The sequence below is a fragment of the Pristiophorus japonicus genome, unplaced genomic scaffold (genome assembly GCF_044704955.1).
Source record: "Pristiophorus japonicus isolate sPriJap1 unplaced genomic scaffold, sPriJap1.hap1 HAP1_SCAFFOLD_802, whole genome shotgun sequence".
Taxonomy (NCBI): domain Eukaryota; kingdom Metazoa; phylum Chordata; class Chondrichthyes; family Pristiophoridae; genus Pristiophorus; species Pristiophorus japonicus.
In genome coordinates, this window is record NW_027254721.1 from 136,122 (window position 1) to 199,108 (window position 62,987).

General features: G+C 52.3%; 1 protein-coding gene and 1 long non-coding RNA gene across 2 annotated transcripts; both read left to right on the forward strand.

The window, feature by feature from the left end:
- Positions 1-9,941: 9,941 nt before the first annotated feature.
- LOC139257127 (uncharacterized) lies at positions 9,942-15,487 on the forward strand. Its single transcript, XR_011592224.1, has 2 exons — positions 9,942-10,399; positions 13,445-15,487. It is a non-coding gene; the product is annotated as an uncharacterized lncRNA (long non-coding RNA).
- A 1,930-nt stretch (positions 15,488-17,417) lies between these two features.
- On the forward strand, positions 17,418-59,028 carry LOC139257128 (guanylate-binding protein 2-like; the record flags this gene model as incomplete). The annotated part of the gene is made up of 3 exons (XM_070874394.1): positions 17,418-17,532; positions 33,064-33,276; positions 58,895-59,028. Coding segments are annotated over exons 2-3 (327 nt in total), but the record flags the coding sequence as incomplete, so codon positions are not given.
- Positions 59,029-62,987: the final 3,959 nt, after the last annotated feature.

Here is a 62,987-nt window from a genome sequence, read left to right on the forward strand (position 1 = left end):
AGGTCTCGTTGCACCTCCCCTTTTCCTAATCTATCGCCATTCAGATAATATTCTGCCTTTGTGTTTTTGCCACCAAAGTGGATAACCTCACATTTACCCACATTATACTGCATCTGCCATGCATTTGCCCACTCACCTAACCTGTCCAAGTCACCCTGCAGCCTCTTAGTGTCCTCCTCACAGCTCACACCGCCACCCAGTTTAGTGTCATCTGCAAACTTGGAGATATTACACTCAATTCCTTCATCCAAATCATTAATGTATATTGTAAAGAGCTGGGGTCCCAGCACTGAGCCCTGCGGCACTCCACTAGTTATTGCCTGCCATTCTGAAAAGGACCCTTACACAAGACCTTTGCAGTGTGATTGGCTGTGGCTCTTTTAGTTGGGACAGCTTCTACCCATCTAGAGAATCTGTGGACCATGACAAGAACGTTAGTGTATCCTTGGCATGAAGGAAGAGATATATAATCAACCTGCAGGTGCTGGAATGGTCTGACAGGGGCAGGGGGCCTCAGTTGGGGCATTACCGTGATGGGTCCAGAATTATTTTTCTGACAGACCACACAACGGTCTGTTACCAGCTGGGCATGTTTCTTAAATCCCCAACCCCACCAGCTTTTCTGGAACCGTGCCGTCATCTGTTGTGAGGCCAAGTGTCCCCACGAGTGGATCTGTTGGGCTAAAAAAGGCAGAAGCGCTTGTGACGCGACTGGCTTGTTGGTAGCTCTTTGTCTCCAGACACCATCTTCACATAGCTTAATTCCTGCCTCAATCCATGTCCATTTTTCCTCTCGGGAGCACTCGCCTTGCATTGTTTGAAGGTCTCGTGTCAGAGTCCTGAGTGCTTTCAATCTGCACATCTGTGTTGGTTCTTCTGTGAGGCGGCATCTTTAGCTGCCTGGTCGGCTAAGGCATTTCCCTATGCTTCCATGGTATTTTCCTTGGTATGGGCCTTACACTTCAGGATGGACACTTCCTGAGGTAATTGTATGGCCTCTAGCAAGTCTCGGACATCTTTTCCATTTCGGATAGGTGTACCAGCAGTATAACAGACCAGAAGCATAACGCGAATCTGTGTAGACATTAGCTGTCTGTCCTTCTGCTATTCGACATGCTTCTGACAGGGCCCGTAACTCGGCCTGTTGTGCTGACGTTCCTGAGGGTAAACATCCTTTTGTCACTAAGGTTGTAACTGCCCATCCTGCTTTTCTAGTACCATTGTCAACAAAGGAGGAACCATCTGTAAACAGGATGAGGTCTGGGTTGTGCAGAGGCTCCTCTGCTGCTAAGGCTGCTTCTTCTGTTTCTTTTAAAATCTCCACGCAGTCATGCTCTTCACATTCTCCTCCCGTCTTGCTCCTTTGATTCTGACATCGGGAGCATAGTTGCAGGATTAACCGGGCTGGCCCGGACGATATGGAGATTAGGAGCTTCCAAAACTGCTGTCCAGCGGGTCCATCTAGCTGCTGTCACCTGAGACATTCTATTCATAGACAGCAAAGCGTATACGGTGTGGGGACACTTGACCATCAGCTTTTGGTCGAGGACTAGACCCGCAGTGATCATTACCGCTCGATATGTAGCTTCCATGGCCCTTAGGCAACTTCCCCATCCGAGGTCGACCGCATCCAGTTTTGCCGAATAATAGCCAATAGGTCTTTGCCGATCCCCATGTTCTTGTGTCAGTATAGCTGTCATATATCCTTCTTTCTCATGGACAAACAGGGTAAACGGCTTACCACTGTCGGGGATTCCCAGAGCCGGTGCCGAACACAAGGCCTTTTTCAAACTCAGGAAGGCCTCTTGCTGTTCCTTAGTGAGGGTGATGGCTTCTTTAGAGGCACGTTTCCCCTTTAAAATATCATTCAATGGCTGAGCAAGCTGTGTGAAGGAGTCAATCCAATTTCTGTTAAAGTTACACAATCCCAAAAAAGACCTTAGTTCCTGAATAGTGGTGGGTTTTATAGCAGCCCGAATGGCTGCAGTTCCATCCTGGGTAAGTTCTCTCTTTCCTTGTGAAATCTTTTGTCCCAGGTATACAACCTCTTCTTGGGACATTTGTGCTTTGTCGATGCTGGCTTTACGTCCTTTCAGCCAAAGGTGGTCCAGCAAAGCTCGTAAATCTTGTTCATGCTGTTCTTCCGTGTTTGAAGCTAGCAGGATATCGTCTACATATTGGATGACTGTGGATGACGGGAGGTAATTCTCGCAAATGGCTTTGTAAAGCCATGTGGAATACCATAGGGCTGTTGTGGAAACCCTGCGGTAACCGGGTCCAAGTATACTGTTGTCCTTGGACAGTGAAAGCAAACCACTGTCGAACCTCCGGTGCCAGAGGCACCGACCAAAATCCGTTGGCCACATCTATAACCGAGAAATATTTTTGTTCCGGTTTGAGGGGATTAAAAAACCAAAATCCGTTGGCCACATCTATAACCGAGAAATATTTTTGTTCCGGTTTGAGGGGATTAAAAATGGTGGCGGGATCTGCGCTCAAAGGAGCTTTTTGATCAATACACTGGTTAGCTTTCCTATAATCGACAGTCAAACGCCAAGTCTCATTAGATTTCTGTACCAGCCACACGGGGCTATTGGAGGAGCTATGCGTTTTAATAAGCACCCCTTGTTTCTCGAATTGCTGAATAACAGGTAGGATTCCCGCAATGGCAGTTGGACTGATGGGATACTGTTTAGTGCATGGAGGCTTGGTCCCGGTAAATGACGCAGGCTCCATCTGGAGTAGGCCACAATCATTCTTATCTTTAGCCCATATTGGGTGTTCCTTCAATTCTTCTTTCTTCAAAGTTCTAATTGACCATGTCACCCGGCCATCCTCGAAATGCAACGATGAATCTACTTGGATTAGAACGTCCATTCCCAAAAGGGATTGATCTACTGGGCCTATCCAGAGCGGCGTGGTTAGTTCATGTGGACCCAGCCCTGTAAGTACCGGTGTTGTCCTTTTAATTTCCATTTTATGGCCCCCAACTCCATAGGCTGTACGTGCCCTACCATCCAACGGCAAAGAGTCTCCATATTGTAGTGGGAAGCATGTTAATTCTGCCCCTGTGTCTAAAAGACAGTCCACATCCTTATCGCCCACCCTCACAGTTATATATAGCCCATCTCCCCTCTGTTGTATTAGTGCGAGGAGGGGGGCCAGGGTGGGCTCTAATCGTTTTTTGCTATCCCAAGTAACTCTTTCTGTTGTTGTATTGTCAGTCGCTTAAATGATTCTATGAGGTCGTTATCTTGTGACAAGCCTGGCTTGTTGGCTGAATTATATCCCTGGCTGCATCCTCTTCCCCAGCCACGACCTTGCTGTTTCACCCTGCACGTCTTGGCCTAGTGACCACCTTTCCCACAATAACGACATTTTCCGGGTAATTTTCCAAATGACTGTTTATCGGAATCCTGGGATTTCCATCCCATAGCCTGTACAGCTCGGACTTTAGCTCCCATATCCCGATCTAATTGGTTACATCGATCCACCAATGCTGCAAAGGTAGTTCCTCTACCTTCCCAGTCCGGTAACACTACCTTAAGCATTTTGGATAGTTCTGGCTTTAGACCTGTCACAAAAGCTGCTTTCAGGGGTCCAAACGCTTGTTCATTCATTTCCTCATCCGTATTATTCATATCCGAATGTTCTAGCCACGTGCATTTAAACCGCTCATCATACTCCAGGAACCTCCTCTGTTCCTTTCTGTTGGCAGGCTGCAATTTTTCCCCAGTCTGTCTTAGCTGGACTGAAGGCTTGCAGCCAGTGTTTAATCGCCTCCCACTCTGCGTTTAATTCTTGCTCATTCTGCCCCAAAGCTTCTTCTACCTTGTCGTACAATTTCCTTCCTTGTGTTTTTGGCACCATTATGGTCAAAATTTGCACTCCGTCCCAGGGATGAAGTTGATATATATTTCTTAAGCCGTCCAATTGGTCCCACGTTTTCACTCCCCCTTTCTTTGGATTGGGCAATTCCTTGGACCATTTATCAATTTTCTCTGGGTCTGCCGGATCATGAACTAAATATTCTGCATACACCCTTTTCCTCGTTTTTTTGGTTCCTCCCTCATCCGCAGTCTCTTCTGATTTGACTACAACTCGTCTTTTTTTAACCGGGGCAAAGCGCACCCCTAATTCTTCATCCTCCGACCCTGTATCGTCAGAGGATTCAGAATTCGTATCTATTCCTCGGTCGTGTCTTCGGGTTTGCGATTTTAAGTCATCCAAACATGGGTACCCTGGGAATTGACTGACACATTTCCCTTTTCCAATTACTGTCTCTTGACCTAATGATTTTTTCCATTCTTTAATTTCACCTTTAAGATCTTTAACTTCCACTTCCAACTTTTCATGTTCAAGTTTTTTCTGTCTCAGTTGTTCACAAACCGCTTGCAATTGGTCCTTTGTACTGGTCAGGTCCCTATCATGTTGGGACAGCGCCATAATCTCATTCCGCTGTCGGATCTGTCCCATAACAGCTCGGGACCATCTAGTTCGTTCTTTATTTTTCATACGGGTCATTTTTCCCCAGACCCTTTTGATCTCGTCCAAGGACCATTGTCCTTTGGAGGTTCCGTACTTTTGTTCGATCTTAATACAGGTTTAATTAAGTTTAATTGTTGCTCTATGTGTTCTTTCAACTGTTGGAGGATTTCATTTATCGAAATCTCGAGTGGTGCCCGCCCGCCTTTAACAGTTGTAGGCAATTCTTTGCTCTTATCTTCTGCTGCCATAGTACTAATTTCTTTACTGGGGTCTCGAGTCGTAGGCTTTCCAGCCGATCAATGGGCCAGTGATGAATTAACAAACACACCGCTGAAGTTTAGACGTCTATGGGACCTCGAGCCGATTACCAACCGGAGGGTTCGCAAACCGGAGGCTTTCGGAATCGCGTAGAAGGGGAGGTGAATTTACACAATCGATCGAGGACTTTTATAAAGAGGAGTCCTTACCTCAGTGTGTTGGTCCGATGTCCAAAATTCAGTTTCTTCCCTCAGCGATCCTGTTCGTGACACCAAAATTGTTAGATCTCTTAATTCTCAATGAGATGCGAATTCCAGTTGTAGATTTAAAGTAACTTTATTCCAGCATCAGCAACAGAAGCTTGGCAGGGTTCCAGCTCTTTGTTCTGAAGCTCATGGCTTAAAATGGCTGTACTTACACCTGGATCAATTTACAATAGTAAGCTCGCCTCCTTTGACCTTATTGGCTCAACCGATTCAACAGTCTGTGTTGTTAGCCCAGAACCGGTTCCAATGCCCCAGGAATTTGAATCCCTCCCTTCTGCACCACTCCTCAAGCCACATATTCATCTGAGCTATCCTGCGATTCCTACTCTGACTAGCACGTGGCACTGGTAGCAATCCTGAGATTACTGCCTTTGAGGTCCTACTTTTTAATTTAACTCCTAGTTCCTTAAATTCATCTTGTAGGACCTCATCCCATTTTTTACCTATATCATTGGTACCTATATGCACCACGACAGCTGGCTGTTCACCCTCCTGCTCCAAAGTGTCCTGCAACTGCTCCGAGACATCCTTGACCCTTGCACCAGGGAGGTAACTTACTATCTTGGAGTCTCGATTGCGGCCGCAGAAACGTCTATCTATTCCCCTTACAATAGAATCCCCTACCACTATTGCGCTCCCACTCTTTTTCCTGCCCTGTGCAGCAGAGCCACCCACAGTGCCATGAACTTGGCTGCTGCTGCCTTCCTCTGATAAGACATCTCCCCCAACAATACCCAAAATGGTGTATCTGTTTTGGAGGGGGATGACCGCAGGGGACCTCTGCACTACATTCCTTCCACTGCTCTTCCTGTTGGTCACCCATTCCCTATCTGGCTGTGTAATCTTTATCTGCGGTCTGACCAACTCACTAAATGTGCTATTCACGATATCCTCAGCATCGCGGATGCTCCAGAGTGAATCCACCCACAGCTCCAGTGCCGCAATGCAGGCTGTCAGGAGCTGCAGGAGGACACACTTCCTGCACATGCAGTCGTCAGTGACACTGGAAGTGTCCCTGAGTCTCCACATAGCACAGTAGGAGCATAACACGTGTCCGAGCTCTCCTGCCATGACTTAACCCTTAGATTAACTTAATTTGATAACAACAATGATAAAGGTTACCTACCGATAAGGAAAAGAAAAGAAAAACTACTCACCAATCATCAGCCAATCACTTACCCTCTTGGCTGTGACGTCACCTTTCGATTTCTTTGTACTTTTCCCACATTATACTCCATCTGGCAAATGTTTGCCCGCGCACTGAGCCGGTCTATATCTCTTTGCAGATTTTTTGTATCCTCCTCACAATTTGCTTTCCCATCCATCTCTGTATCATCAGCAAACTTGGCTACATTACACTCGGTCCCTTCATCCAAGTCATTAAAATAGTTTGTAAATAGTTGGGGTCCCAGCACTAATCCCTGTGGCACCCCACTAGTTACTGTTTGCTAACCGGAAAATGACCCATTTATCCCGACTCTCTGTTTTCTGTTAGTTAGCCAATCCTCTATCCATGACAATATATTACCCCAACCCCGTGAACTTTTATCTTGTGCAGTAACCTTTAGTGTGGCACCTTTTCGGATGCCTAGCTGCAAACTACAAATATATCGAACATTTGGATATGGGGAGTGTAACGTCCTTACACAATACCACAAATCCACACGAGGCACATTCTATGGACAAGGTCACTCCGTGACCTGAACCTTTATTCACAGGACCAAGAAGTGATGACCCTGCGTGGGACCTCCCTTTATATACCTGGGTGACCAGGTGAGGAGTGTCTCCCACAAGTTCACCCCCTGTGGTCAAGGTGTGCATTTCTTACGACAATACAGTATTGCAGTGTTGTTACATAAAGGTTACATACATGACATCACCTCACCCTCAACATCTTATTGGGATCATAGGTTGAGTCTCTCAGGTGGTCTGCGCTCTCTCGTGGAGCGCCGCAGTTGGGGCTCTGGTTGTTGAGCCTTGGTATGCGTGTCTGTCACCTGTGGTGATTCCAGCCTGTCTGGGCTGACCGCAGGGACTGTGCATGCTGCTGAATGTTCTTGTTGCTCGTTCACTGGCGGTGGTGTGAATACCATCTCATGATCTTCCTCAGGTCTCTCAGTGTCCATGCTGAACCTTTTTTTCACTTGGTCCAGATGCTTGCGGCATATCTGCCCATTGTTGAGTTTTACCACGATGACCCTATTCCCCTCTTTGTCTATTACAGTTCCCTCAAGCCATTTGGGCCCCAAAGCGTGATTGAGAACAAATACGGGGACATCAATTTCTATACACCTCCCCCTTGAATTTCGGTCATGGTATTTGTTTTGGGACTGGCGCTTGCCCTCAACAATGTCTGACAGGACTGGATGAACGAGGGACAGCCGAGTTTTGAGTGTTCGTTTCATGAGTAGCTCCGCGGGCAGGACCCCCGTGAGCGAGTGCAGTCGAGACCTATAGGCCAGCAGGAGGCGCGATAGGTGGCATTTGACGGAGGGTCCTTGAACCCGGGGCATGCCTTGCTTTATGATTTGGACCGCATGTTCCGCCTGGCCATTGGAGGCCGGCTTGAACGGTGCTGTCCTGACATTGTTAATGCCATTACCCGACATGAACTCCCGGAATTCGTAGCTTGTGAAACATGGGCCATTATCGCTAACAAGCCGTGGGTCGCAAAGACTGGGCGCAGACTCTCCACAGTGGTGGATGTCGTGCACGAATTCAAAATGATGCACTCGATCCATTTCGAGTACGCATCAACCACAATGAGGAACATTTTCCCCATGAACGGGCCCGCGTAGTCTATGTGAATACGTGACCATGGCCTGGTGGGCCAGGGCCACAGGCTGAGTGGGGCCACCCTGGGGGCATTACCCAGCTGGGCACACGTCGTGCACCTGCGAACACAATGTTCCAGATCTGAATCAATTCCAGGCCACCAAACGTGTGACCGGGCAATGGCCTTCATCAGCACGATGCCTGGGTGCTCGTTGTGGAGTTCCCTGATGAATGCTTCCCTTCCTTTCTGGGGCATAACTACCCGGCTGCCCCATAGCAGGCAGTCGGCTTGGATAGAGAACTCATCCATCTGTCTATGAAGCAGTCTGACCTCCTCAGGGCATGCTCCGTGTGCGGGCGCCCAATCCCCAGTCAGGACACATTTCTTAATCAGGGATAGGAGGTGATCTCCGTTTTTCCAGATTTTGATCTGGCGGGCTGTGATGGGGGAGCCTGCGCTGTCAAAGGCATCGACAGCCATGACCATCTCAGCGCTTTGCTCCGCTGCCCCCTCAGTGGTGGCCAGTGGAAGCCTGCTGAACGCGTCGGCACAATTTTCAGTTCCGGGCCGGTGCCGGATGGAGTAGTCATAAGCAGCCAGCGTGAGAGCCCATCGCTGTATGTGAGCAGATGCATTGGTATTGACAGCCTTGCTGTCTGACAACAGGGATGTTAACGGCTTGTGGTCCGTTTCTAATTCGAACTTCCTGCCAAACAGGTACTGATGCATTTTTTTCACCCCGTAGACACATGCAAGCGCTTCCTTCTCGACCATCCCATATTCCCGTTCTGCTTGAGAGAGTGACCTGGAGGCATAAGCCACAGGTTGTAGTTGGCCCTCAGCATTACCCTGCTGCAACACGCACCCAACCCCATAGGACGATGCACCACAAGTCAGAACCAATTTCTTACGGGGGTCGTACAGGGTCAACAACTTGTTTGAACAAAGTAGGTTTTGCGCCCGATCAAAAGCCAGTTCCTGACAGTCCCCCCAAAACCAATCACAACCCTTACACAGGAGCACGTGTAGCGGCTCCAACAACATGCTCAAGTTCGGCAGAAAGTTCCCGAAATAGTTCAACAGTCCCAGGAATGAACGCAACTCCGATGTGTTGCAGGGCCGGGGTGCTCGTCGAATCGCCTCTGTTTTGGATTTGGTGGGCCGAATCCCGTCTGCAGCAACCCTCCTGCCCAGAAACTCAACCTCAGGAGCTAAGAACACACATTTAGACTTCTTGAGTCACAGGCCTACCCGGTCCAGTCAGTGTAGCACCTCCTCCAGGTTGTGGAGGTGTTCCTCGGTGTCTCGACCCGTGATGAGGATGTCGTCCTGAAATACGATTGTTCCAGGAATGGATTTGAGCAGGCTTTCCATGTTTCTTTGAAAAATCGCGGCCGCTGATTGAATTTTTTTTTTTTTTTTTGAAATTCGTAGCCAATCGTTCCAATTCTTTGTCAAATCACAAACGCCAGAGGTCACCTTGCACACGCCAAGGATCACTCTGCGCCAATGCTCTTAGCCAAAAGGCCTAGAGCCACTGCACCGTTCCTGGAAGTACTGCAATACCAGGTTCGTGCCATGGAGGTGGCCCCCACACACCTCCGTGGAGGTGGATGGGTCAAGCCACCCCACCCCACCCCCGCGGCCGCTGATCGAATGCCAAACGGACACCTGTTATAAACGATCAGTCCCTTGTGCGTGGTGATGGTGGTCAGTAGTTTGGATTCGTCGGCCAGTTCCTGGGTCATATAGGCTGAAGTGAGGTCCAACTTGGTGAACAGCTTGCCGCCTGCCAGCGTGACTGTTGGAGCAGATTTTTGGACATAATAAAGCCTAGGGGGACACTTGACTAGTATACCAAACATTTGTCCCCCTCGAATGAATTTTTTAAGAGACAATACTGATGCATTATTGTATGCTTGCCTTTACTGGTTATAGGAAGCCTGCCACTTGTTTTTTCTGTGAAAACAGGGGAATTAGGCCTCTTTGTTTATAATGGCCTGTCACAATGCGAGGCTGGCTTATATCAAGAGCCCAGCCTTGAACGGTAATTGTATGAAAAGCTTTGTAAACCTAGTAATATAAGGACTGTTGCGAAGGCACGTGATGTAAAGTGACGTAATTTGTCAGATAAAGGAACCTCGCAGGCAATTTCAAATTGAGAAGGAGTTCAGCAGGCGCGGGTCTCTAACACTTCTCCAAAAGCTTTGTCTCCGATTTAATAAACCTCTCTTTAAATACAGTCTCGGAAATATTTTTCCAACATAATGGCGTCACGACAGGATACTGTCTGATCAGACGTGATCACTTAAGACAGTATCTGGAATCTGGTGTTAGAGACTGAAAAGAGAGGTGTACGGGCACGACAGGATAGTGTATAAGATACGAGTAAACAGATAGCGGGAAGAGGCTGACTAACCAGTTTGAGTTGTCCCTTTAGTAAATAAGGTCGGTGCGGAAGGGAACTGATCGATCCAACCTAGAGCCGAAAACTCCGGTGGTAAGGAAACACGCTAGCTTTGTTGCGAAGACAAAGGGTCTCCACAGAGTAGTCGTGGCCATGAGTATTACAGAAACAAAGGGAAACGTCCGAGACTGGCGAACATGGAAGGTAAGGAAGGGAATGTAAACCGCGGGCTGCCCGGGTCATTAATTAATTCCTATCATTAATTGTAACTTGCGTAATTACGTAAGGCCATAAAAAAAAGCTGATAGTGACTATCTTAAGTGACATATGGATCCAGACATAAACTTTGTTGAATGAAGAGAGACTTTTGTGAGTGTCTATTTTGAATGAAGAGAGTACTCGAGTGATTTTGATTGTGGCATGAATGAAAGCCTGTTTTAAGAAGGTTTGGAGTTGCCTGCCTGTTTTAGCTCCACCCACTCTTTCCAAACCCTTCGTAGTGTTGTCCTGTATGTGGGAAGTTTAAGAATACCTTATGGTATTACATTTTAAGTTAGAAACGAAGGTGTGGATATAAGTTATGGAGCTAGGAAATGCACAAAGGATAGGTTTGTTGAGTAAAAGATAAAAATACATGGTCCCGGTAGTAAAAAAAAAAGAATTTGACACGCTCACTTACTTGTCCAAAGAAAACATGAAATTGGGTTGAAAGACATAAATTTAGTCCAGGAATGAGATAAAGAATGCCTTTTAAAACGCTCCCATTTTCCTTTGTGTAAAACCTTGACACGAAAGCTTCTAGCTCAGTAAAAAAAAAAAAGTTTTAAATTTAGAAATACCTTCAGGGATTAGGTCAAACTCATGGGCGAGTGGTGAGCTATCTGTGAAGGTGTAAAAGGGACTTTTGAAAAAGGCTAAAACAGTAAGCTTTAGCAGTTTAGAAAAGAAAAAGATAAAGCAGGAAAAGGTCTCTGCCACGGGAACAGGAGGAGGACAGAAAAGGGGGACTTGCCACAATACCCTATAAGACCTGAAGCTAGAACAGCGGTTGTAGAAATAGTAAAAGGGCTAGTGGAAAAGGGTATCTTAAAAGAAATAGTTAGCACCACTAACTCCCCAAAAAGGCCCAGGTAGGGAAATCCCAGGTCCTGTACCTAGGGTACTGCCTCTCAAGGGGCTGAAAGAAATGCCCTCGGATAGGAAAAAGGCTGTCAAGGACATGCCTAGACCAGTAACGGTAAGGGGGGTGAGGAAGGTACTGGGCCTCTTTAATTACAGCCGGAACTTTATCCCTGATTTTGCAAAAATTGCTGAGCCAATACAAAGATTAGTGAAAGGGGGGAAACCGGCCCTAGACCTCATAGAGTGGGGCCCTGAACAAGAACAGGCGTATAGTAAACTCAAGTCAGAACTAGTTTCCGCACCTGGATTGGGACTGTCTGACATGGGTAAGGATTTCCACATCCACTGTAACAATGAAGGTGGGTTCTATATGGCCGTGGTCACCCAAGATCACGGGGATAAAAGGAGACCTATAGCCTATTACTCTACCACCGAAAGCCCGGTGGTGACTGGGTTATCCAGATGTATAGCCGCGCTAGATTGCGCAGCTTGGGTGGTAAAAATTAAGCGAGCCTGTGGTGATGACTGGAAACATCATTCTCCACACTAAACACACATTGGTAGAAATGTTAAACACAGGAAAACTGAGAACCGTATCTGATATGAGACGGGCAAAGTGGGAAGCAGTCCTCTTAACACCCAACAAAGCGGTAACCATAATTAGGGATGTAGGAAACAACCCCGCAGAAGGTATGATGGGTGAAGGGGAACCCCACTTTTGCGAAGAGGTATGTGAGGATATGGAAGAGGATAGAATGGATAAAGACATAACTTACTAAATACCAGTTGATATCAGCTGTGAAAAAGATATTGGTTTAATTGGAAAAAAAGAATTTGAAGAGGTAAAAAAACACTCTCCATTGATAATGATTTTAAATTATTAAAATTAAGTCAGTGCCGCTGGGGACCGAGACGAACAGATAAGTATTGAGAAACTACACCAGGTCACTTCTGAGGAAGAAATAGGTATGTGGATAAAGCAGGGCGCAACGCAAGGGAAGGATAACGTTTGGAGACGAAATGACAAGGTAATGGCGCCTGAATGCATTATTGGAGTTGCATCATGGCCTGTCTCATTCAGGATGAGAGGTTATGACCGGGAGCCTTGGGAGAGATTGGTAGTGGAAAGGGATGGGGAGAGATATAATCCAGGCAGGCCCATTAAAATTAAAATGGGACACCAGCCCCATCCACGGGGGCCATGGGAACACGTACAAATTGATTTCACAGGTCTTGTGCCCCATCCCATGGAAAAAGATATTGCCAAGTGATTATAGATCAATTTACCCGGTGGGTGGGAGCATGATTGTGGCAAGGATATTGACCGAGCAGGTGATTCCCCGATGGGGAGTGCCTCAACAGTGGCAAGGATATTGACTGAGCAGGTGATTCCCCGATGGGGAGTGCCTCAACAGTGGCAAGGATATTGACCGAGCAGGTGATTCCCCGATGGGGAGTGCCTCTTCAGATATATTCCGACCAGGCACCCACTTCACCGGGAAGATTGTAAAAACAATATGCCAGCTGATGGGCATAAAACAAAAATTCCACATCCCCTACCACCCGCAGAGTTCTGGGATGGTAGAGCACATGAACTATACCCTTAAGAACGCCCTGGCAAAGGCCATGCAAACGTCAGGAAAAACGTGGACAGAAATATTACCCATTATATTGATGAAGTTAAGAGCCACGACAAACCGACAACTGGATTAACTCCTTATGAACTAATGACAGGAAGGGCGATGCGATTACCAGAGAACATCATAACAGCGGGGGCCGATGTAGGCCCATTAAAAGACAAAATAAAACGGTATGTTTTGGAACTAAGTACTCAATTAAAAGGGATGCGTAAATTAGTTAGGGACAATCAGGAAGAAAGAGACGCGGAAGCAGAGCTTACAAAGCTCCCTGAAGTCCCGTTGGTGGGAAGTCGCGTTATGGTAAGGGTCCTCCCGGGAAAACTGGGGTTTGCCCCAAAAAGGACCATATGAGGTTATAATCAGCAGGGACACTTGTGCCTGCATCGATGTTAAAGGGAGCGGACAATGGAAGCATCGGACCCAGCTTAAGGTTTTTGAACCAGCCGTTTAGCACACGTATTAGTTGTTGGTGTTTGTCTATTTACAGATTGACAGCGAGAGATTCTTCAAGCAAGCCATACAGCCATTTTGCCTTTGACTATTTGTTAAATATAGAGTAATAAGATGAAACTATATGTTGCGATCGGTGCGATTATCATAGTTCGTGTTAGGTCCGGCCTGCTAGCTAGACCGAAGCGAGAGTTACATGTGAATACCTTTTTGGACACGTCTTATATTTATGCACAAATTGGGAACCTTTCTAGTTGCTGGGTATGTTTGCACATCCCCATACATAGCAAAGGAGGCATCCCCTTGAGGTCAATCTCCCTTAACATTTCGGAAGTAGCGGAGTGGGTAATGCGACAAAACGGTACAGGAGAAGTAAATGATACTTGGAATCAGGGTGGGGATAAAGAAACATGGAGATCGGGGGGTTACCTTTTGGATGCATTTGACGGATGGTACCAGCCGGAATATAATAGGTCGGTACGACCCCCGTTCCTGGTTTTGATCAACACCTCAGGAGTTGGAAGGCCCACCGCTGACATTTGTTTCACTAGAAACCTGACTGGTGAGGAAACAGGTTTTGTAGCAGGATATAGCAATTGTACGCAATACTTTAACCTCACCAGGTGGAACATAATAGCCAGCGAAACAACAAACCAGGGGTTCTTTGAAATGAAGGGTTTGAAGAATCAGACAAGTAGCCAGGACTGGGAGCCTAAAATTAGGTGGCGACGGGGGCTGAGAGAGAGATTGGGATCGATGGCACACAATGGCACTTATTTTGTGTGCGGGCACAAGGCCTACCCCTGGTTGCCTCAGGACTGGAGGGGGTCCTGTTATTCGGGATATGTGGTCCCCTTCGTCAGACGGGTACGTACTTTAGCAGAAGTACAGACACCAGATCGACTAAGACGAGATCTTACCCTGGTAGAGAGGCTATTTGGGGTCATGATGCTCCCATTCGGGATAGGACGCACCATGGATGAATTACGTAACCTAGAGAGAGTACTGGAATAGATAGCTAACGACACTGCTGAAGCAATGGAGGGCATAATGGCTGAAATGGTAGCCATATGCACAATGGTACTCCAGAACCGAATGGCCCTAGATTATATACTCGCACAAAGTGGGGGCACATGCGCCCCAGTTGGAGCTGAATGTTGCACTTACATTCCCGATAAGTCAGAAAACATAACCAACCTCGCTGATCACATAAGAAGGGAGGTAAAGAAGTTATCCACGACAGAAGGATGATCTGGCTGGTTTGACTGGCTATTAGGGGAATCCTGGGGGTCCTATCTTATGCATGGAGTAATTATTCTGGTTGTAATAATAATTACTTGCTGTCTGATTATCGGGTGTTTTAATATCTGCTGTAAAGTTATGATGGCCCGACTGATCCAGTAGCCAGTGTAATCGCCGAAGAAGAAGTACACCTGATGGAAATACCTGAAGACACCAAGGATGAAGAAACAGACGACGTTGACACCGACCACTATCTTTGAAGGGTAGCCGAGAGCTACAGGCAAGGTGGACATACGGAACATCAGGGAAGTAACATACCCCAAGGACCGTAACACCATGCTACCATCATTGTGGTCATCTGGATTTCGTGAACATCCTCCAGGACCAAAAGGGGGAACTGTTGGAGCAGATTTTTGGACATAATAAAGCCTAGGGGGACACTTGACTAGTATACCAAACATTTGTCCCCCTCGAATGAATTTTTTAAGAGACAATACTGATGCATTATTGTATGCTTGCCTTTACTGGTTATAGGAAGCCTGCCACTTGTTTTTTCTGTGAAAACAGGGGAATTAGGCCTCTTTGTTTATAATGGCCTGTCACAATGCGAGGCTGGCTTATATCAAGAGCCCAGCCTTGAACGGTAATTGTATGAAAAGCTTTGTAAACCTAGTAATATAAGGACTGTTGCTAAGGCACGTGATGTAAAGTGACATAATTTGTCAGATAAAGGAACCTCGCAGGCAATTTCAAATTGAGAAGGAGTTCAGCAGGCGCGGGTCTCTAACACTTCTCCCAAAGCTTTGTCTCCGATTTAATAAACCTCTCTTTAAATACAGTCTCGGAAATATTTTTCCACAACAGTGACATAAAGGTCCTCCGCTCTCGGGAGCGGGTATTGATCTTGTAGGGACACCCGGTTGATAGTGGCCTTGTAGTCGCCACAGATCCTGACCGAGCCATCCACTTTTAGGATGGGAATGATGGGGCTCGCCCAGTCGCTGAATTCAACGAGCGAGATGATGCCCTCTCTCAGCAACCGGTCCAACTCGTTCTCAATTTTCTCCCGCATCACATACGGCACCGCTCTGGCTTTGTGGTGCACTGGCCTGGTGTCCGGGGTGATGTGTATCACTACTTTGGTACCTTTGAACGTCCCGATGCCAGGTTGAAATAGTGATTCAAATTGCTGTAGGACCTGTGAGCATGAACTTCGCTCCACAGATGACATGGCGTGCACATCCCCCCATTTCTAGTTCATTTAATAGGACTTTCATCATCATAGGTGGCGTTTTGGTATATGAGCTGTGAATGTTTGCCACATGAACCCGCTGAACTTCAGCGTCCATTGATTTGCCCCAAGCGTCATCCTGCCTCGCGGACGCCTCATCTGGTTCATCCACCTTATATATTAGCCTGGTTGCAGGCTTTCTGCACATTCTGGCTAAATGGCCACTGAGGTTACAATTTCTGCAGACGAACTGTTGAAACCTGTAAGTCCTGGCAGAGTGTCTGTCCCCACACCTCCAACATGAGCTGAGATTCCCATTGTTGTGAACAAAAGAGCTGTTACAAGGCATTCCTCGCTGATTGTCCCTTTGACTGCTCTTGAGCACCCTGCTAGTGGGTGTCAATGGCCCCATCCCGGGCCGCATTGTCCACTGGAGGGGTGGGGGGGTGTAAATGTCCGTTCAGCCTGCCATTGTCTCTGTTGGAGACCTACTCTTGGGTCTGTTGCTGCCTGGGATGTCTCGAACTGCCCTTGCCTGCCTGCGGGTCTCTGTGTCGCGTTTATGATATTGACTCCCTGATCCATCGCCAAGTTGGAGTCAGAGTTGCGCGTATATTACCTTGGTTTCCTCCTCCCCCACCATAAAAGTCTGAGCCATCAACGCCGCCGCATCCAAGGTCAAGTGCTTGGTCTCGATTAGCTTTCTGAAAATCCCAGCATGACCGATGCCCTCAATAAGAAAATCCCTTAGCATCTCCCCCCTGAAGACGTCTGTGAACTTACAGAGGCTGGCCAAGCGCTGGAGGTCCGCAATGAAATCCGGTATGCTCTGTCCTTCCCAAGGTCGGTGTGTATTGAATCTGTGTCGGACCATGTGTACGCTGCTCGCTGGTTTGAGGTGCTCACTGATTAGTTTGCTGAGCTCTTCGAAGGTTTTGTCCTCTGGCTTCTCGGGTGCTAGCAGGTCTTTCATGAGTGCGCAAGTCTTCGGTCCACAGCTGGTCAGCAGATGAGCCCGTCGCTTGTCGGCCGCTGTGGCTCCCAGCCAGTCCTTCGTGACAAAACGCTGCTGGAGCATCTCAATGAAATCGTCCCAGTCCTCACCAACACAGTACTGTTCATCTGTGCTGCCGGTGGCCATACTTGTGGGTCGTTGATTCCTGTTTCTCGTCGCCAATGTAAAGTCCTTACACAATACCACACGAGGCACATTCTATGGACAAGGTCACTCCATGACTGCGTGGGACCTCCCTTTATATACCTGGGTGACCAGGTGAGGAGTGTCTCCCACAAGTTCACTCCCTGTGGTCAAGGTGTGCATTTCTTACGTATATACAGGATTGCAGTGTTGTTACATACATGACAGGGAGTTGAGTTTTTCTGACGTTTGGAGCAGTGCACATATCTGAGCATTTTGTGACATGCCGCACATTCCTCTGAGGCCAACTTTCACACACTCCTTGCTGCTTTTCTTGCTCTGCTTTCAGTTTCGGTTTGAGTGGAAGGGTGTTTACTGGAAAGCCAGCCAGGTTAGAGCCACGGAGATTGCAACCAGGGGCAGTTTACAGGCTCCCTGGTCTGGTACAGTCGCTGAGGGGGATTACTGCACAGACTGACCGCTCACTCGCATAGCCCAAAACCTGCAGTGACAGGTAAGATCATATAACCCGCTTCCAGCTGTCTATGGTTGTGTGTGTGTGTGTCTTGCGCTCTCTCTCTGTCTGTCTCTCTCTATCTCTTTCTCCCTTTCCCTCACTCTCTCTCTCTCTCTCTCTGCCTCTCCTGTTCTCAAACTCCTTCCAAGTTCCCCGCCCTGGGGTTTACATCACATTATGTCTGGCTTTGTTGTATACTAATTGTCAGAGATTGATTGCTGTAATTAGTCGAAACAGTGTGATCCTAGTCAAGGGTTATGTGGAGCGGGCGGGGAAGTGGAGCTGAGTACATGATCAGATCAGATCAGATCGAAACCTGCACTGCAGCATTGACAGTCCGGTTTGAGAAGTTGTGCTACTGCTTCAGGAAATTCTTTGTCACTGTGTGTTTCAAACGAGTTTAAAACTGGTCTCTTATCTGTGACCACACCTTTCATCTGCTTTACCCACGAGATCTCTGTCTCTCTGCCTCTGTCGCTCCCTCTGTCTCTCTCTCTCTCCCTCTGTCTCTCTCTGTCTCTCTGACTCTCCCTCTGTCTCTCTCTGTCTCTCTCTCTCTCTGTCTCTCCCTCTGTCTCTCTCCCTCTGTCTCACTCTCTGTCTCTCCCTCTGTCTGTCTGTCTCTGTCTCTGTCTCTCTCTCTGTCTCTCTCTCTCTCTCTGACTCTCCCTCTGTCTCTCTCCCTCTGCCTCTGTCTCTCTCTCTCTCTCTGACTCTCCCTCTGTCTCTCTCCCTCTGCCTCTGTCTCTCTCTCTCTCTGACTCTCCCTCTGTCTCTCTCTGTCTCTCTCTCTCTCTGTCTCTCCCTCTGTCTCTCTCCCTGTCTCTACCTCTGTCTGTCTGTCTCTCTCTCTGTCTCTGTCTCTCTCTCTCTCTCTCTGTCTCTCCCTCTGTCTCTCTCCCTCTGTCTGTTTGTCTCTCTCTCTGTCTCTGTCTCTCTCTCTCTCTCTGTCTCTCCCTCTGTCTCTCTCCCTCTGTCTGTCTGTCTCTCTCTCTGTCTTTGGTTCCCTCTGTCTCTGTCTCTCTGTCTCTGTCTCTCTCTCTGTCTCTCCCTCTCTCTCTCTCTCTCTGTCTGTTTCTGCCTGCCTGTCTTGCTCTCTCTCTCTCCCTCTCTGTTTCTGCTTGCGTGTCTTTCTCTCTATCTCTCTTGCTGTTCCCCTCTCTTGGTCTCTCTCAATCTCTCTCTCTCTCTGTCTCTCTCTGTCTCTGTCTCTCATTCTCTCTGTCTGTCTCTCTCTCTCTGTCTCTCTCTCTTTGTTTCTCTCTTTCTTTCTCTGCCTCTCTCCCTGTTCTCTCTTTGTCTCTCTTTGTGTATCTCTCTCTCTGTCTCTGTCTCTCACTGAACATAAGAACATAAGAACATAAGAATTAGGAACAGGAGTAGGCCATCTAGCCCCTCGAGCCTGCTCCACCATTCAACAAGATCATGGCTGATCTGGCCGTGGACTCAGCTCCACTTACCCGCCCGCTCCCCGTAACCCTTAATTCCCTTATTGGTTAAAAATCTATCTATCTGTGACTTGAATACATTCAATGAGCTAGCCTCAACTGCTTCCTTGGGCAGAGAATTCCACAGATTCACAACCCTCTGGGAGAAGAAATTCCTTCTCAACTCGATTTTAAATTGGCTCCCCGGTATTTTGAGGCTGTGCCCCCTAATTCTAGTCTCCCCGACCAATGGAAACAACCTCTCTGCCTCTATCTTGTCTATCCCTTTCATTATTTTAAATGTTTCTATAAGATCACCCCTCATCCTTCTGAACTCCAACGAGTAAAGACCCAGTCTACTCAATCTATCATCATAAGGTAACCCTTCATCTCCGGAATCAGCCGAGTGAATTGTCTCTGTGCCCCCTCCAAAGCTAGTATATCCTTCCTTAAGTAAGGTGACCAAAACTGCACACAGTACTCCAGGTGCGGCCTCACCAATACCCTATACAGTTACAGCAAGACCTCCCTGCTTTTGTTCTCCATCCCTCTCGCAATGAAGGCCAACATTCCATTCACCTTCCTGATTACCTGCTGCACCTGCAAACTAACTTTTTGGGATTCATGCACAAGGACCCCCAGGTCCCTCTGCACCTCAGCATGTTGTAATTTCTCCCCATTCAAATAATATTCCCTTTTACACTTTCCGACATTGTATTCCATCTGCCAAACCTTAGCCCATTCGCTTAACCGATCCAAATCTCTTTGCAGCCTCTCTGTGTCCTCTACACAACCCGCTTTCCCACTAATCTTTGTGTTATCTGCAAATTTTGTTACACTACACTCTGTCCCCTCTTCCAGGTCATCTATGTATATTGTAAACAGTTGTGGTCCCAGCACCGATCCCTGTGGTACACCACTAACCACCGATTTCCAACCCGAAAAGGCTCCATTTATCCCGACTCTCTGCTTTCTGTTCGCCAGCCAATTCTCTATCCATCCTAATACATTTCCTCTGACTCCGCGTACCTTTATCTTCTGCAGTAACCTTTTGTGTGGCACCTTATCGAATGCCTTTTGAAAATCTAAATACACCACATCCATCGGTACACCTCTATCCACCATGCTCATTATATCCTCAAAGAATTCCAGTAAATTAGTTAAACATGATTTCCCCTTCATGAATCCATGCTGTGTCTGCTTGATTGCACTATTCCTATCTAGATGTCCCGCTATTTCTTCCTTAATGATAGTTTCAAGCATTTTCCCCACTACAGATGTTAAACTAACCAGCCTATAGTTACCTGCCTTTTGTCTTCCCCCTTTTTTAAACAGAGGCGTTACATTAGCTGCTTTCCAATCCGCTGGTACCACCCCAGAGCCCAGAGAATTTTGGTAGATTATAACGAATGCATCTGCTATAACTTCCGCCATCTCTTTTAATACCCTGGGATGCATTTCATCAGGACCAGGGGACTTGTCTACCTTGAGTCCCATTAGCCTGTCCAGCACTACCCCCCTAGTGATAGTGATTGTCTCAAGGTCCTCCCTTCCCACATTCCTGTGACCAGCAATTTTTGGCATGGTTTTTGTGTCTTCCACTGTGAAGACCGAAGCAAAATAATTATTTAAGTTCTCAGCCATTTCCACATTTCCCATTATTAAATCCCCCTTCTCATCTTCTAAGGGCCCAACATTTACTTTAGTCACTCTTTTCCATTTTATTTATCTGTAAAAGCTATTACTATCCGTTTTTATGTTTTGCGCAAGTTTACCTTCGTAATCTATCTTTCCTTTCTTTATTGCTTTCTAAGTCATTCTTTGCTGTCGTTTAAAATGTTCCCAATCTTCTAGTTTCCCACTAACCTTGGCCACCTTACACGCATTGGTTTTTAATTTGATACTCTCCTTTATTTCCTTGGTTATCCACGGCTGGTTATCCCTTCTCTTACCGCCCTTCTTTTTCACTGGAATATATTTTTGTTGAGCACTATGAAAGAGCTCCTTAAAAGTCCTCCACTGTTCCTCAATTGTGCCACCGTTCAGTCTGTGTTTCCAGTCTACTTTAGCCAACTCTGCCCTCATCCCACTGTAGTCCCCTTTGTTTAAGCATAGTACGCTCGTTTGAAACACTACTTCCTCACCCTCAATCTGTATTACAAATTCAACCATACTGTGATCACTCATTCCGAGAGGATCTTTTACTAGGAGATCGTTTATTATTCCTGTCTCATTCCTGTCTGTGCCTGTGTCTACGGTTGTATGTGTGTGTGTCTTGCGCTCTCTCTCTCTGTCTCTCTCTATCTCTTTCACCCTTTCCCTCGCTCTCTCTCTCTCTGCCTCTCCTGTTCTCAAACTCCTTCCAAGTTCCCCGCCCTGGGGCTTACATCACATTATATCTGGCTTTGTTGCATACTAATTGTCAGAGATTGATTGCTGTAATTTGTCAAAACAGTGTGACCCTAGTCAAGGGTGATGGGGAGCGGGTGGGGAAGTGGAACTGAGTCCATGATCAGATCAGCCATGATCGTATTAAATGGCGGAGCAGGCTCGAGGGACCGAATGGCCTACTCCTGCTCCTATTTCTGATGTTTGAATGATCTTGTATCATGTGACTGGCAGGATGGTAGGAGGTGGAATCAATCGACCCAGGTCTCTGTCCTCATCCCTTCCTACCTCCCTCTCTGTCTCTCCACTTTACCCCATTTTTGCCTCCTCTCTCCCCTTCACTCATTTCCTCCCTCTGTCTCTCTCTCTCCCTCTCACCCTCTCCCATTCTCTCCCTTTCTCTCTGTTTCCTCTCTCTCCCCCCCCGCTTTCCCTCTCGCTCTCCCCCTCCCTCCTGCTCACTCGGCCCCTCTCTATCCCTCCCTCTCCCGCACCTTCTCCCCCTCCCCCTCCCTCTTCCTCTCCCCCTCCCTCCCTCGCCCCTCTCCCGCTCCCTCTCCCGCTCCCCCTCCCTCCCTCTCCCCTCCCTCTCCCCCTCCCCCACCCTCTCCCCATCTCCCTCCCTCTCCACCTCCCCCTCTCTCTCTCTGCCTCCCCCACCCTCTCCCTCTCCTCCTCCCTCGGCCCTTTCCTCTCCCTCCCCTTCCCCCTCCCCTCTCTCTCGCACCCTCTCCCCTCTCCCTCTCCTCCTCCCGCACCCTCTACCCCTTTGTCCCCCTCCCTCTCCCTCTCCCCATCTCCCTCCCTCTCCCCCTCCCTCGCCCTCTCCCCCTCCCCCACCCTCTCCCCTCCCTCGCCCTCTCCCCCTCCCTCTCCCCCTCCCTCGCCCTATCCCCCTCCCAACACCCTCTCCCCCTCCCTCTCCCCCTCCCTCTCACCCTCCCTCTCACCCCTCCCTCTGTCCCACCCCATCCCAATCCCTCCCTCTCCCTCTCCCCTCCCCCTCCCTCTCTCCCTCTCTCTCATTCTCCTCCCTCCCCCACCCTCTCCCTTCCTCTCAACCTCCCTCTCTCCCTCTCGCCCTCCCTCCCTCGCCCTCTCCCTCTCCCTCCCCCTCGCCCCTCTCCCTCAGAGTGTTGACAGTTTTGATTTGTCCATTCTACCAACCTGCTGTGAGTGCAGAATGAAGACTGTGATTGCGACAGGATTTTTTTAAATTTCAAGATATACTTCATTGATATAAAAATTTGCACAATACATTCAAAAGCAGTTCAGTACATTTGGATGCGGTCAGCAATTTCATACATTACATTTGGATGCTGACCGCGAGAGGATTAAAGATCCCAGGGCCACTACTTGGAAGAAGAGCGGGGAGATCTCGCCGGTGTCCTGGGCCAATATTTATCCTCAATCAACATCACTGACAAAACAGATAATCTGGTCATTATCACCTTGTTGTTTGTGGGATCTTGCTGTGCACAAATTGCCTGCCACTTTTTGCACATTGCAACAGTGACGACACTTCAACAAATACTTCATTGTGTGTCAAGTGCTGAGGGACGTCCTGAGATGGTGAAAGGATCTTTTACATCGACCTGAGAGGGCAGGTTGAACATCTCATCCGAAAGACGGCCCCTCCGACAGTGCGGGGCTCCCTCAGTACTGCCCCTCCGACAGTGAGGGGCTCCCTCAGTACTGCCCCTCCGACAGTGAGGGGCTCCCTCAGTACTGCCCCTCCGACAGTGAGGGGCTCCCTCAGTACTGCCCCTCCGACAGGGCAGCACTCCCTCAGTACTGCCCCTCCGACAGTGCGTTGCTTGCTCAGTACTGCCCCTCCGACAGTGTGGCACTCCCTCAGTACTGCCCCTCCGACAGTGCGGCATTCCCTCCGTACTGCCCCTCCGACAGTGCGGCACTCCCTCAGCACTGCCCCTCCGACAGTGCGGCACTCCCTCAGCACTGCCCCTCCGACAGTGCGGCACTCCCTCAGCACTGCCCCTCCGACAGTGCGGCACTCCCTCAGCCCTGCACTGGGAGTGCCAGCCTCGATGTTTGTGCTCAGGTCCCTGGAGTGGGACTTGAACCCACAACTTTCTGACTCAGCGGCGAATGTGCTGCTCACTGAACCACTGCTGACTCACTTCTGCCCAGCAAAGCGAACTCTGATTGTGTGCTCTGCACGCCTCTAGTCCGTTTCTGATGTTGCAAGATCAAAAGGGGAAGGAGTCCGATTTGACAGGTTTGTTTTGTCAGAATCTTTGCAAAGCAGGGAGTAAGACACGGACTGATTGATCCCGCAGTGCGATCCGGGGGGAGGGGATGGGCGACTGCTTGTCTGATGTTTGCTTGGTGTTATTCGTTCCTGGGATGTGAGCATCGCTGGCAAGGCCAGCGTTTATTGCCCGTCCCTAATCGCCTTCGAGAATGTGGTGGTGTGAGATTAGGGTCACAGGTCACAGACGGATACCCAAAGGGTCTTGAGAGTTTGAAGTCATTTTATTGAAGAGCGATAGTTCTGGGCAGAATCAGATACTACATGGGGTTAAGATAAGTACAAGAGACACACAACCCGTGACAGGTGACAGTGTTCCACGCCTCGGGAAGAGGGACTGAACGACTGCACGGATGGACGGTTAGATGCCCGATGAGACAGCGAGGGTGTCTCGGGTCAGCGGATCTCTGCAGCCTGCGGCAACAGTCACTTCTCCTGCTCCGTCCCTCGAGCTGTCGGATGTGTTCGGCCGTTAGCCTGAATTGATCCACCTCCGAGGCTTACACTTGACTATTCCAAAGCACTCCTGGCCAGCCTCACACATTCTTCCCTACGCAAACTACCGGTGATCCAAAACTTGGCAGCACATGTCCTATCTCGCACCGAGTCCCGTTCACCCATCACCCCCTGTGCCCCGTGTCCTAACTTGCACCAAGTCCCGCTCACCCATCACCCCCTGTGCCCCGTGTCCTAACTCGCACCAAGTCCCACTCACCCATCACCCTCTGTGCCCCGTGTCCTAACTCGCACCAAGTCCCGCTCACCCATCACCCCCTGTGCCCCGTGTCCTAACTTGCACCAAGTCCCGCTCACCCATCACCCCCTGTGCCCCGTGTCCTAACTCGCACCGAGTCCCGCTCACCCATCACCCCCTGTGCCCCGTGTCCTAACTCGCACCGAGTCCCGCTCACCCATCACCCCCTGTGCCCTGTGTCCTATCTCGCACCAATTCCCGCTCACCTATCACCCCCTGTGCCCCGTGTCCTAACTCACACCGAGTCCCGCTCACCCATCACCCCCTGTGCCCCGTGTCCTAACTCGCACCGAGTCCCGCTCACCCATCATCCCCTGTGCTCACTGCCCCGTGTCCTAACTCGCACCGAGTCCCGCTCACCCATCATCCCCTGTGCTCACTGCCCCGTGTCCTAACTCGGACCGAGTCCCACTCACCCATCACCCCCTGTGCTCGCTGACCGACATTGGCTCCCGATTAAGCAACGCCTCGATTTAAAAATTCTCATCCTTGTTTTCAAATCCCTCCATGGCCCTCGCCCCTCCCTATCTCTGTAACCTCCTCCAGCCCCTATAATCCTCCTGAACTTTGTAACTCCCTCCAGCCCCTGCACCCCTCCCTATCTCTGTAACCTCCTCCAGCCCCTACACCGCTCCATATCTCTGTAACTCCTCCAGCCCTTACACTCCTCCCGATCTCTGTAACCTCCTCCAGCCCCTACACCCCTCCCTATCTCTGTAACCTCCTCCAGCCCCTACACCCCTCCCTATCTCTGTAACCTCCTCCAGGCCCTACACCCCTCCCTATCTCTGTAACCTCCTCCAGCCCCTACATCCCTCCCTATCTCTGTAAACTCCTCCAGCCCTTGACCACTCCCTATCTATGTAACTCCTCCAGCCCTACACCCCTCCCTATCTCTGTAACCTCCTCCAGCCCCAAAACCCCCCGAGATGTCTGCACTCCTCTAACTCTGCCCTCCTGACCATCCCTGATTATAATTGCTCCACCATCGGTGGCCGTGCCTTCAGCTGCCTGGGCCCCAAGCTCTGGAACTCCCTCCCTAAACCTCTCCACCTCTCTACCTCTCTCCTCCTTCAAGACGCTCCTTAAAACCGACCTCTCTGACCCAGCTTTTTGTCACCTGCCCTAATTTCTTGTTATGCGGCTCGGTGTCAAATTTAGTTGTTTTGCCTTGTATTACTCCTGTGACACGCCTTGAGATGTGGAAATCGCAGGATAGCTCAGATGAATAAATGGCTTGCGGAGTGGTGCAGAAGGGAGGGAGTCAAATTCCTGGGACATTGGAACCGGTTCTGGGGGAGGTGGGACCAGTACAAACCGGACGGTCTGCACCTGGGCAGGACCGGAACCAATGTCCTCGGGGGAATATTTGCTAGTGCTGTTGGGGAGGTGTTAAACTAATATGGCAGGGGGATGGGAACCTATGCAGGGAGACAGAGGGAAGTAGAATGGGGGCAGAAGCAAAAGATAGAAAGAAGAAAAGTAAGAGTGGAAGGCAAAAAGCAAAAAGGGCCACATTACAGCAAAATTCTAAAGGGGCAAAATGTGTTAAAAAGACAAGCCTGAAGGCTCTGTGCCTCAATGTGAGGAGTATTCATAATAAGGTGGATGATTTAACTGCACAGACAGCAATTAATGAATATGATATAATTGGCATCACAGAGACATGGCTCCAGGATGACCAAGGCTGGGAACTCAACATCCAGGGGTATTCAACATTCAGGAAGGATAGACAGAAAGGAAAAGTAACCGGGGTGGCGTTGCTGGTTAAAGAGGAATTTAACGGAACAGTAAGGAGGGACATTAGCTTGGATGATGTGGAATCGGTATGGGTAGAGCTGCGGAATACCAAAGGGCAGAAAACACTACTGGGAGTTGTGTTCAGACCACCAAACATTAGTAGTGAAGTTGGGGACAGCATCAAACAAGAAATAAGGGATGTATGCAATAAAGGTACAGCAGTTATCATGGGCGACTTTAATCTACATATAGATTGGGCTAACCAAACTGGTAGCAATATGATTGAGGAGGATTTCCTGGAGTGTATTAGGGATGGTTTTCTGGACCAATATGTCAAGGAACCAACTAGAGGGCTGGCCATCCTAGACTGGGTGATGTGTAATGAGAAGGGACTAATTAGCAATCTTGTTGTGCGAGGCCCCTTGGGGAAGAGTGACCATAATATGGTAGAATTGTTTATTAAGATGAAGAGTGACACAGTTAATTCAGAGACTAGGGTCCTGAACTTAAGGAAAGGTAACTTTGATGGTATGAGACGTGAATTGGCTAGAATACACTGGCGAATGATACTTAAAGGGTTGTCGGTGGATAGGCAATGGCAAAAATTTAAAGATCACATGGTTGAACTTCAACAATTGTACATCCCTGTCTGGAGTAAAAATAAAATGGGGAAGGTGGCTCAACTATCGCTGTAGTGTCCTTGCACCTTACTATAGAATCACATGAGGCATCTACTGCAGACAAGGTCACTACGTGACCTGAAGCTTTATTCCCAGGACCAAGGAGTGCTGACCCTGCGTGGGACTTCCCTTTATATACCTGGATGACCAGGTGAGGAGTGTCTCCCACAAGTTCACCCCCTGTGGTCAAGGTGTGCATTTCTCAGTGTACAGTGTTGTTACATAAAGGTTACAGTTATGTGAAGGTTACAAACATGACAGTCGCCAACAAGGAAAATTAAGGATAGTGTTAAATCCAAGGAAGAGGCATATAAATTGGCCAGAAAAAGCAGCAAACCTGAGGACTGGGAGAAATTTAGAATTCAGCAGAGGAGGACAAAGGGTTTAATTAGGAGGGGGAAAATAGAGTATGAGAGGAAGCTTGCCAGGAACATAAAAACTGACTGCAAAAGCTTCTATAGATATGTGAAGAGAAAAAGATTAGTGAAGACAAACGTAGGTCCCTTGCAGTCAGAATCAGGTGAATTAATAATGGGCAACAAAGAAATGGCAGACCAATTGAACAAATACTTTGGTTCTGCCTTCACGAAGGAAGACACAAATAACCTTCCGGAAATACTAGGGGACCGAGGGTCTAGTGACAAGGAGGAACTGAAGGAAATCCTTATTAGGCAGGAAATTGTGTTAGGGAAATTGATGGGATTGAATGCCAATAAACTGAACACAATATTCCAGGTGAGGCCTCATCAAGGCCCTGTACAACTGTAGCAACACCTCCCTGCTCCTATACTCAAATCCCCTCGCTATGAAGGCCAACTTGCTATTTGCCTTCTTCACCGCCTGCTGTACCTGCATGCCAACCTTCAATGACTGATGTACCATGACACCCAGGTCTCGTTGTACCTCCCCTTTTCCTAATCTGTCACCATTCAGATAATAGTCTGTCTCTCTGTTTTTACCACCAAAGTGGATAACCTCACATTTATCCACATTACACTTCATCTGCCATGCATTTGCCCACTCACCTAACCTATCCAAGTCACTCTGCAGCCTCATAGCATCCTCCTCGCAGCTCACACTGCCACCCAACTTAGTGTCATGACTTTAGACATACAATCAACAGAGATTCGTGGATGTTGGTTCCGTGACCTGTGGGCTTGCCTTCTTAACCATTTTCTGCAGCTTCCATGACCTTTCTCTATCGCCCGCTGTCTCTTCCTGTGTTCTTTCCCCTGCTTCTGCTTAACCTGCTTGTGTGTCTGTGTCCGTATATTTGCATCCAGGTTGTGAATACGTTTCCCGCTGGGACGAGCTTCGATTATCGATCTGTTTAACTGGCTGGTGATGGTTACTAGTTAGCACGCGGAGTCGGCAATGCAAAAGATATTTCCTTATGCTGAATGCTGTTATCCGCAAATTTGTATTCCGTGGGTTCCTTATTACACACTCGCTGTCTTCAGTGGCTGCTTCCGCACCCTGGTCAATCAAATTGAAAGCCTCACGTAACAGCTCCATTGGTGTTATGCGTGAAATCAGTTTTAAATGTCCTCGACCACAGATTGTCCTTAATTGTCCAGCTTAATTCAAAAAGCTTGGATAAATCAATTTTTTAGTTCATGGTCTACGTTTTTCTGACGATTAGTAACCTTACAGCCCACTGAATCTCCCCACCGCATTCACACACACCCACACTTCGCCACTGCTCCCGTTAATCTCACAATGCTAAACCAAATACTCATAGCCCACTTAGCTCAAGTCCTGCACACTCCTGCCCAGGCATCCCTGCTGTTAGCCCCCTTCCCCAGGGCTGTACCCATGCCTGACTGCTCCTGGGCCTGGCCAAGGGGGCCATTAACCGGTCCAGGCAGCGGGCGGTTGAGGGGGTCGTTCAGCCCCGACTGCCTGCCTCTCTTCCGCGGTTACATCCGAGCCAGGGTAGATGGAGCACACGGTGTCCACCGGTACGCTCGTGGCCTTCCGCGAGAGGTGGGCGCCGGAGGGGCTGGAGTGCATCATCGCCCCCGGCAACCAAATTTTAATTTGATCGAAGTTTCCGTTAAAGTTTCATTTCATTCCATTAAATAAATACTTTGGTTCTGTCTTCGCGGAAGAGAACACAAATAACATCCCAGAAATGCTAGGGATCCAAGGGTCTAGTGAGCAAGAGGAATGAAAGGAAATGATTATTAGTAAGAAAATATTGCTGGAGGAACTAATAGGACTGAAGGCCGATAAATCCCCAGGGCCTGATGATCTGCATCCCAGAGTACTAAAAGAGGTAGTCATGGCAATAGTAGATGCATTAGTTGTCATCTTCCAAAATTCTATAGATTATGGAACAGTTCCTGCAGATTGGAGGGTTGCAAATGTAACATAGAAACATAGAAAATAGGTGCAGGAGTAGGCCATTCGGCCCTTCTAGCCTGCACCACCATTCAATGAGTTCATGGCTGAACATGCAACTTCAGTACCCCTTTCCTGCTTTCTCACCATACCCCTTGATCCCCCGAGTCGTAAGGACTTCATCTAACTCCCTTTTGAATATATTTAGCGAATTGGCCTCAACAACTTCCTGTGGTAGAGAATTCCACAGGTTCACCACTCTCTGGGTGAAGAAGTTTCTCCTCATCTCGGTCCTAAATGGCTTCCCCCTTATCCTTAGACTGTGACCCCTGGTTCTGGACTTCCCCAACATTTAAAAAAGAAGGGAGAGAGAAAACGGGGAACTCCAGACCGGTTAGCTTGACGTCAGTAGTAGGGAAAATGCTGGTGTCTATTGCAAAGGATGTGATAATGGTGGTGCAGGCTCGAAGGGCCGAATGGCCGACAACTGCTCCGATTTTCTATGTTTCTATCCTTCTGTTTAGAAATTTGTGGGTTCTAGTGCCAAAAGCGGGTGCTTGATTTAAAGTTTCTGCTCAAAATAGTTGTGCAGGGGCTGCCGGTATAGACACGGTGCTCACCAAATATCGTCGTGGTGGTGAGAGGGCGCGGTGCGATCGATGATGTCACCACGTGGATTTCGGTCCCAGCATGGGAATAGCCGAGGTGTTTGTGTGGGTCACAGGAGAGCTGTGGCTGTGTGTTAAACCATCAGTGATCCGACAGGCAGGCAGTGGGAAGAGGGAATGCCGTTCCTGCTGGCATCAGACCCGAGCCATAAATACAAACGCTTTATTTGCAAATAATTTATTTTCGGCATCGTGACCTTTAACTGAGATTTCTGGCAGTGTGGAGATAATGGACAGGCTTTCTATAAAGCTTTTTGTGAAGCTTTTTAAGGCAATAACCAGTGGGCAGCACTCTCGCCTCTTAGTCAGAAGGGTGTGGTGTTCAAATCCCACTCCAGGGACTTGAACACAAAAATATCGAGGCTAACGCTCCAGTACAGTACTGAGGGAACGCCGCACTGTCGGAGGGGCAGTACTGAGGGAGCGCCGCACTGTCGGAGGGGCAGTACTGAGGGAGCGCCGCACTGTCGGAGGGGCAGTACTGAGGGAGCGCCGCACTGTCGGAGGGGCAGTACTGAGGGAACGCCGCACTGTCAGAGGGACAGTACTGAGGGAACGCCGCACTGTCGGAGGGACAGTACTGAGGGAACGCCGCACTGTCTGAGGGACAGTACTGAGGGAGCGCCGCACTGTCGGAGGGACAGTACTGAGGGAGCGCCGCACTGTCGGAGGGACAGTACTGAGGGAGCGCCGCACTGTCGGAGGGACAGTACTGAGGGAGCGCCGCACTGTCGGTGGGGCAGTACTGAGGGAGCGCCCCACTGTCGGAGGGGCAGTACTGAGAGAGCCCCGCACTGTCGGAGGGGCAGTACTGAGGAAGTACCGCACTGTCGGAGGGGCAGTACTGAGGGAGCGCCTCACTGTCGGACGGGCAGTACTGAGGGAGCACCTCACTGTCGGAGGGGCAGTACTGAGGGAGCGCCGCACTGTCGGAGGGGCAGTACTGAGGGAGTGCCGCACTGTCGGAGGGGCAGTACTGAGGGAGTGCTGCACTGTCGGAGGGGCAGTACTGAGGGAGCGCCTCACTGTCGGAGGGGCAGTACTGAGGGAGCGCCGCACTGTCGGAGGGGCAGTACTGAGGGAGTGCCTCACTGTCGGAGGGGCAGTACTGAGGGAGTGCTGCACTGTCGGAGGGGCAGTACTGAGGGAATGCCTCACTGTCGGAGGGGCAGTACTGAGGGAGTGCTGCACTGTCGGAGGGGCAGTACTCAGGGAGTGCCGCACTGTTGGAGGGGCAGTACTGAGGGAGTGCCGCACTGTCGGAGGGGCAGTACTGAGGGAGTGCTGCACTGTCGGAGGGGCAGTACTGAGGGAGCGCCTCACTGTCAGAGGGGCAGTACTGAGGGAGCGCCACACTGTCGGAGGGGCAGTACTGAGGGAGTGCTGCACTGTTGGAGGGGCAGTACTGAGGGAGCGCCGCACTGTCGGAGGGGAAGTACTGAGGGAGTGCCTCACTGTCGGAGGGGCAGTACTGAGGGAGTGCTGCACTGTCGGAGGGGCAGTACTCAGGGAGTGCCGCACTGTTGGAGGGGCAGTACTGAGGGAGTGACGCGCTGTCGGAAGGGCAGTACCTAGGGAATGCCGCACTGTCGGAGGGGCAGTAGTCAGGGAGCGTTGCACTCTCAGAGAGGCAGTACTGAGGGAGTGCCGCACTGTCGGAGGGGCAGTACTGAGGGAGTGCCGCACTGTCGGAGGGGCAGTACTGAGAGAGCACCGCACTGTCGGAGGGGCAGTACTGAGGGAGCGCCACACTGTCGGAGGGGCAGTACTGAGGGAGCACCGCACTGTCGGAGGGATAGTACTGAGGGAGCACCGCACTGTCGGAGGGATAGTACTGAGGGAGCGCCGCACTGTCGGTGGGGCAGTACTGAGGGAGCGCCCCACTGTCGGAGGGGCAGTACTGAGAGAGCCCCGCACTGTCGGAGGGGCAGTACTGAGTGAGTGCCGCACGGTCGGAGGGGCAGTACTGAGGGAGTGCTGCACTGTCGGAGGGGCAGTAGTCAGGGAGCGTTGCACTCTCAGAGAGGCAGTACTGAGGGAGTGCCGCATTGTCGGAGGGGCAGTACTGAGGGAGTGCCGCACTGTCGGAGGGGCAGTACTGAGGGAGCACCGCACTGTCGGAGGGGCAGTACTGAGGGAGCGCCGCACTGCCGGAGGGATAGTACTGAGGGAGCGCCGCACTGTCGGAGGGGCAGTACTGAGGGAGCACCGCACTGTCGGAGGGATAGTACTGAGGGAGTGCCGCACTGTTGGAGGGGCAGTACTGAGGGAGTGCCGCACTGTCGGAGAGGCAGTACTGAAGGAGCACCGCACTGTCGGAGGGATAGTACTGAGGGTGCGCCGCACTGTCGGTGGGGCAGTACTGAGGGAGCGGCGCACTGTCGGAGGGGCAGTACTGAGAGAGCCCCGCACTGTCGGTGGGGCAGTACTGAGGGAGTACCGCACTGTCGGAGGGGCAGTACTGAGGGAGCGCCGCACTGTCGGTGGGGCAGTACTGAGGGAGCGCACAATGTCGGAGGGGCAGTACTGATGGAGTGCCGCACTGTCGGAGGGGCAGTACTGAGGGAGCGCCGCACTGTCGGTGGGGCAGTACTGAGGGAGCGCTGCACTGTCGGAGGGGCAGTACTGAGGGAGTGTCGCACTGTCGGAGGGGCAGTACTGAGGGAGTGCCGCACTGTCGGAGGGGCAGTACTGAGGGAGCGCCGCACTGTCGGAGGGGTAGTACTGAGGGAGTGCCGCACTGTCGGAGGGGCAGTACTGAGGGAGCGCTGCACTGTCGGAGGGACAGTACTGAGGGAGCGCCGCACTGTCGGGGGGCAGTACTGAGGGAGTGCCGCACTGTCGGAGGGGCAGTACTGAGGGAGGGACGCACTGTTGGAGGGGCAGTACTGAGGGAGGGACGCACTGTTGGAGTGGCAGTACTGAGGGAGCGCCGCACTGTCGGAGGGGCAGTACTGAGGGAGTGCCGCACTGTCGGAGTTCCACTTTCGGACGAGACGTTAAACCGATGCCCCGTCTGCCCCTCTCGGGTGGATGTATAAGATCCCGTGGTACTATTTGGAAGAAGAGCGGGGGAGTTCTCCCCGATGTCCTGGGGACAATATTTATCCTCAAACAACAGAACAAAAACAGATTATCTGCTTATTATCACAGTGTTGTGTGTGGGAGCCTGTTACACAGGAACAGGAGGAGGCCCACTCAGCCCCTACCAAAGCACCGACTAATCTCAATGAATTCTCTGCTGTTTCCTTTGCAGATATCGGAGGAGTGTTCGGGATGGCGTTTGACGGCTACATGAATCAGCCCATGTGGCTCCTGGAGGTCTCTCCCTCGGGCTCTCTGAAGCTGAACCAGGAGGCCTTGCAGATCGTGGGGGGCATCACGGAGTCTCTGATGGTGGTGGCCATAGTTGGGCCCCCAAACACCGGGAAGTCCTACCTCATGAATAGACTGGCCAATGGGAGGAGCGGTAAGTCCATGCGTCACTTCCTGCTCCAGCAAGGCCGAGAATTTATCATTCTCATCCTCGTGCTCAAAATCCCTCCTGGGCCTCAGCACCTCCCTATCTCCGGAACCTCCTCCAGCCGCTACACCCCTCCCTATCCCTGTAACCTCCTCCAGCCGCTACACCCCTCCCTATCCCTGTAACCTCCTCCAGCCCCGACACCACTCCCTATCTCTGTAACCTCCTCCAGCCCCGACACCCCTCCCTATCTCCTTAACCTCCTCCAATCCATACACCCCTCCCTATCTCCTTAACCTCCTCCAGTCCATACAACCCTCCCTATCTCTGTAACCTCCTCCAGTCCCTGCGTCCCTCCCTATCTCTGTAACCTCCTCCAGCCCCTACACCCCTCCCAATCACTGTAACCACCTCCAGCCCCTACACCCCTCCCCATCTAAGTAACCTCCTCCAGCCCCTACACCCCTCCCAATCACTGTAACCACCTCCAGCCCCTACACCCCTCCCCATCTAAGTAACCTCCTCCAGTCCCTACACACCTCCCAATCACTGTAACATCCTCCAGTCCCTACACCTCTTCCTATCTCTGTAAACCCCTACAGTCTCTACACCTCTCGCTATCTCTCTAACCTCTTCCAGCCTTACACCTCCCTATCTGTGCAACCTCCTCCAGTCACTACACCCCTCCCTATCTCTGTAACTCATCCAGTCCCTACACCCCTCCCTTTCTCTGTAACCTCCTGCAGCCCTAAACTCCTCCCTATCTCTCTAACCTCCCCCAGTCCCTACAACCCTCCCTATCTCTCCAACCTCTTCCAGGTCCTACATCCCTCCCTATCGATGTAACCTCCTCCAGCCCCGACATCCCTCCTTATCTCTGTAACTTCCTCCAGCCCCTACACCCCTCCCTATCTCTGTAACCTCCTCCAACCCTACTCCCCTCCCTACCTCTGTAACCTCCTCCAACCCTACTCCCCTCGCTATCTCTCTAGTCTCCTCCAGCCCTACATCCTCACTATCTCTGTAACTTCCTCCAGCCCCTACACCACTCCGTATCTCTGTAACCTCCTCCAACCCTACTCCCCTCCCTATCTCTGTAACCACCACCAAACCTACTCCCCTCCCTATCTCGGTAACCTCCTCCAGCCCCTACACTCATCCCAATCTCTGTAACCTCCTCCAGTACCTACACCCCTCCCTATCTCTGTAACCTCCTCCAGATGTACACTCCTCCCTATCTCTGTATCCTCCTCCAGCCAGTGGCGCCACTCCTTATTTCTGTAAACTCCTCCAGTCCCTAGACCCCTCTATTTCCCTCTAACCTCTTCCAATTCTACACCCCTCACTATCTCCGTATACTCCTGCAGCCCCTACACACCTCCCTATCGCTGTAACCTTCTCCAGCCCCGACAACCCTCCCTATGTCCAGTCCCTACACCCCTCATTATCACTGTAAACTCCTCTCATCCCGACACCCCTCCCTATCTATGCAATCTTCAGCCCCTACACCCCTCCCTATCTCTGTAACCCCCTCCAGCCTTACACCCCTCCCTATCTCTGTAACCTCCTCCAGTACCTACACCCCTCCCTATCTCTGTAACCTCCACCAGCCCCGACATCCCTCCTTATCTCTGTAACCTCCTCCAGCCCCTACACCACTCCCTATCGCTGTAACCTCCTCCAGCCCTACACCCTCACTATCGCAGCAAACTCCTCCAACCCTACTCCAGTCCCTATCTCTGTAACCTCCTCCAGCCCTACACCACTTGCTATCTCTGTAAACTCCTCCAGACCTACACCCCTCCCTATCTCTGTTACCTCCTCCAAAACCTGCACATCTCCCTATCTCTGTAATAACCCCCTCCAGCCACTACACTCATCCCAATCTCTGTAACCTCCTCCAGTCCCTACACCCCTCCCTATCTCTGTAGCCTCCTCCAGACCTACACCCCTCCCTATCTCTGTAACCGCCTCCAACCCCTACACCTCTCCCTATCTCTGTAACCTCCTCCAGCCCCTAGACTCCTCCCGATCTCTGTAACCTCCTCCAGGCCCTACACCCCTCCCTATCTCTGTAACCTCCTCCAGCCCCTAAACACCTCCCTATCTCTGTAACCTCCTCCAGCCGTACATCCCTCCCTATCTCTATAACCTCCTCCAGCCCTACACCCTCGCTATCTCTGTAACTTCCTCCAGCCCCAACACCACTCACTATCGCAGGAAACTCCTCCAACCCTACTCCAGTCCCTATCTCTGTAACCTCCTCCAACCCTACTGCCCTCCCTATCTCTGTAACCTTCTCCAGCCCCACACCACTTGCTATCTCTGTAACCTCCTCCAAGACCTACACCCCTCCCTATCTCTGTTACCTCCTCCAGAACCTGCACATCTTCCTATCTCTGTAACCCCCTCCAGCCCCTACACTCATCCCAATCTCTGTAATCTCCTCCAGTCCCTACACCCCTCGCAATCACTGTAACCTCCTCTAGCCCCTACACCTCTTCCTATCTCTGTAAACACCCACAGTCTCTACACCTCTTGCCTACCTCTCTAACCTCTTCCACCCTTACACCTCCCTATCTGTGCAACCTCCTCCAGCCCCTACACCCCTCCCTATCTCTGTAACTCATCCAGTCCCTACACCCCTCCCTATTTCTGTAACCTCCTCCCGCCCTAAACCCTCCCGATCTCAGTAATCTCATTAAGACCGACACACCTCTCGATCTCTGTAACTCCTCCAGTCTCTACACACCTCCCTATCTCCGTAACCTCTTCCAGACCTACACCCCTCCCTATCTCTGTAACCTCCTCCAGGTCCTACACCCCTCCCGATCTCTGTAACCTCCTCCAGCACCGACATCGCTCTTTATCTCTGTAACCTCCTCCAACCCTACTCCCCTCCCTATCTCTCTGGTCTCCTCCAGCCCTACATCCTCACTATCTCTGTAACTTCCTCCAGCCCCTACACCCCTCCGTATCTCTGTAACCTCCTCCAACCCTACTCCCCTCCCTATCTCTGTAACCTCCTCCAACCCTACTCCCCTCCCTATCTCTGCAACATCATCCAGCTCTTACAACTTTCCCCTTCCCTTTAATAGTCGACAACCCCTACACCCTCCCTATCTCTCTAACCTCCTCCAGCCTTACACACCTCCCTATCTCTGTAACCTCCTCCAGCCCCTACACACCTCCCTATCTCTGTAACCGTCTCCAGCCCTACACCGCTCCTTATCTCTGCAACCCCCTCCAACCCTACAGCCCTCCCTATCTTTGTCCCGTCCTCCAGCCCCTACGTCCATCGGTATGTCTGTAACCCCCTCTTGCCTCCAGACTCCTCCCTCGCACTGTAACCCACTCCAGCCCCTACACCCTCCCTATCTCTGTAACCCCTTCCAGCCCCTAGACACCACCCTATCTCTGTGATCTCCTCCAGTCCCTACACCCTCCCTATCTCTGTAACCTCCTCCACCCCTACACACCTCCCTATCTCTGTAACCTCCTCCAGTCCCTACACCCCTCCCTATCTCTGTAACCTCCTCCAGCCCCTACACCCTCCCTAACTCTGTAACCCCCTCCAGTCCCTACACCCTCCCTATCTCTGTAACCTCCTCCAGTCCCTACACCCCTCCCGATCTCTGTAACCTCCTCCACCCCTACACACCTCCCTATCTCTGTAACCTCCTCCAGTCCCTACACCCTCCCTATCTCTGTAACCTCCTCCACCCCTACACACCTCCCTATCTCTGTAACCTCCTCCAGCCCCTGCACCCCTACATATCTCTGTAACCTCCTCCAGCCCCTACACTCCTCCCTATCTCTCTAACCTCCTCCAGTCCCTACACCCCTCCCGATATCTGTAACCTCTTCCAGCCCTACAACCCTCCGTATCTCTGTTATTCATCCAGTCCCTACATCCCTCCCTTTCTCTGTAACCTTCTGCTGCCCTAAACTCCTCCCTATCTCTCTAACCTTCCCCAGTCCCTACAACCCTCCCTATCTCTCTAACCTCGTCCAGGTCCTACATCCCTCCCTATCTATGTAACCTCCTCCAGCCCCGACATCCCTCCTTATCTCTGTACCTTCCTCCAGCCCCTACACCCCTCCCTATCTCTGTAACCTCCTCCAACCCTACTCCCCTCGCTATCTCTCTAGTCTCCTCCAGCACCTACATCCTCACTATCTCTGTAACTTCCTCCAGCCCCTTCACCACTCTGTATCTCTGTAACCTCCTCCAACCCTACTCCCCTCCCTATCTCTGTAACCTCCTCCAAACCTACTCCCCTCCCTAGCTCTGTAACCTCCTCCAGCCCCGACACCCCTCCCTATCTCTGTAACCTCCTCCAGCCCCTACACTCATCCCAATCTCTGTAACCTCCTCCAGTACCTACACCCCTCCCTATCTCTGTAAGCTCCTCCAGATGTACACTCCTCCCTATCTCTGTAACCTCCTCCAGCCCCTACACCCCTCCCTATCTCTGTAACCTTCTCCAGCCCATAAACCGCTCCATATCTCTGTATCCTCCTCCAGCCAGTATGCCACTCCCTATGTCTGTAAACTCCTCCAGTCCCTAGACCCCTTTCTATCCCTCTAACCTCTTCCAATTCTACACCCCTCACTATCTCCGTGTACTCCTGCAGCCCCTACACACCTCCCTATCGCTGTAACCTCCTCCAGCCCCGACAACCCTCCCTATGTCCAGTCCCTACACCCCTCATTATCACTGTAAACTCCTCTCATCCCAACACCCCTCCCTATCTATGTAATCTTCAGCCCCTACAACCCTCCCTATCTCTGTAACCCCCTCCAGCCTTACACCCCTCCCTATCTCTGTAACCTCCTCCAGTACCTACACCCCTCCTTATCTCTGTAATCTCTATCAGACCCTACATCCCTCCTTATCTCTGTAACCTCCTCCAGTACCTACACCCATCCCTATCTCTGTAATCTCCTCCAGCCCCTACATCCCTCCTTATCTCTGTAACCTCCTCCAGCCCCTATACCCCTCCCTATCTCTGTAACCTCCTCCAGCCCCGACATCCCTCCTTATCTCTGTAACCTCCTCCAGCCCCTACAACTCTCCCTAGCTCTGTAACCACCAGCCAGTACTCCCCTCCGTATCTCTGTAACCTCCTCCAGTCCCTACACCCCTCCCTATCTCTGTAACCTCCTCCAGTCCCTACACCCCATTCTATCTCGGTAACCTCCTCCAGCCCTACACCCCTCCCTGTCTCTGTAACCTCCTCCAGCCCCTAGACTCCTCCCGATTTCTGTGACCTCCTCCAGTCCCTGCACCCCTCCCTATCTCTGTAACCTTCTCCAGCCCATAAACCCCTCCCTATCTCTGTAACCTCCTCCAGCCCCTACACCCCTCCCTATCTCTGTAACCTCCTCCAGCCCCTAAACCCCTCCCTATCTCTGTAACCTCCTCCAGCCCTACACCCCTCCCTATCTCTGTAACCTCCTCCAGCCCCTACACCCCTCCCTATCTCTGTAACCTCCTCCAGCCCCTAAACCCCTCCCTATCTCTGTAACCTCCTCCAGCCCTACACCCCTCCCTATCTCTGTAACCTCCTCCAGCCCCTAGACTCCTCCCGATCTCTGTAACCTCCTCCAGTCCCTGCACCCCTCCCTATCTCTGTAACCTTCTCCAGCCCATAAACCCCTCCCTATCTCTGTAACCTCCTCCAGCCCCTGCACCCCTCCCTATCTCTGTAACCTCCTCCAGCCCCTAAACCCCTCCCTATCTCTGTAACCTCCTCCAGCCCTACACCCCTCCCTGTCTCTGTAACCTCCTCCAGCCCCTAGACTCCTCCCGATCTCTGTGACCTCCTCCAGTCCCTGCACCCCTCCCTATCTCTGTAACCTTCTCCAGCCCATAAACCCCTCCCTATCTCTGTAACCTCCTCCAGCCCCTACACCCCTCCCTATCTCTGTAACCTCCTCCAGCCCCTAAACCCCTCCCTATCTCTGTAACCTCCTCCAGCCCTACACCCCTCCCTATCTCTGTAACCTCGTCCAGCCCTACACCCTCGCTATCTCTGTAACTTCCTCCAGCCCCTACAACACTCACTATCGCAGGAAACTCCTCCAACCCTACTCCAGTCCCTATCTCTGTAACCTCCTCCAGCCCCACACCACTTGCTATCTCTGTAACGTCCTCCAGACCTACACCCCTCCCTATCTCTCTATCCTCGTCCAGTCCCTGCACCACTCCCTATCATTCGAACCTTCTCCAGTTCTTCACCATCGCTATCTCTCTAACCTATTCCAGCCCAACACCCCTTCCTATCTCTCTAACCAACTCCAGTCCCGACACCCCTCCCTATCTCTGTAACCTCTTACAGCCCCTACACCCCTCCCTATCTCTGTAACCTCCTCCAGCCCTACATTCCTCCCTATTCCTCTATCCTCATCCAGTCCCTACACCCCTCTCTATCTTTCTAACGTCCTCCAGTCCCTACACCGCTCCCTATCTCTGTAACCTCCTCCAGCCTTACACCCCTCCCTTTCTCTCTAATCTCCCCCAGTCCCTACAACCCTCCCTATCTCTCTAACCTCCTCCAGGTCCTACACCCCTCCCTATGTCTGTAACCCCCTTCAGCCCTGACATCCCTCCTTATCTCTGTAACTTCCTCCAGCCCCTACACCTCTCCCTATCTCTGTAACCTCCTCCAGCCCCGACATCCCTCCTTATCTCTGTAACCTCCTCCAGCCCCGACACCGCTCCCTATCTCTGTAACCTCCTCCAGTCCCTACACCCCTCCCTATCTCTGTAACCTTCTCCAGCCCTACACCCTCGCTATCTCTGTAACTTCCTCCAGCCCCTACACCACTCGGTATCGCAGTAAACTCCTCCAACCCTACTCCAGTCCCTATCTCTGTAACCTCCTCCAACCTTACTCCCCTCCCCTTCTCTGTTACCTCCTCCAGAACCTGCACATCTCCCTGTCTCTGTAACCGCCTCCAGCCACTACACTCATCCCAATCTCTGTAACCTCCTCCAGTCCCTACACCCCTCCCTATCTCTGTAGCCTCCTCCAGACCTACACCCCTCCCTATCTCTGTAACCTCCTCCAACCCCTACACCCCTCCCTATCTCTGTAACATCCTCCAGCCCCTAAACCGCTCCCTATCTCTGTAACCTCCTCCAGCCCTACACCCCTCCCTATCTCTGTAACTTCCTCCAGCCCCTACACCACTCACTATCGCAGGAAACTCCTCCAACCCTACTCCAGTCCCTATTTCTGTAACCTCCTCCAATCCTACTGCCCTCCCTATCTCGCTAACCTTCTCCAGCCCCACACCACTTGCTATCTCTGTAACGTCCTCCAGACCTACCCCCCTCCCTATCTCTCTATCCTCGTCCAGTCCCTGCACCACTCCCTATCATTCGAACCTTCTCCAGTTCTTCACCATCGCTATCTCTCTAACCTATTCCAGCCCGACACCCCTCCCTATCTCTCTAACCAACTCCAGTCCCGACACCCCTCCCTATCTCTGTAACCTCTTACAGCCCCTACACCCCTCCCTATCTCTGTAACCTCCTCCATCCCTACATTCCTCCCTATTCCTCTATCCTCATCCAGTCCCTACACCCCTCTCTATCTGTCTAACGTCCTCCAGTCCCTACACCCGACCCTATCTCTGTAACCCTTCCAGTCCCTACACCGCTCCCTATCTCTGTAACTTCCTCCAGCCCCTACACCACTCGCTATCGCAGTAAACTCCTCCAACCCTACTCCAGTCCCTATCTCTGTAACCTCCTCCAACCCTACTGCCCTCCTATCTCTCTAACCTTCTCCAGCCCCACACGACTTGCTATCTCTGTAACCTCCTCCAGACCTACACCCCTCCCTATCTCTGTAACCTCCTCCAGCCCCTACACCCCCCCATATCTCTGTAACCTCCTCCAGCCCTACATCACTCCCTATCTCTGTAACCTCCTCCAGCCCTACACCCCTTCCTATCTCTGTAACCTCCTCCAGCTCTTACACCCCTCCCCATCCCTGTAACATCCTTCAGCCCCTATGTACCTCCCTATCTCTGTAACCCCCTCCAGTCCCGACATCCCTCCCAATCTCTCTCACCTCCTTCAGTCCCTACAGCCCTGTCTATCTCTATAACCTCCTCCAGCCCGACACCCCTCCCTATCTCTGTCACCTTTCCAGCCCGACACACCTCCCTATCTCTCGAACCTCCTCCAGTCCCTACAGCCCTCCCTCTCATCGGTAACATCCTCCAGCCCCTACATGCCTCCCTATCTCTGTAATCTCCTCCAGCCCCTTCACCCCTCCGTATCTCTGTAACCTCCTCCAGACCTACACCCCTCCCTATCTCTGTAACCTCCTCCAGCCCCTACACCCCCCCATATCTCTGTAACCTCCTCCAGCCCTACATCACTCCCTATCTCTGTAACCTCCTCCAGCCCTACACCCCTTCCTATCTCTGTAACCTCCTCCAGCTCTTACACCCCTCCCCATCCCTGTAACATCCTTCAGCCCCTATGTACCTCCCTATCTCTGTAACCCCCTCCAGTCCCGACATCCCTCCCAATCTCTCTCACCTCCTTCAGTCCCTACAGCCCTGTCTATCTCTATAACCTCCTCCAGCCCGACACCCCTCCCTATCTCTGTCACCTTTCCAGCCCGACACACCTCCCTATCTCTCGAACCTCCTCCAGTCCCTACAGCCCTCCCTCTCATCGGTAACATCCTCCAGCCCCTACATGCCTCCCTATCTCTGTAATCTCCTCCAGCCCCTTCACCCCTCCGTATCTCTGTAACCTCCTCCAGCCCCTACATGCCTCCCTATCTCTGTAATCTCCTCCAGCCCCAACACCCCTCCCTATCTCTGTAACCTCCTCCCGTCCCTACACCCCTCCCTATCTCTTTATCCTCCTCCAGACCTACACCCCTCCTTATCTCTGCAACCCCCTCCAGCCCTACAGCCCTCCCTATCTTTGACCCGTCCTCCAGCCCCTACGTCCATCGGTATGTCTGTAACCTCCTCTTGCCTCCAGACTCCTCCCTCGCACTGTAACCCACTCCAGCCCCTACACCCTCCCTATCGCTGTAACCTCCTCCAGCCCCAAGAACCCTCCCTATGTCCAGTCCCTACACCCCTCATTATCTCTGTAAACTCCTCTCATCCAGAACCCCTCCCTACCTCTGTAACCTCTTCCAGCCCCTAGACACCACCCTATCTCTGTGATCTCCTCCAGTCCCTACACCCCTCCCTATCTCTGTAACCTCCTCCAGCCCCTACACACCTCCCTATCTCTGTGATCTCCTCCAGCCCCTACACCCTCCCTATCTCTGTAACCTCCTCCATCCCTACACCCCTCCCTATCTCTGTAACCTCCTCCAGCCCCGACACCCCTACATATCTCTGTAACCTCCTCCAGCCCCGACACTCCTCCCTATCTCTCTAACCTCCTCCAGTCCCTACACCCCTCCCTATCTATGTAACCTCTTCCAGCCCTACACCCCTCCCTATCTCTGTAACATCATCCAGCCCCTACACCCTCCCTATCTATGCAACATCATCCAGCCCTTACATCTCTCCCCTTCCCTTTAATAGCCTCAAGCCCCTACACCCTCCCTATCTCTCTAACCTCCTCCAGCCTTACACCCCTCCCTATCTCTGTAACTTCCTCCAGCCCCTACACCCCTCCCTATATCTGTAACCTCCTCCAGCCCTACACCCCTCCCTATCTCTGTAACCTCCTCCAGCTCTTACACCCCTCCCTATCCCTGTAACATCCTCCAGCCCCTACGTACCTCCCCATCTCTGTAATCTCCTTCAGCCCTACATCACTCCCTATCTCTGTAACCTTCTCCAGCCCCTACACCCCTCCATATCTCTGTAACCTCCTCCAGCCCCTACACCCCCCCTACCTCTCTAACCACCTCCAGCCCCGACAGCCCTCCCTATCTCTGTAACCTCATCCAGCCCCTACAACTCTCCCTAGCTCTGTAACCACCAGCCAGTACTCCCCTCCGTATCTCTGTAACCTCCTCCAGTCCCTACACCCCTCCCTATCTCTGTAACCTCCTCCAGTCCCTACACCCCATTCTATCTCGGTAACCTCCTCCAGAACTACACCCATCCCTATTTGTGTAACCTCCTCCAGCCCCTACACCCCTCCCTATCTCTGTAACCTCCTCCAGACCTACACCCCTCCCTATCTCTGTAACCTCCTCCAGACCCGATACTCCTCCCTATATCTGTAACCTCGTCCAGCCCCGAGACACCTCCCGATCTCTGTAACCTCCTCCAGTCCCTACACCCCTCCCTATCTCTGTAACCTTCTCCAGCCCATAAACCCCTCCCCATCTCTGTAACCTCCTCCAGCCCCTACACACCTCCCTATCTCTGTAATCTCCTCCAGTCCCTACACCCTCCCTATCTCTGTACCCTCCTCCAGCCCCTACACACCTCCCTATCTCTGTAACCTCCTCCAGCCCTACACCCCTCCCTATCTCTGTATCCTCCTCCAGCCAGTGGCGCCACTTCCTATTTTTGTAACCTCCTCCAGTCCTTAGACTCCTCTCTATCCCTCTAACCTCTTCCAATTCTACGCCCCTCACTATCTCCGTATACTCCTGCAGCCCCGACACACCTCCCTATCGCTGTAACCTCCTCCAGCCCCAAGAACCCTCCCTATGTCCAGTCCCTACACCCCTCATTATCTCTGTAAACTCCTCTCATCCAGAACCCCTCCCTATCTCTGTAACCTCTTCCAGCCCCTAGACACCACCCTATCTCTGTGATCTCCTCCAGTCCCTACACCCTCCCTATCTCTGTAACCTCCTCCACCCCTACACCCCTCCCTATCTCTGTGATCTCCTCCAGTCCCTACACCCCTACATATCTCTGTAACCTCCTCCAGTCCCTACACCCCTCCCTATCTATGTAACCTCTTCCAGCCCTACATCCCTCCCTATCTCTGTAACTCATCCAGTCCCTACACCCCTCCCTTTCTCTGTGACCTCCTGCAGCCCGAAACTCCTCCCTATCTCAGTAACCTCGTCCAGCCCTGCACCCCTCCCTTCCTTTTCTTTGTATCCTCTTCCAGCCTCTACACACCTCCCGATCTCTGTAATCTCCTCCAGCCCTACACCCCTCCCTATCTCTGTAACCTCCAGCCCCTACACCCCTTCCTATCTCTGTAACCTCCTCCAGCCCTACACCCCACCCTATCTCTGTATACACCTGCAGCCCCGACACACCTCCCTATCGCTGTAACCTTCTCCAGCCCCAAGAACCCTCCCGATGTCCACTCCCTACACCCCTCATTATCTCTGTAAACTCCTCTCATCCCGAACCCCTCCCGATCTCTGTAACCTCCTCCAGCCCTACACCCCTCCCTATCTCTGTAATCTGCTCCAGCTCTACACCCCTCCCGATCTCTATAACCTGCTCCAGCCCCGACACCCCTCCCGATCTCTATAACCTGCTCCAGCCCCTACACCCCTCCCGATCTCTATAACCTGCTCCAGCCCCTACACCCCTCCCTATCTCTGTAACCTCCTCCAGGCCTTCACTCCTTGCTATCTATGCAACCTCCGACAGCCCCTACACACCTCCCTATCTCTGTAACCCCCTTCAGCCCCAGATGCCTCACGATCTCTGTCACCTCTCCAGTCCCTACACCCCTCCCTATCTCTGTAACCTCCTCCAACACTACAACCATCCCTATGACTGTAACCTCCTCCAGTCCCAACACCCATCGGTATCTCTGTAACCTCCTCCAGACCTACATCACTCCCTATCTCTGTAAATTCCTCCAGCCCTGACACCACTCGCTATCGCTGCAAACTCCTCCAACCCTACTCCCCTCCCTATCTCTCTAACCTCCTCCAGTCCCTACACCCCTCCCTATCTCTGTAAATTATTCCAGTCCCTACACACCTCCCTATCTCTGTCACCTCTTCCAGCCCTGCACACCTCCCTATCTCTCTAATCACCTCCAGCCCCTACAGCCCTCCCTCTCATCGGTAACATCCTCCAGCCCCTACACCCCTCCCTACCTCTGTAACCTCCTCTAGTCCCTACACCCATCCCTATCTCTGTAACCTCCTCGAGTCCCTACACCCCTCCGTATCTCTGTAACCTCCTCCAGTCCCTACACCCCTCCCTATCTCTTTATACTCCTCCAGCCCCTACACCCCTCCCTATCTCAGTAACCTCCTCCAGCCCCGACACACCTCCCTATCTCTGTAACCTCATCCAGCCCTACACCCCTCCCTATTTCTGTAACCTCCTCCAGCCATACACCCCTCCCTATCTCTGTAACTTCCTCCAGCCCCTACACACCTCGCGATATCTGTAACCTCCTCCAGCCCTACACCCCTCCCTATCTCTGTAACCTCCTCCAGCTCTTAAACCCCTCCCCATCCCTGTAACATCCTCCAGCCCTACACCCCTCCCTATTTCTGTAACCTCCTCCAGCTCTTACACCCCTCCCCATCCCTGTAACATTCTCCAGCCCCTACATGCCTCCCTATCTCTGTAATCTCCTCCCGTCCCTACACCCCTCCTTATCTCTGCAACCCCCTCCAGCCCTACAGCCCTCCCTATCTTTGTCCCGTCCTCCAGCCCCTACGTCCATCGGTATGTCTGTAACCTCCTCTTGCCTCCAGACTCCTCCCCATCACTGTAACTCACTCCAGCCCCTACACCCTCCCTATCTCTGTACCGTCCTCCAGCCCCTACTGCCCTTTCCGTCTCTGTAACCTCCTGCAGCCCCTACACCACTGCCTATCTCTTTTACCTCCTCTAGACCCAACACCCCTCCCTATCTCTTTATCCTCCTCCAGCCCTACACCCCTCCCTATCTCTGTAACATCCCCCAGCCCCTACACCCCTCCCTATCTCTGTAACCTCCTCCAGCCCCTGCACCCCTCCCTATCTCTGTAACATCATCCAGACCCTACACCCTCCCTATCTCTGTAACCTCCTCCAGCCCCTACACCCCTCCCTATTTCTGTAACATCATCCAGCCCCTACACCCTCCCTATCTATGCAACATCATCCAGCCCTTACACCTCTCCCCTTCCCTTTAATAGCCTCCAGCCCCTACACCCTCCCTATCTCTCTAACCTCCTCCAGCCTTACACCCCTCCCTATCTCTGTAACTTCCTCCAGCCCCTACACCCTCCCTATCTCTCTAACCTCCTCCAGCCTTACACCCCTCCCTATATCTGTAACCTCCTCCAGCCCTACACCCCTCCCTATCTCTGTAACCTCCTCCAGCTCTTACACCCCTCCCCATCCCTGTAACGTCCTCCAGCCCCTACGTACCTCCCCATCTCTGTAACCTCCTCCAGCCCTACATCACTCCCTATCTCTGTAACCTCCTCCAGCCCCTACACCCCCTCTATCTCTGTAACCTCCTCCAGCCCTACAACCCTCCCTATGTCTGTAACCGCCTCTAATCCCGACACCCCTTCCTATCTCTCTCACCACCACGGGTCCCTACGCCTCTCCCTACCTCTCTAACCACCTCCAGCCCCGACAGCCCTCCCTATCTCTGTAACCTCCTCCAGCCCCTACAACTCTCCCTAGCTCTGTAACCACCAGCCAGTACTCCCTTCCGTATCTCTGTAACCTCCTCCAGTCCCTACACCCCTCCCTATCTCTGTAACCTCCTCCAGTCCCTACACCCCATTCTATCTCGGTAACCTCCTCCAGAACTACACCCATCCCTATTTGTGTAACCTCATCCAGCCCCTACACCCTCCCGATCTATGTAACTTCCTCCAGCCTTACACCCCTCCCAATCTCTGTAGCCTCCTGCAGCCCCTACAGCCCTCCCTATCTCTGTACCATCCTCCAGGCGTGCACCCCTCCCTATCTCTGTAACCACCTCAAAGCCCTACTGTCCTCCCCCTCTCTCTAATGTCCTCCAGCCTCTAAATGCCTCCCAATCTCTGTAACCTCCTCCAGTTCCGACATCCCTCCCTATCTCTGCAACCTCCGGCCCCTACACCCCTCCCTATCTCTGCAACCTCCTCCAGTCCCTACACCCCTCCCTATCTCTGTAACATCGTCCAGCCCATATACCCCTCCCTGTCTCTGTAACCTCCTCCAGACCTACACCCCTCCCAATCTCTGTAACCTCCTCCAGCCCCTACACCCCTCCCTATCTCTGTAACCCCCCTCCAGCCCCTACACCCCTCCCTATCTCTTTATCCTGCTCCAGCCCTATTCCCCTCCCTATCTCTATAACCTCATCCAGCCCCTACACCCTCCCTATCTCTATAACATCATCCAGCCCTTACACCTCTCCCGTTCCCTTTAATAGCCTACAGCCCCTACACCCATCCCTATCTCTCTAACCTCCTCCAGCCTTACACCCCTCCCAATCTCTGTAACCTCCTGCAGGACCCCTCCCTACCTCTATAACTTCCTCTAGTCCCTAGAACCCTCCCTGTCTCTCTAACCTCCTCTAGCCCAACACCCCTCCCTATCTCTGTAACCTCCTCCAGCCCCTACACACCTCCCTAACTCTGTAACATCCTCCATCCCCTATACCACTCCCTATCTCTGTAACCTGCTCCAGCCCTACACCCGTCCCGATCTCTGTAACCTCCTCCAGTTCCTACATTCCTCCCGATCTCTGTAACCTTCTCCAGCTCATAAAACACTCCCTATCTCTGTAACCTCCTCCAGCCCCTACACCCCTCCCCTATCTCTGTAACCTCCTCCAGCCCCTAAACCCCTCCCTAACTCTGTAAACTCCTCCAGTCCTACACCCCTCCCTATCTCTGTAACCTCCTCCAGCCCTAAACCCTCGCGATCTCTGTAACTTCATCCAGCCCCTACACCATTCGCTATCGCAGTAAACGCCTCCAACCCTACTCCAGTCCCTATCTCTGTAACCTCCTCCAACCCTACTGCCCTCCCTATCTCTCTAACCTTCTCCAGCCCCACACGACTTGCTATCTCTGTAACCTCCTCCAGCCCTACACCCCTCCCCTATCTCTGTAACCTCCTCCAGACCCTAAAGCCCTCCCTAACTCTGTAAACTCCTCCAGTCCTACACCCCTCCCTATCTCTGTAACCTCCTCCAGCCCCAAACCCTCGCGATCTCTGTTACCTCCTCCAGAACCTGCACATCTCCCCATCTCTGTAACCTCCTCCAGCCCCTACACACCTCCCTATCTCTGTAATCTCCTCCAGTCCTGACACCCCTCCCTATCTCTGTATCCTCCTCCAGCCAGTGGCGCCACTTCCTATTTTTGTAACCTCCTCCAGTTTTTAGACTCCTCTCTATCCCTCTAACCTCTTCCAATTCTACACCCCTCACTATCTCCGTATACTCCTGCAGCCCCGACACACCTCCCTATTGCTGTAACCTTCTCCAGCCCCAAGAACCTTCCCTATGTCCACTCCCTACACCCCTCATTATCTCTGTAAACTCCTCTCATCCCGAACCCCTCCCTATCTCTGTAACCTCTTCCAGCCCCTAGACACCACCCTATCTCTGTGATCTCCTCCAGTCCCTACACCCTCCCTATCTCTGTAACCTCCTCCACCCCTACACCCCTCCCTATCTCTGTGATCTCCTCCAGTCCCTACACCCCTCCCTATCTCTGTAACCTCCTCCAGCCCCTACACACCTCCCTATCTCTGTGATCTCCTCCAGCCCCTACACCCTCCCTATCTCTGTAACCTCCTCCACCCCTACACCCCTCCCTATCTCTGTAACCTCCTCCAGCCCCTACACCCATCTCTATCTCTCTAACCTCCTCCAGTCCCAACACCCCTCCCTATCTCAGTAACCTCTTCCAGCCCTACACCCCTCCCGATCTCGATAACCTGCTCCAGCCCCTACACCCCTGCCTATCTCTGTAACCTGCTCCAGCCCTACACCCCTCCCGATCTCTATAACCTGCTCCAGCCCCTACACCCCTCCCTATCTCTGTAACCTCCTCCAGGCCTTCACTCCTTGCTATCTATGCAACCTCCTACAGCCCCTACACACATCCCTATCTCTGTAACCTCCTCCAGGCCTGCAACCCTCCCTATCTCTGTAACCCCCTCCAACCCGACACCATTCACTATCTCTGTCACCTTCCCCAGTCATTATACCCTTCCCTATCTCTGTAACCCCCTTCAGCCCCAGATGCCTCACGATCTCTGTCACCTCCTCCAGTCCCAACACCCCTCCCTATCTCTGTAACCTCCTCCAACACTACAACCATCCCTATGACTGTAACCTCCTCCAGTCCCTACACCCATCGATATCTCTGTAACCTCCTCCAGACCGACATCCCTCCCTATCTCTGTAAATTCATCCAGCCCTGACACCACTCGCTATCGCTGCAAACTCCTCCAACCCTACTCCCCTCCCTATCTCTCTAACCTCCTCCAGTCCCTACACACCTCCCGATCTCTGTCACCTCTTCCAGCCCTACACACCTCCCGATCTCTGTCACCTCTTCCAGCCCTACACACCTCCCTATCTCTCCAACCTCCTCCAGTCCCTACAGCCCTCCCTCTCATCGGTAACATCCTCCAGCCCCTACATGCCTCCCTATCTCTGTAATCTCCTCCAGTCCCTACACCCTTCCGTATCTCTGTACCCTCCTCCAGCCCCTACACCCCTCCCTATCTCTATAACCTCATCCAGCCCCTACACCCCTCCCTATCTCTGCAACATCATCCAGCCCTTATACCTCTCCCCTTCCCTTTAATAGCCTACAACCCCGACACCCTCCCTATCTCTCTAACCTCCTCCAGCCTTACACCCCTCCCAATCTCTGTAACCTCCCTACCTCTATAACTTCCACTAGTCCCTAGAACCCTCCCTGTCTCTGTAACCTCCTCCAGCCCCTACACACCTCCCTAACTCTGTAACCTCCTCCATCCCCTACACCCCTCCCTAGCTCTGTAACCTCCTCCAGCCCTACACCCCTCCCTATCTCTGTAACCTGCTCCAGCCCTACACCCCTCCCTATCTCTGTAACCTGCTCCAGCCCTACACCCCTCCCTATCTCTGTAACATTGTCCAGCCCCTACACCCCTCCCTATCGCTGTAACCTCCTCCAGCCCCTACACCCCTCCCTATCTCTGTAACCTCCTCCAGCCCCTACACCCCTCCCTATCGCTGTAACCTCCTCCAGCCCCTACACCCCTCCCTATCTCTGTAACCTCCTCCAGCCCCTACACCCCTCCCTATCGCTGTAACCTCCTCCAGCCCCTACACCCCTCCCTATCTCTGGAACATTGTCCAGCCCCTACACCCCTCCCTATCGCTGTAACCTCCTCCAGCCCCTACACCCCTCCCTATCTCTGTAACTTCCTCCAGCCCCTACATCCCTCCCGATATCTGTAACCTCCTCCAGCCCGACACCCCTCCCTATCTCTGTAACCTCCTCCAGCTCTTACACCCCTCCCCATCCCTGTAACATCCTCCAGCCCCTACGTACCTCCCTATCCCTGTAACCTCCTCCAGCCCTACATCACTCCCTATCTCTGTAACCTCCTCCAGCCCCTACACCCATCGGTATCTCTGTAACCTCCTCCAGACCTACACCCATCGGTATCTCTGTAACCTCCTCCAGACCTACATCCCTCCCTATCTCTCGAAATACCTCCAGCCCCGACACCACTTGCTATCGCTGTAAACTCCTCCAAACCTACTCCCTTTCCTATCTCTGTAACTTCTTCCAGTCCCTACACACCTCCCTATCTCTGTCACCTTTTCCAGCCCTACACACCTCCCTATCTCTCTAACCACCTCCAGCCCCTACAGCCCTCCCTCTCATCGGTAACATTCTCCAGCCCCAACATGCCTCCATATCTCTGTAACCTCCTCCAGCCGCTACGTCCATCGGTATGTCTGTAACCTCCTCTTGCCTCCAGACTCCTCCCCATCACTGTAACTCACTCCAGCCCCTACACCCTCCCTATCTCTGTACCGTCCTCCAGCCCCTACTGCCCTTTCCGTCTCTGTAACCTCCTGCAGCCCCGACACCACTCCCTATCTCTGTAACCTCCTCTAGACCCAACACCCCTCCCTATCTCTTTATCCTCCTCCAGCCCTACACCCCTCCCTATCTCTGTAACCTCCTCCAGCCCCTACACCCTCCCTATCTCTGTAACCTCCTCCAGCCCCTATACCCTCCCTATCTCTGTAACCTCCTCCAGCCCCTACACCCCTCCCTATCTCTGTAACCTCCTCCAGCCCCTACACCCCTCGCTATCTCTGTAACCTCCTCCGGCCCCTACACCCCTCCCTATCTCTGTAACATCATCCAGCCCCTACACCCCTCCCTATCTCTGTAACCTCCTCCAGCCCCTACACCCCTCCCTATCTCTGTAACCTCCTCCAGCCCCTACACCCCTCCCTATCTCTGTAACCTCCTCCAGCCCCTACACCCCTCCCTATCTCTGTAACCTCCTCCAGCCCCTACACCCTCTCTATCTCTGCAACATCATCCAGCCCTTACACATCTCCCCTTCCCTTTAATAGCCTCCAGCCCCTATACCCTCCCGATCTCTGTAACCTCCTCTAGTCCTTACACCCCTAACTATCTCTCTCACCACCACGGGTCCCTACGCCTCTCCCTTCCTCTCTAACCACCTCCAGCCCCTACACCCCTCCGTATCTCTGTCACCTACTCCAGTCCCTACACCCCATCCTATCTCGGTAACCTCCTCCAGAACTACACCCATCCCTATTTGTGTAACCTCATCCAGCCCCTACACCCTCCCGATCTATGTAACTTCCTCCAGCCTTACACCCCTCCCAAACTCTGTAGCCTCCTGCAGCCCCTACACCCCTCCCTATCTCTGTACCATCCTCCAGGCGTGCACCCCTCCCTATCTCTGTAACCACCTCAAAGCCCTACTGTCCTCCCCATCTCTGTAATATCCTCCAGCCTCTAAATGCCTCCCGATCTCTGTGACCTCCAGACCTACACCCCTCCCAATCTCTGTAACCTCCTCCAGCCCCTACACCCCTCCCTATCTCTGTAACCCCCCTTCAGCCCCTACACCCCTCCCAATCTCTGTAACCTCCTCCAGCCCCTACACCCTCCCTATCTCTGTAACCTCCTCCAGCCCCTACACTTCTCCCTATCTCTGTAACCTCCTCCAGCCCCTACACCCTCCCTATCTCTGTAACCTCCTCCAGCCCCTACACTTCTCCCTATCTCTGTAACCTCCTCCAGCCCCTACACTCCTCCTTATTTCTGTAACTTCCTCCAGCCCCTACACCGCTCCCTATCTCTGTAACCTGCTCCGGCCCTGACACCCCTCCCTATCTCTGTAACATCGTCCAGCCCCATACGTCCATCTATGTCTGTAACCTCCTCTTGCCTCCAGACTCCTCCCTATCACTGTAACCCACTCCAGCCCCGACACCCTCCCTATCTCTGTAACCGTCCTCCAGCCCCTACTGCCTTCTCCGTCTCTGTAACCTCCAGCCACTACACCCCTCCCTATCTCTGTAACATCGTCCAGCCCCTGCACACCTCCCTATCTCTGTCACCTCTACCAGCCCGACACACCTCCCTATCTCTCTAACCACCTCCAGCCCCTACACCCCTCCCTATCTGTGTAACATCCTCCAGCCCCTACATGCCTCCCTATCTCTGTAAGCCCCTCTAGTCCCTACACCCCTCCCTATCTCTGTAACCTCCTTCAGCACCGACACACCTCCCTATCAGTGTAACCGCCTCCAGCCCCTACACCCCTCCCTAGCTCTCGAACCTCCTCCAGTCCCTACACCCATCGTTATCGCTGTAAACTCCTCCAGCCCCTACACCGTTCCCTATCTCTCTAACTTCCTCCACCCGCTACACCCCTTCCTATCTCTGTAACCTCCTCCAGCCCCTACAACACTCCCTATCTCTCTAACCTCCTCCACCCGCTACACCCCTTCCTATTTCTGTAACCTCCTCCAGTCCCTACACCACTCCCTATCTCTCTAACCTCCTCCAGCCCTACACCCCTCCATATCTCTGTAACCACCTCCAGTCCCCACACTCCTCCCAAATCTGTAACCTCCTCAAGACCCTACACCACTCCCTATTCTGTAACCTCCTCCAGCCCTACATCCCTCCCTATCTCTGTAACTTCCTCCAGCACCACACCCCTCCCGATCTCTCTAACCTCCTCCAGTCCTGACACCCCTCCCTAGCTCTCGAACCTCCTCCAGCCCCTACACCCCTCGCTATCTCTGTAACCGACTCCAGCCCCTACACACTTCCCTGTCTCTGTATCCTCGTCTAGCCCCTACACCCCTCCCTAACTCTCTAACCTCCTCCAGCCCCTACACCCCTCCCTGTCTTTGTAACCTCCTCTAGTCCCTACACCCCTCCCTATCTCTCAAACCTCCTCCAGCCCCTACACCCGTCCCTATCTCTGTCACCTACTCCAGTCCCTACACCCCATCCTATCTCGGTAACCTCCTCCAGAACTACACCCATCCCTATTTGTGTAACCTCATCCAGCCCCTACACCCTCCCGATCGATGTAACTTCCTCCAGCCTTACACCCCTCCCAAACTCTGTAGCCTCCTGCAGCCCCTACACCCCTCCCTATCTCTGTACCATCCTCCAGGCGTGCACCCCTCCCTATCTCTGTAACCACCTCAAAGCCCTACTGTCCTCCCCATCTCTGTAATATCCTCCAGCCTCTAAATGCCTCCCTAGCTCTGTGACCTCCAGCCCCTACACCCCACCCTATCTCTGTAAACTCCTCCAGTTCCTACATCCCTCCCTATCTCTGCAACCTCCGGCCCCTACACCCCTCCCTATCTCTGCAACCTCCTCCAGTCCCTACACCCCTCGCTATCTCTGTAACATCGTCCAGACCCTATACCCCTCCCTGTCTCTGTAAACTCCTCCAGCCCTACACCCCTCCCAATCTCTGTAACCTCCTCCAGCCCCTACACCCCTCCCTATCTCTGTAACCCCCCTTCAGCCCCTACACCTCTCCCTATCTCTGTAACCTCCTCCAGCCCCTACACTCCTCCTTATTTCTGTAACTTACTCCAGCCCCTACACCGCTCCCTATCTCTGTAACCTCCTCCACTCCCAACACCCCTCCCTATCTCTTTATCCTCCTCCAGCCCTACACCCCTCCCTATCTCTATAACCTCATCCAGTCCCTACACCCTCCCTATCTCTGCAACATCATCCAGCCCTTACACCTCTCCCGTTCCCTTTAATAGCCTACAGCCCCTACACCCATCCCTATCTCTCTAACCTCCTCCAGCCTTACACACCTCCCAATCTCTGTAACCTCCTGCAGGACCCCTCCCTACCTCTATAACTTCCTCTAGTCCCTAGAACCCTCCCTGTCTCTCTAACCTCCTCTAGCCCAACACCCCTCCCTATCTCTGTAACCTCCTCCAGCCCCTACACACCTCACTAACTCTGTAACCTCCTCCATCCCCATACAACCCTCCCGATCTCTGCAACCTCCTCCAGCCCTACACACTCCTTATCTCTGCAACCCTCTCCAGCCCGACAGCCCTCCCTATCTTTGTCCCGTTCTCCAGCCCCTACGTCCATCTATGTCTGTAACCTCCTCTTGCCTCCAGACTCCTCCCTATCACTGTAACCCACTCCAGCCCCGACACCCTCCCTATCTCTGTACCGTCCTCCAGCCCCTACTGCCTTCTCCGTCTCTGTAACCTCCAGCCACTACACCCCTCCCTATCTCTGTAACATCGTCCAGCCCCTGCACACCTCCCTATCTCTGTCACCTCTACCAGCCCGACACACCTCCCTATCTCTCTAACCACCTCCAGCCCCTACACCCCTCCCTATCTGTGTAACATCCTCCAGCCCCTACATGCCTCCCTATCTCTGTAAGCCCCTCTAGTCCCTACACCCCTCCCTATCTCTGTAACCTCCTTCAGCCCCGACACACCTCCCTATCAGTGTAACCGCCTCCAGCCCCTACACCCCTCCCTAGCTCTCAAACCTCCTCCAGCCCCTACACCCCTCGTTATCGCTGTAAATTCCTCCAGCCCTACACCCCTCCCTATCTCTCTAACTTCCTCCACCCGCTACACCCCTTCCTATTCTGTAACCTCCTCCAGCCCCTACACCACTCCCTATCTCTCTAACCTCCTCCAGCCCTACACCCCTCCCTATCTCTGTCACCTCCTCCAGCCCCTACACCCCTCGCTATCTCTGTAACCTCCTCCAGCCCCTACACCCCTCCCTATCTCTCTAATTTCCTCCTTCCCCTACACCCCTCACTATCTCTGTAACCTCCTCCAGCTCCTACACCCCTCTGAGATCTCTGCTCTCCTCCTTTTGTCCTTGTGCGCACCCCCTGATTATAATCACTCAACCATCGGTGGCCGTGCCTTCAGCTGCCTGGGCCCCAAACTCTGGAACTCCCTCCATAAACTCTTTGCCTTTCTCATTCCTCATTTAAGACGCTACTTAAAACCTACCTCTTTGAAGAAGATTTTGGTCACCTGCTGAATTATCTCCTTCGGTGGATAGATTTACAACCCTCTGAGAGAAGAAATTCCTCCTCATCTCAGTTTTAAATGGGCGGCCCCTTATTCTGAGACGATGTCCCCTAGTTTTAGTTTCCCCTATTCTGTGGACATATCCTCTCTGCATCCAACTTGTCAAGCCCCCCTTATTATGTCATACGTTTCAATAAGATCACCTCTCATTCTTCTGAATTCCAATGAGTAAAAGCCCATCCTGGTCAACCCATCTGCATCAGTCAACCACTTCATCTCCAGAAAAAATCTAGAGAACCTTCTCTGAACTGCCTCCAATGCAAGTATATCCTTCCTTAAATACGGTGACCAATACTGTACGCAGTACTCCAGGTGTGGCCTCACCCATACCCTGTACAGTTGTAGCATGGCTTCCCTGCTTTTATACTCCATTCCCTTTGCAATAAAGGCCAACATTACATTTGCCTTCCTGATTACTAGCTGTACCTGTGTACTGAGGGAGTGCCGCACTGTCGGAGGGGTAGCACTGAGGGAGTGCTGCACTGTCGGAGGGGCAGTACTGAGGGAGTTCCGCACTGTCGGAGGGGCAATACTGAGGGAGCGCCGCACTGTCGGAGGGACAGTACTGAGGGAGTGCCGCACTGTCGGAGGGGCAGTACTGCGGGAGCGCCGCACTGTCGGAGGGGCAGTACTGAGGGAGCACCGCACTGTCGGAGGGGCAGTACTGAGGGAGTGCCGCACTAGGGGAGGGGCAATACTGAGGGAGTGCCGCACTGTCGGAGGGGCAGTACTGCGGGAGCGCCGCACTGTCGGAGGGGCAGTACTGAGGGAGCACCGCACTGTCGGAGGGGCAGTACTGAGGGAGTGCCGCACTAGGGGAGGGGCAGTACTGAGGGAGCACCGCACTGTTGGAGAGGCAGTACTGAGGTAGCGTTGCACTGTCAGAGGGGCAGTACTGAGGGAGCGCCGTACTGTCGGAGGGGCAGTACTGAGGGAGTGTCGTACTGTCGGAGGTGCAGTACTGAGGGAGTGCTATACTGTCAGAGGGGCAGTACTGAGGGAGCGCCGTACTGTCGGAGGGGCAGTACTGAGGGAGTGTCGTACTGTCGGAGGTGCAGTACTGAGGGAGTGCTGTACTGTTGGAGGGGCAGTACTGAGGGAGTGCCGCACTGTCGGAGGTGCAGTACTGAGGGAGTGCTGTACTGTCGGAGGTGCAGTACTGAGGGAGTGCCGCACTGTCGGAGGTGCAGTACTGAGGGAGTGCTGTACTGTCGGAGGGGCAGTACTGAGGGAGTGCCGCACTGTCGGAGGGGCAGTACTGAGGAAGTGCAGCACTGTCAGAGGGGCGGTACTGAGGGAGTGCTGCACTGTCGGAGGGGTGGTACTGAGGGAGTGCCGCACTGTCGGAGGGGCAGTACTGAGGGAGTGCCACACTGTCGGAGGGGAGGTACTGAGGGAGCGCCGCACTGTCGGAGGGGCAGTACTGAGGGAGTGCCGCACTGTCGGAGGGGCAGTGCTGAGGGAGTGCCGTACTCTTGGAGGGGCAGTACTGAGGGAGTGCCGTACTCTCGGAGGGGCAGTACTGAGGGAGTGCCGCACTGTCGGAGGGGCAGTGCTGAGGGAGTGCCGTACTCTCGGAGGGGCAGTGCTGAGGGAGTGCCGTACTCTCGGAGGGGCAGTACTGAGGGAGTGCCGCACTGTTGGTCCAATCTGTTTTCCGCAACCAACATCACTAAATCACAGATTATGTGGCCATTATCTCAGTGCCAACATGCAGAGCCGAACAGCAGTGACTACTCTTCCAAAGTAGCTGATTGGCTGTCAAGGGCTTTGGCATGACCCCCAGGCTGTGAGAGCCACTCTGAAAATGGGAATCTCTCTTTCCTGGTGTCCACGGCAACATTTCTCCCTCAACCAACAGCAAAATGGCCAGGTTCACCACTGACCTATTTCAGTTGCTGTTTATGGGATGTTGCTATGTACCACTCAGATGCCGTGTTTATCGAGGGGATAACATAACAAAATCAGAAATAGGAGCAGGAGTTGGCCATTCGGCCCCTCAAGCCTGCTTCGCCATTTAATACGATCATGGCTGATCCGATCATGGACTCAGGTCCACTTCCCCGCCCGCTCCCCATAACCCCTTATCCCCTTATCGGTTAAGAAATTGTCTCTCTCTGTATTAAATATTTTCAATGTCCCAGCCTCCACAGCTCTCTGGGGCAGCGAATTCCACAGATTTACAACCCTCTGAGAGAAGAAATTCCTCCTCATCTCAGTTTTAAATGGGCGGCCCCTTATTCTAAGATCATGCCCCCTAGTTCTAGTCTCCCCCATCAGTGGAAACATCCTCTCTGCATCCACCTGGTCAAGCCCCCTCATAATCTTATACGTTTCGATGAGATCACCTCTCATTTTTCTGAATTCCAATGAGTAGAGGCCCAACCTACTCAACCTTTCCTCATAAGTCAACCCCCTCATTCCTGGGATCAACCGAGTGAACCTTCTCTGAACTGCCTCCAAAGCAAGTATATCCTTTCGTAAATCTGGAAACCAAAACTGCACGCAGTACTCCAGGTGTGGCCTCACCAATGCCCTGTACAACTGGAGCAAGATAGGACGGACCTGTTTCTCATTGGCAGAGGGGTCAACAACCAGGGGGCAGAGATTGAAAGTAATTGGGGGGAGGTTTAGAGGGGATTTGAGGGGAAATGTCTTCACCCAGAGGGTGGTGGGGTCTGGAACTCACTGCCTGAAAGGGTGGTCGAGGCAGAAACCCTCACCACATTTAAATAGTACCTGGATGTGCACCTGAAGTGCCGTAACCTGCAGGGCTACGGACCCAGAGCGGGAAAGTGGGATTAGGCTGGGTAGCTCTTGGTCGGCCGGCATGGACATGATGGGCCGGAATGGCTTCCTTCCGTGTTGTAAATTTCTCTGGTTCTATGACCCCCTGAACTCTAATTTTAAGGTTATGCCCCCTTGTTCTGGACTCCCTCCCCCATACCAGTCGAAATAGTTTCTCTCTCTATCTGCCCTGTCAAAATCGTCAATTGTCTGAAACACCTTGATCAGATCGCCACTCAACCTTGTAATCCCGCAGAGACACAAGCCCCAGTCTTGTGCAACCTCTTCCCGTTCTTTAACCTCATGCGAGTTTGTTGTCTCACCAGGCACAGGATTCACCCTCGGGTCCGGAGCCTGGCCCCCTGGCCGGAATATGTGGATATGGTGTGTCCCTCACCCGTACCGCGAGGACCAGTGTTTGGTTGTTCTGGATTGCGACGGATTTGAAGCAAAGGGAAAGGTAAGGTTGACGGAGAAACGGGGATGACGATTTTCAGAGACACTTATTGTCGTAAATGCTGCAAGTGTGGGGGGAGGGGCTTTGGTCGGAAGAACGAGGAGATAGATAAACGAAGTGCTGCAATTTTAAAGGGATTTCAGGAACAGAAAGACCTTTTGTTATGGGCTGTGAACGTCAAGACCGGCATTTATTGCCCATCCCTAATCACCCCTTGAGAAGGTGACAATGAGCCTCCTTCTTGAACCGCTGCAGTCCGTGTGGTGAAGGTGCTCCCACAGTGCTGTTAGGGAGGGAGTTCCAGGATTGTGACCCAGCGACGATGAAAGAACGGCCGATATATTTCCAAGACTGTAACTAGTGGGGTATCGCAAGGATCGGTGCTCGAGCCCCAGCTATTTACAATCTATCATCATCGACAGTCCCTCGGAATCGAGGAAGACTTGCTTCCACTCCAAACATAAGTCCTCAGGTGACTGAACAGACCAATACGAGAACCACAGTCCCTGTCACAGGTGGGACAGACAGTCGCTGAGGGAAGGGGAGGGTGGGACTGGTTTGCCGCACGCTCCTTCCACTGCCTGCGCTTGGTTTCTGCATGCTCTCGGCAACGAGACTCGAGGTGCTCAGCGCCCTCCCGGATGCACTTCCTCCACTTAGGGCGGACTGGTCTTTGGCCAGGGACTCCCAGGTGTCGGTGGGGATGTTGCACTTTATCAGGGAGGCTTTGAGGGTGGTCCCTGTAACGTTTCCTCTGACCACCTTTGGCTCGTTTGCCGTGAAGGAGTTCCGAGTAGAGCGCTTGCTTTGGGAGACTCGTGTCTGGCATGCGGACAATCTATATCAATGATTTGGATGAGGGGACCTGATGATACAAAGCTAGGTGGGACTGTAAGTTGTCTCCTCCATCACCATCCCTGGGTATGTCCTGTCCCACCGGCAGGATAGGGGTGACGGAAGGGAGGGAGTGGCCCTGGGAGTCCTCAACATTGACTCCGGATCCCAGGAAGTCTCATAGCTTCAGGTCAAGCACGGGCAAGGAGACCTCCTGCTGATTACCACCGGCTGTCCTCCCTCAGCAAATACTTCGGTTCTGTCTTCACGAAGGAAGACACAAATGACCTTCCGAATGTACGAGGGAACCGAGGGTCTATTGAGAAGGAGGAACTGAAGGATATCCTTATTAGTCAGGAAATTGTCTTAGGGAAATTGATGGGATTGAAGGCCGATAAATCCCCGGGGCCTGATAGTCTGCATCCCAGAGGACTTAAGGAAGTGGCCCAAGAAATAGTGGATGCATTGGTGATCATTTTCCAACAGTCTATCGACTCTGGATCAGTTCCTGTGGACTGGAGGGTAGCTAATGTAACACCACTTTTTAAAAAGGAGGGAGAGAAAAAATGGGTAATTATAGACCGGTTCGCCTGACATCAGTAGTGGGGAAAATGTTGGAATCAATTATTAAGGATGAAATAGCAGCGCATTTGGAAAGCTGTGATAGGATTGGTCCAAGTCAACATGGATTTATGAAAGGGAAATCATGCTTGACAAATCTTTTGAGGATGTAACTAGCAGAGTGGACAAGGGAGAACCAGTGGGTGTGGTGTATTTGGACTTTCAAAAGGCTTTTGACAAGTTCCCACACAAGAGATTGGTGTGCAAAATTAAAGCACATGGTATTGGGGATAATGTACTGACGTGGATAGAGAACTGGTTGGCAGACAGGAAGCACAGAGTTGGGATAAACAGGTCTTTTTCAGAATGGCAGTCAGTAACTAGTGGAGTGCCGCAGTGCTCAGTGCTGGGACCCCAGCTCTTTACAATATACATCAATGATTTAGATGAAGGAATTGAGTGTAATATCTCCAAGTTTGCAGATGACACTAAACTGGGTGGCGGTGTGAGCTGTGAGGAGGATGCTAAGAGGCTGCAGGGTGATTTGGACAGGTTAGGTGAGTGGGCAAATGCATGGCAGATGCAGTATAATGTGGATACATGTGAGGTTATCCACCTTGGTGGCAAAAACACGAAGGCAGAATAGTATCTGAATGGCGGCAGATTAGGAAAAGGGGAGGTACAACGAGACCTGGGTGTCATGGTTCATCAGTCATTGAAGGTTGGCATGCAGGTAAAGCAGGCGCTGAAGAAGGCAAATAGTATGTTGGCCTTCATAGCTAGGGGATTTGAGTATAGGAGCAGGGAGGTCTTACTGCAGTTGTACAGGGCCTTGGTGAGGCCTCACCTGGAATATTGTGTTCAGTTTTGGTCTCCTAATCTGAGGAAGGACATACTTGCTATTGAGGGAGTGCAGCGAAGGTTCACCAGACTGATTCCCGGGATGGTGGGACTGACATATGAGGAGAGATTGGATCAACTGGGCCTTTATACATTGGATTTTAGAAGGATGAGAGGGGATCTCATAGAAACGTATAAGATTCTGACGGGACTGGACAGGTTAGATGCGGGAAGAATGTTCCCGATGTTGGGGAAGTCCAGAACCAGGGGACACAGTCTAAGGATAAGGGGTAGGCCCTTTAGAACTGAGATGAGGAGAAACTTCTTCACTCAGAGAGTTGTTAACCTGTGGAATTCCCTGCCGCAGAGAGTTGTTGATGCCAGTTCACTGGATATATTCAAGAGGGAGTTAGATATGGTCCTTACGGTTAAAGGGATCAAGGGGTATGGAGAGAAAGCAGGAAAGGGGTACTGAGGGAATGATCAGCTGAATGGCCTACTCCTGCACCTAGTTTCTATGTTTCTATGGTTCTATGAAGCAGTACTCCTCCATGTTGATCACCACTCGGAAGAAGCACTGAGGGTAGCAAGGACACAGAACGTACTCTGGGTGGGGGACTTCAATGTCCATCACCAAGAGTAGCTCGGTATCACCGCTACTGACCGAGCTGGCCGAGTACTGAAGGACATAGCTGTCAGACTGGGCCTGTCGCAAGTGGTGGGAGAACCAACACGAGGGAGAAACCTACTTAACGTCGGTCCTCACCAATCTACCTGTCGCAGATGTATCTGTCCATAACAGGATTGGTAGCACTGATCACCTCACAGTTACTGTGGAGACAAAGTCCCGTCTGTACACTGAGGACAGCCTCCATCGTGCTGTGTGCCACTAAATGGGATAGATTCAGAACAGATCGAGCAACTCAAAAGGCGCTGTGGACCATCAGCAGCAGCAGAACGGTATTCCTCCACAATCTGTAACCTCATGGCCCGACAAAGCCCTCACTCTACCATGACCATCAATGGGGGGACCAGGTGGAGTGTGTGGTTGGGTGGGGGAGTGTGTGTGTGTGTGTGGGGGGAGTGTGTGTGTGTGTGTGTGTGTGTGTGTGGGGGGGGAGTGTGTGTGTGTGGGGGGGGGGAAGTGTGTGTGTGTGGGGGGGGGGAGTGTGTGTGTGTGGGGGGGGGAGTGTGTGTGTGTGTGGGGGGGGGAGTGTGTGTGTGTGTGGAGGGAGAGTTGTGTGTGTGTGGGGGGAGTGTGTGTGTGTGGGGGGGAGGGAGTGTGTGTGTGTGTGGAGGGGGAGTTGTGTGTGTGTGGGGGGAGTGTGTGTGTGTGGGGGGGAGGGAGTGTGTGTGTGTGTGTGGGGGTGGGAGTGTGTGTGGGGGGGTGTGTGTGTGGGGGAGGAGTGTGTGTGTGTGTGTGGGGGGGAGGGAGTGTGTGTGTGGGGGGGAGTGTGTGTGTGCGGGGGGAGTGTGTGTGTGTGTGGGGGGGAGTGTGTGTGTGTGGGGGGGGAGTGTGTGTGGGGGGGGAGTTGTGTGCGTGTGGGGGGGGGAGTGTGTGTGTGTGGGGGGGAGGGAGTGTGTGTGTGTGTGGGGGGGGGAGTGTGTGTGTGTGGGGGGGGAGTGTGTGTGTGTAAGGGGGGGGAGTGTGTGTGTGTGTGGGGGGGAGTTGTGTGTGTGTGGGGGGGGAGTGTGTGTGGGGGGGGGGGAGTGTGTGTGTGTGGGGG